Genomic DNA, 68,420 nt, shown 5'->3' on the forward strand with positions numbered 1-68,420 from the left:
GCTGAGGGACAGGGCCCAGGCCCAGAGTTCAAGCCCCATGACCACAAAAAAAAAAAAAAAAAGGCAAACTTGATCTGCACTATGTTGTATGAACATAGCAGGGTCTGAATGGAAGGAGGCCGATCAGTCATGGTGGGCTCCTGTTGGAGAGATTGGCCTTGAGATGAAATAGGGGCCATTCTATCCTGATCTTTTCAGAATTGGTTCTAGGAACTTTTCTTTTTCCCTTAGAAAGTCTCAAGCTCCTGTAAAAGCAATTCATTGATTGATTAATCCATAAAACAAATGTGCACTAAAGTCTTGTACATTTAAGACACTGTCCTAAGGGTTTTGAAAGATACAATTGTAATAGTATAGTATCCTTTACCTTAGAATTCATAGCATACATGCCTTCCCACTGTCTTAAAACACCACACACACTTACACACACACGCACACGCACACACACACACACAGTTAATTAAGCACATTTTTAATTGCTTGTAAATGGACTAGTGCCTCTGGAGATGACAGAATCTCTTAGCATGTCTAGTGTTGAGAGGATTGAAATCACGGTCATACCACTTTTGTTTTTCAAAGATCACGGTGGTACCAGTGGAGTGAGATGCTGTGTTGTCTTTTCCCTCCTGCAGACCTTCAGCTGTCTGTGATCTGTCATGAGTCCCTTGCTACCTGAAGAGTGGCCCTCAGTCTAGTGGTGGTTGGAGGGAACAGGGTTATATCTTTATTCTGGCTTTCCAGAACTCTGGCTCTGGAGAAAGAGGGATTTGGTAAAAGAGGGTGGATGACAGGCAGCCCATATTTCCTATTTCTTGCAGGCTCAAGTCTCCCAGCCCAGTCCCAGAATGGCATTGCCCCCCAGTCCCCTGGCCATGGAATATGTCAATGACTTTGACTTGATGAAGTTTGAGGTAAAGCGGGAGCCCTCTGAGGGGAGATCTGGACTCCCTACACCCTCACTGGGCTCTACACCCTACAGCTCGGAACCACCTTCACCCACTTTCAGTGAGCCAGGCATGGTGGGGGCCACGGAGGGCCCTCGGCCAGGCCTGGAGGAGCTGTATTGGTTGGCTACACTACAGCAGCAACTGGGAGCTGGGGAAGCGCTGGGGCTTAGTCCTGATGAGGCTGTGGAGCTGCTGCAGGGTCAGGGCCCAGTCCCTGTGGAGGGTCCCCATGGCTACTACCCAGGGAGCCTGGAGCAAACAGGAGTCCAGCATCCTCAGGTGAGTAATTAGCAAGCTGATCTCTGGTATAGGGAGGCCAGCTGAGGGAAGATGCTCGCCAGGACAAGAGAGTTTCTGGAGAGGGTTGTGGACTGAAAAGGGAAGGAAAAGGGAAGAAAGCCCCTTGGAAGAGATAAGATAGGAAAAAAAAAGCTATGTGTGTTTTTTTTTTTTTCCAAAAATGCAGAGAAATGAGTAGGTTCAATCATGAGGAACTGGGAGAAGATTACAAGGGGATCAAAAGGGGAAGGGCTGTAAATTAAAGAGCGAGGAGGAGGGAGTATGACAAGTAAACAAAGGTGGGGTGTGGAAGGGAGCCCAGTTAAGGCCGCAGTTAACGTTGGCCTTGTCAGGGATTCGTACTTCGCCTGGGTCCAACCTTCTCAGGAAGGATTGGGACTCATCCTATTAATTATAGACACAGATGGGGGTGTTGAGCACAGGCATTAAAGCATAATCTAAATCCTTTGAGGGTCACAGGGTTGTGGCCTTCCAGACAGGGAAAAGGGGCGTGTTGGAAAGACCAGTCCTGTCTGGGTGCGGGTTCGAGTCCACGTGGAGCTAAGAGGAGGGGGGGCTGTGGCTAGCCAAGAGGAGTGGGGGGGAGGGGCGGATACTAAGCGTTACGGCGCACGATTGGCTAGCTTGCCCGCAGGAGGCGGGGCCTGCATATGGGGGGGGGGGCAGCCGGGCCCCGGAGATCTGTCGGGGACCTGGGGTAGGGTCTAGCTTGGGACAGATTCTGTAAAAGAGAAAGGATTCAGGTAAAGATGCGAGCCTGGGGAGGAGTCTTCCCAGGGCTTGGGCCAGCCTGGGGTGGGGAAACCAAGTCCCTGCACTGTTGTTCCTCCGCAGCTGGCTGAGAGGTTTTCGGATGCGGCTCTGGTATCCATGTCGGTGCGGGAGCTAAACCGGCAGCTGCGGGGCTGCGGGCGCGACGAGGCGCTGCGGCTGAAGCAGAGGCGCCGCACGCTGAAGAACCGCGGATACGCGCAGGCCTGTCGCTCCAAGCGGCTGCAGCAGCGGCGCGGGCTGGAGGCCGAGCGCGCCCGTCTGGCCGCGCAGCTGGACGCCCTGAGGGCCGAGGTGGCCCGCCTGGCTCGGGAGCGGGACCTCTACAAGGCCCGCTGTGATCGGCTGACCTCGAGCGGCGCGGGGTCCGGGGACCACACCCACTTCTTTCTCTGAGCCCCTGGGAGAGGGGGTGTGGGGTACGGTAGTGGCTGCGTGGGTTGGCACCATGTGGGAGGGGGGACACGGTACCCATCACTCCCGGGAAACCTTTAGATCTCGTTTCATTCCCTGTAAGACTACATAAATATTCCTAAACTTCTGGATCCTCGTGGCAAGCCCAGGTTAGATGCTGGTCATTGTTCTGGGAGCTGAGTCCCCCTCCTTGCAGGTTGTGAACGCACCAGGCTCTGCAGAGGACGGAGTCAGACCTGAGAGGGGAGAGACTGTAGGATGGACAGCTGCACAGTGACTGGAGGAAAGGAGTGGGGCCTGGCCCCCACCCCGTTTGGTTATTATTATATTTTTTATTTTTGCCGAGCCTGGAGCTTGAACTCTGGACCTGGGTGCTATCCCAGAGCTCCTTTTTGCCCAAGGCTAGCACTCTACTACTTGAGCCACAGCACCATTTCTGGCTCTTTCTTTGATTAATTGGAGACAATGGTCTCATGAACCTTCCCTCCTCCCTTTCAAACAGCCATCCTCAGATCTCACCTTCTGAGTAACTAGGATTACAGGCGGTAATTCAAGGTTTTCGACCTGTAGTGCATTAAGGCTGTAATGAGGCTGCATTTTCACTGAAAGTTTTATAACTTTTCCATTTTAAAATGACTGCGTTTTCGAGATTTTAATTCCCAATAACAACCAGACTAGGAACTCTGCCTAAAATGTTTTTCTCTGTCAAACCTAGGGGCCTTCAGGGCCCAGAGCAGCTCAGGGCAGAGGAATGAGCTCCAGGGTGGCAGTTAGTATTTGTTGGGAGAGAGCCCTAGGCAGGAGCCTGGAGACCTGGGCACTAGTCCCAGCTCTGTCACAGGATCCCTCTGTCACCTTGAGCAAATCAATTGCTCCCCTGGGCCTCAGTTACTTTATCTAATCCCCATTCGGATTGGATGACTTCTGACACCTTTTCAATTCTGGCATCCTCCCTCTCCTCCCCCTTCCATCCCCCCCCAGTGAGCAAGTCCCAATGGTCTCCCCAAGAGGACCCAAGATGACCTCACTAAAGGGACAACCTGTCCTCCAGCTTCCTGGCCAGAATCTAGGCAGTGGAAGAGCCTCCCAGTTGGGGAAGGAAGCATGGTTTCTCTGGAAACTCTCACTCAGATTTATCCTCTGCTGCTTGCTCCTTTCAGGCTGCCTAGGCCTTCAAATCTGCAGAGGGGCTTCCTGCTACCTCTTGCTTCTCAGGGCAGAGAAGAGACTTCTCCAGATGAGGAGCTGAGTGGAGCTTTTGTGAATTAAACTTGAAGTCTAGACAGAACTCTAATACTATTGGCTAAATGTTCTTGCAATTTAAGAAGTGTTCATTTTCTAGCACAGCTTCAGACTACTGTTTGTGTGTGTGTGTGTGTGTGTGTGTGTGTGTGTATGTGTGTGTGAGTTGTGGGAGAAGGAGAGAGAGAGAGAGAGAGAGAGAGTCCCTATGTGAAGCTGAGCATTTCTGGAGAGCCAATAAAAATGGGATGGAGGTGGGATTGGTCCAGATGGAGTCTCGTTCTCCTCCTCCCACCACCACAAAAGCCCAGGAACAGCAGTGGCCTGACTAGGCTTATCTGTGGCTATCCTGGAGGTCTCACTGTTGCTATGGCAACTCAATCTTCCAGTTCAGCAACATAAGGGAAGGGCGGATGGGGCCTCTGGGTAGAGTAGAGGTGTTGAGCTGGGAGAGAAAACCTCATCAGCTACTATGCCTGTCCTCTTAGGGACATAATAAATGGGAGAAGCAGTTGGGTGTGGGGGAAGTGCTCCCATATGTCTCTCTTCCTTTCTGCCCTCTCTATCCGCCCCCCTGACCAGCTGTCTCTTCTTTTCCCATCACAATTCTTGTTCCCTCCTCCCCCTTCTCTAGCTCAGCTTATGCTTCCTCCACTCAGAGTCCTCTTTATCCCCCTCAGACTTTCTCTCATTTCTTCATTTCCCACCTTCAGCCAATGGCCATCCTCCCGGGTTCTGGATTCTATCTATGAGGACTCGTATGTGTGTGTGTGCGTGACACACAAACACATGCCAGGGGCTTGTGCTCTTGACTTTTTCATTCAAGGCTGGCACTCTACTAATTGAGTCACAGTTCCACTTCTGTTTTTTTTTTTTTTCTGGTTAAATGGAAATAAGGGTCTCACAGATTTTTCTGCCCAGGTTGGCTTCGAACCATAATCCTCAGATCTCAGCTTCCTGAGTGGCTAGGATTATGAATGGTGGGACTGGGGCAGAGAGGATATCTCCAATAATTCAGCCCATCTTTCCTTACTCAGTGGGCTATTTTATTTTTATTTATTGCTACATAGCCCAGGCTGCCCTTGAACTCAAGATCTTCCTGCCTACACATTCTAAGTGCTAGGATCACAGGTGTGCACACCACATCCTTCCCTTACTCTGAATTTCACCTGTGTCCTCACTTGCTCTATGGATCTGCAATCTAGATTCGTCACCTCTTTTACACTTTTTTTTTTTTTTTTTACATTTTCTTTTCTTGGGCAGGGGGCAGGAGCAGTATTGAGATTTGAACTCAGGCCTCATGCTGCCATCTAGGCATTCTAACTGCAGAGCCATTCATCCAGCCTTCATACTCACATTTCTTACATGCATAGCACACAAGGGCAAAGGTGCCAATTCACCTATGCATGTGGACACAAGTAGGCCATATATCTATATATATCTTTAGATTTGCGTCTCAAGATGATACCTAAGGGGTATCACAGCTTGCCCTCAAACAAAAGTTGCCCACTGTAGTGATGAAGAATGTGAGCTCTTTAGCCACACTCTCTGAGCTTGGGTTCAACTTCTTATTCAACTAGCTCTTTATTGACTAGGGGTGCTTTAAAAATCAAGCCTTATTGCTTTGTCAGAAAAATGGAGAGAATATGAAAGTGGAGGTATGGTTCAAGTGGTAAAATGCCAGAGGTGAGTAAGAAAAATGGAGAAATGGTGCTCCCATTTACTATTATAATGTATGCACCTAAAGAAATACAGGTGGATAGTAAAGAATCATTTTGCTGGAGTTTTTGAAACACTGAAACCATGCTCATGAAGAACCAAGGGTGTGTGGCACACTAATATCAGGAATGTCAGGCCTTTTATCCTTAAATGTCCCCTCTGGAATTGGATGTCAGGGGCTCACACCTGTAATCTTGCTACTTGGAGGCTAAGATTTGAGAATCACAGTTCGTAGCCAGCTCAGACAGGAAGGTCTCTGAGACTCATTTCCAATTAGTCAGCAGAAAGCAGGAAGTGGAGCTATGCCTCAAGTGGTAGAGTGTTAGCCTTGAGTAAAAAAAAAAAACTAAGAGATAAGAGTCCAGGACCCCAAGACCAGCATTAAAAGGAAAAAATAAATGCTTCTTCTATGCTTGTAACCCATTAGAAGACCTGCTTCCTACTTTCAGTGCTCCCCCAGTGTCTTAGTCTGCCCCACAGCTGTGTGGGGGCTGGGGTTCAGCCCCTTGGAGACTCAGCAGGGCCTCTCTGGAGATAGTTATAATATAGTATCAGACTGCCCTCTTGACAGCCCCTTATTACCTTCCCCAATCTCCTCTGCAATTAACCCCCATGTTGTCTAGACCCCCTGGGCTTGGGAGGTGAGGGTGGGGGCCCTTTACAGCCTACTGGCTCATATTAGGGTAGGACTATAGAGACAGTGGCCTTTTCCTGCAGTGTATGTGAGAGCTGTATGGGCTGTCCAATGAGCACCTGAGGAATGAATAGAGGCTCAAGGGCTAGGTTGGTTTCCTTTATTAAAGGCCAGAAAGTCGAGGTTACTGAAGGAAGTCACTGAAGGGGGCCACAAAGTCTAGGGCTTAGAGAGCTAGGGGCAGGGCCCACCACTCATTTCCGGGACCCAGGGGACACAGCTGATCCAAGAGGCAGAGGCACTGGTCACTCAAGTCACAAGGGTCAGGACAGGCACCTGGGAGGGGGTGGGATAGTTAGAAGCATCCTCTCCACTACACCCCACCAAGATGGGCTCCTTGAAAGTTTTACTTTGTACCCCTTTTTGTGCCCATCCTTTTGAGTCCCCCAAGACTTACTGAGAGGCTGAGGGAGTGTCGTTTGGTGAGAGGAAGTCAGGGGCTAGGGCTGGGGGTTGTAGTGGGTGTGCAGGGTCTCGGAGCCCCTGGGCTGATGCCCTGGCTGGCGTAGTATTCCACCACCTGCCGGGGCACCTCAGCCAGGACACACTTAGCCAGCGCAGAGGGCGCTGCCTGGGGAAAGGGAGGAGACATGTGGTTAGGGGAGGGGAAGGGGCTGGATTTTGGGGGTGATCTGCATTTTTCCCCAGGTGAAAGATAATGGTTCTGATTCCGAGGCTGGAGGAGCTGGGGAGTCTTTTGGCCAGGAGAGGGCACCAAGTACTCACATCCTTGAAATCTCGGAAGGGCACGAACTGGACGATATCGCGGGCTGCGGGCACCCCTCGGGGGCAACGCAGGGGACCATCGTCGCCATCCAGTAGCCGCATGTCGGAGAAGTCGGCATTGCCCACACCAACGATAATGATGGACATGGGCAGGCGGGAGGCGCGCACGATGGCGGTGCGCGTCTCAGCCATGTCGCTCACCACTCCATCCGTGAGCACGAGCAGCACAGAATACTTCTGAGATGGGGGCAGAGAGAAGGGTCGTCTCCGTGTGTATAGGGCAAGCCCAGGTCCTCACCCTGGAACCACCCTAGGACACAGGCAGCCCCTGCCTGTTGGTTTTGCCTTCTCACCGTGGCTTGGCCGGTGCTCTGCTCCCGCTGGGCTGGCTCTGCCACACGATTGATGATGGGAGCCACATTGGTGGGGCCATAGAGCTGGATCTGGGGTAAGCAGCGTCGATAGGAGGCGATGACCCCGGCGATCTCTGTAGGAAGGCAGAGAGAAGAGGTGAAGCTGGCCGGGTTGAGGAAGGAGCCATTCCTGATACTCCCTTAAGACAGGGTGGGGCGTCTGGCTTAGAACTGTCAGCCTCTTCAGCTGGATGGTCATTCAGGCAAAGGCTGGAAGTCTTACCAGCCTCCTGATCAATGTGGATGGGTGGAAAGGACAGGGAGCTGGGCTCACAGGAATGAGCCCATGCCAAAGATGTGTGCAGCAAGCTGTGTGGCATGGGGAAGCCAGGCTGGTGGAACTCTCCCAGCTTACCTTCACATTCAGGATTTTCTGGGTCAAAGTTGATAGCAAAGTCGTGGGACACCTGTGAGGGTAACGGGAAGGCAATGAGAGGATGACTGTCCTTCCTGTCTGATCCTCATCATCTTCTCCCTTCCTGTGCACCCAGCCTACCTCAAAGTTGGGAGGGATTCGAGCGCCAAAGCCAAAAGCCGGGAACCGCTTATCACTGCAGAGAAGAAAAGGCGGTGGGACTCATTGGGCAAGCCTCCCTTTCTGACCCTCCTCTGCCTCCCACTGACCTGTCATAATCCTGGCAGATGCCTCCCACAGTGCGTAGGGCCTGCAGGTAGTGGTTGGGCTGGCGGGGACTGAGACAATGTAGGGACTGGCTGCTCCTTGGGTCCCCATTGGAGGCAGTGAAATCAATGGCCACCTGTAGGGGTGAGGATGGGGAAAGGGTCATGTGGTAGCAATGAATGCCAACAACAGAGAGCCTAGGTTAGGGTCTGAAGGGAGGACTGAGATGAATCTGGGTGAGCCCATAAGCAGTCTCATTAGGGGCAAGGTATACATTACATGAGGATAGTGCTAAGGTTCATGCAAAGCCCAGATCAGGCAAATAAGTTTTTGAGTTCCTTCAGTTTGCCACAGATTTAGCCTGTCTCTCTTGATATGTCCCCATATTCTGAGTCTTTACCGTGAAGCTGATCTGGCAACCACCCATGATGTAGTCCAAGAAGGTGTGCACTTTCTCCACCTAGTGTGAAAGTGGGAGATGAGATGGTGGTATCAGGAGGGAGCTTGGGAAGGACTTCTTTGGGGAAGGGGAGGTGTCCGAGTTCTTGAAATTGTGGTTTGAGATGGGATAGAGAAAAAAGTTCCCAGTTTCTGGGAGCAGAGAAAGGAACTGACCTTGAAGCAAGGGAAGGCTGGGATCTGAGATTGTGGTAGGGACAGGAGCAGATGCAGGGGAAGGGTGGAGTGGAGACAAGAACTTGGATTTACCGTGCATTGGGCCAGCACCACTGTCCCTGAGCTCTTGTAATTCTTCTTTTTGTCCCGATACTTGGGGTTGATACAATCCCACTGCATCTAGACCCCACCCACCCCACAAATGCAGAGTCACAAGTCGGTCGGTCAGGTGACCTCTTCCCCCTTCCAGCAAAACCTCCCAGGATAAGATTCATGACCCCATCCATCCTTCAGCCAAGCCTGGGAATTGACACCTCCCCAGCTCCTGTCACCCACAGTGATCTCTCCAGCAGCACCTTCAGGATTTTCCCAGGGTTATGGGTAGGATTCTAGGGGTAGAGTGGGGTCTCTGTGGCACCTCCTGTCCAGGGTTTGCTGTCCCTTCTTGCATCTCCTGGAAAGTGCTGGTGAACTCGCCAATGAAGTCATGTTTCCCACTGGAGTCATAGTCGTATACCAGGAACTGGGAAAGGAGGAGAGGGGTGGTACAAGTTGAGGATGCTCTGCAGTGGGTGGTGACTTAAGATGGTAGGGCCATGAAGTTTCTAGGCCCAGACAGGGCTCCTTAATGTGCCTTGGAAGGCCACCTGCTGAGCTCAGCTGGCAGGGATGTTGGTCTCTGCTAAAAGGCACACGTGTGGGAAGCTTAACACTTAGCTGTGAACTGTTATTTATCCCACAGGGAGAAGTGCTTATTACAGGGGGTGAGGGAGGAGGCACGCCACACTGTGCACACCCAGCAGGAAGGGGGACTGGTTCTGCTGCCATTACCTTGAGGGGCCGGTGGACATCACAGCTGCACAGCGAGTGCAGAGACAGGCGGAATGGCTCCCAGATGGGGTTCAGGTTGTTTTTCACCACCTTGGAGAGGGACCAGGAAATGGGTCACCTTTTGTTTAGGTTTCCCTACTCTGTTCTTCCTACTTCTATCCTCTTGCCCCAGGTACTGACCTCAGTCCTCCAGACCAGCTGGTCACTCTGGTCTCCATTGGTCTTATAGATCTCCATGAAAGGGTCTGACTTGCTGAACAGATCCTGGCAAGGCAGAGAAAGGGCCCATGAGTCCGGTGTAGTCTCTAAGGGGGAAGGGGGCTAATATTGAGAAAGAGCAGGTCTGGACCTCTGGGATCTGTCTCCAATTGGAGGCCTATGGCTCTCTATCAAGGGATATGAAGGCCTGGATTCAGGGGTTCCAACCTTGTTGTCCAGTTTGTGGGCTCTGAAGGTAAGTTGAACATAGTCATTGGTACCAGATACCTCCTCAGCTACGATCTGCAAAGGGAACATAAGTGGTACTACTTTCCCTCTCCCCACCACAAGGGCCACCCTACCCTATTCAAATAGGTAGAAGGGTCCTAGGCAAGAGATCCCCTACATGGATTCCAATGTAGGAGTACTGAATGCCTGGCCCAAAGGTGAGCCCATGACCTTTCCTACCGTGATAGTAGACTTGCCCGCAGTCTTCCCATTCTTCAGTAGCAATGGCTTAGTAACCTTGGTTTGTGATACAATCTGGGGACAGAGATAGAGGGAGACCCAGCTGTAATGCTTCCACCTGGCTTGGCAAGGTTCAAGAAGAAATACTGAGTGTACATAGCATTGGCCCAGGCTAGGATTACACTCAATTCCTTCCTTCCTTCCTTCCTTCCTTCCTTCCTTCCTTCTTTCCTTCTTTCTTTCTTTCTTTCTTTCTTTCTTTCTTTCTTTCTTTCTTTCTTTCTTTCTTTCTTTCTTTCTTTCTTTCTTTTCTTCTCTCTCTCTTTCCTTCCTTCCTTTCTTTCTCTTTCTTTCTTTCTTTCTTTCTTTCTTTCTTTCTTTCTTTCTTTCTTTCTTTCTTTCTTTCTTTCTTTCTTTCTTTCTTTCTTTGTTCTTTCATTTTTGGCTGACCATGGGTCTTTGACTCAGGGCCTAGGTACTTTCCCTGAGCTTTTTTACTCAAGGCTAGCACTCTACCACTTGGACCCATAGCGCCACTTCTGGTTTTCTGGTGGTTAATTGGAGATAAGAGTCTCATGGACCTTGCTGCCTGGGCTGGCTTCAAACTGTGACCCTCAGATTTCAGCTTCCTGAGTAGCTAAGATTACAAGTGTGAGCCACTGGCGCCTGGCTACACTCAATTTCTATAGCAGCTTTAAGAAAGAAGTACAGAGAAGGGGTAGAAGTGTAGTTCAGGAGGTGTAGCAGTGGTTGTTTAGCAGAACCAGGCACATTGCGTCCACTGTATTTTAGATGGAAAAACTAAGAGTCAAAGAAATTAAGTATTGTACTCAAGGCTGCCTAGACTGAGCATAGTTAAAATAGGACCTGGGCTCAGAATGATCTAGTTTTAGGGTCGTGCTCTCTCTTATTTTGGCTTCCATAGGCAGAAGCTAATGAGGATGGGGTAGGATGGAGGGAGGGGAATGCAGACCTGGCCCAAGGTGCACTCTACAGAACCGAGGAAGGTGTCATTGCTGGGGCTTGTGGCTCCATCCTCAGCATCAAACACGTGGAATTGCAGGGGTTGTTTTTCTTCAAAAAAGTACTCAAGGGCCAGTACCCGGGAGAAGACGGGGTTAGAACAAGAGCGAAGCACCTCCGTGTGCTCTACCTGCAACAGGCGGGGGTGGGGATGGGGGGGGAGGGGGAAAGAGCCTTTTGGAAAAGGATGCTATTTTCCCCAGCCCTGCCCTCTGCTACCCAATTCCAATTCATGCCAGCTCTCTTGGGCCCCCCCCACCCCCACCCTCCATAACCACCTCTTCTAAATCTCATCCTGAACTCAGGATAGTATGGTCCACTGGGCCCTCAAACCTCTAGAGCTTTTGTCAGGGATTTGGGATCTATCCTATTGCCTCTGGGGCAGGACCCTTTGAGACTCTGAGCTTTCAACTGTAAAATGGTTTAGGTTTGGAATGACGATATGCTCGTTTCCAAGGTTACCCACATGGCCTAGAAAAGGTACCCTGGAATTCTCACATTCCCTTGTGAGGCTCTCATTGCCCCCGCCGCATCCTCCTGCCTTTCCAGGTTTAAGCCAGGTTAGTGAAGGACCCTCCCCCCCCAATCCCAACCAGGTGTTCTCACCTCCACCCACTGCTCATCTGAGTAGAGCTTGAGCAGCACACAGGGGTGGGGCTTGGTGAGTGTATCTCGGTCCAAGAGGCCATGGCAGGATACCCGAAGCTCTACCCGAGAGGCCCCCAGTGTCATGGCTGGGGGCTCAGGTACCCATCCCATCTCAGGATCTGACATATTCCTATGGGGACAGAGCAGATGATCTTGTCACTTGGAAAGAGGAGGGGGGGGGTCTGTGCTCTGGGAGCCCTGGGCTCCATTCTCTTGCCTTCCTTCCTGAGTTGCTTGGATGTTCTGCTACTCTGTCTTTTGCTTGGCATCTCCAGAGCTCAGAGCATGGGAGGGCAGAGGATCAGAGCCTTGAGCAGAAGCTCTATGCTTCCCCCTCCCCCCTCCAGCCAGCCTGGGTGTACAGTGATGGGGCTGTAAAGGACTGGAAGATTGGGGTTGAGGGGTTCCTGGCAGTCTGGGTTCCTGGCCATCCATCTATCGATCCATGCTTTCTGCTGTCTCAGCACCTTGTACAATTTCCAGGCTGGTGTTGGAGCCAGTGCTGCACTCAGTCTTGGCATGAGGGATCTGAACTGGGGCAAAGGGGTGGGGCAGGGGGTGGAGAGGCCCCTGGAGGTCTGAAGAGAATGGGCTACAGGAATGAGTCTACAGTATGCAGGAAGAGATAGGTTAGACCACTGGACTATCCATCCCCTCCTTCCTTTCTCTCACCCTCTGGCTGGCCGATGGGAAAGAAGGGGGTGGGCTTCAGGAGTTAGAATCAGGACCAAGGTTTGCTGAAAGCTCCTGCAGGCACCTGGCAGGGGCTCCCATGGTAATAAGCCTGCCTCCATCCCCACCTCCCTTGTTCTCACACTTCTTGGCAACACTGGCACTGTCTCTTAGCGACAGGGTTTTGGGGGATCCACAGCCCCCTCCATGCTGCCTGTGGGATGCATTCCCACCACCCTCCCCCAGCAGTGGTACCAACAAGCCTCGGGCAGAAGCAGACAGGGGTACGCTGGCCCGAGTGCATGGCTGCTCAGTCCATCTATCTCTGTCTGTCCAGATCTTAGGGTGAGGCACTTTGGTCCCATGCCCTGCTTCCCAGACCAAGTGTGCGTTGGTGTGTCTGAGTGCTCCACCCTCTGTCTGTCTCCCTTTGTCCTGTGTCCATCTCTGAGAGGGTGTGACAGTTCATCAGAATTGAGACCCCCATCCTTTGCTGGATACCCATAATGTGTGTCTTTCTGGATATGTGAGGGAGGGTCTGGGTTGAAGCTGTCTTCTATTTAGCTACAAGTCTCTCCCAGTTTTTGTGGGTTCCCTAAGGTAGGCAAAGGCATGTGTTGGTGAGGAGGTGGGGCAGGGCTAGATCTCCCGGGGGTTAGAAAAGAGATGTTGTTATGGAGATTGGACTAAGCTGGGCAGAGCCTGGGCTCTACTAGGAAGGGTAGACTCACCTGGGCTTAGTTGGAGGGCTCCTTTCCCCGATGCTCGGCCCTGGCCCTGACTCCTTTGCTGCTCCAGCCGCTGGCGCCGGCTCCGGCTCCGGCTCTGCTGCTATTTATGGGGCCTGGATGGGGAGGGGGGGGCTGCAGCACCAGCTCCCCCCGCACAGACTGGTTGGGAGGGAGAAGAGGGGAGGGGCAGGGCCACTGCCTGGGAGGGAACCACAGAACTGGAGGAGGAGGGCGGGCTGGGGGGGGGGCTGGCTCCAAGGCAGGACCCCCACAGACACAGTGACACACATCTTCCCCTTCATACCACACCCACAGCCAGCATCACAGAGAGGCACACATTGCGGTGGTGCATGCACACACATCCAGAAATGATGGCGACACATGCACCCACGACTCACAGGCTCACACATATCTTGACACACATAGGCACCAGTACGCAAACTTACAGTGATACCATAACAGTTACACCGATACACTGGCAAACACACTCAGGCTCACAGCAAGTGCAATATGACTATTACACTTGTGAAGCACATTTACAGCCACAAATAAAAGAACTTCGGGGCTGTCCTCATCACACACATATATATACACTCACCCTCACCAACCTTGGCTACAGCAGAAGTTGATTTTCATGTGCTTTTTAAAAAATCATCATGTACCACGCTGAACCTCTTGGCTTTGGGAATGACGTACAGTTTCCTAGTCACCTTCTTTACAAGGAGATACAGGAAATGCAGACAATTGCTTTGGCTACACAGGCTCACATTCTGATCACACAGCCAGAGATTAGGGCTGCATGGTGGGGGCATGTGCTGAAACTGATTGCCAAGGCATCTTCCTAAGGCCACAATGTACCCAACCCCGCCTCCCCTAGAGTTTCGACCCATATGGTCACATCCTGGTGGGAGGGGCTGTGCCACGCACAGATCTTAAGGAAACAGACATTAGTCATTCCTGATGAGACTAGGGGAGGTGAGCAATTGCCTGTAAGCCACACGTGAAGATATCTGGGCACCTAGTGATCTGGGATGAGTACACAGGAACATTCACAGGGACATCTTCATTCTCCATGTCATAAGTCACTCATTTATAAAGTAGCAGTAATTTCTTAACCATCTCTTACATACCAGGCATTAGGCCAAGGGCTAGGCAGATGATTAATATACAGTCTCTGTCCCTGGGGGAGGCAGGTGTAGATGAAACAGAGAGACTCACACACAGATATATAAGCCAGTACAAAATGGAGCTAAGTATGACAAATGCAAAGTTATGGACCTGCTTAAGGCCCAGTGTATGTGGGGGGCACAAGGAGATGAGTGGGGAAGGCATCGGGAAAGGTCTCTCCAAAGGAAGAGCCCTGATCAGAGTTTGAAAGTCAAGTTAGAATTTGTTAAGATACAAAAGGAAATGATTAATTTAACCACTGATCTTCCCAAGCTAGAGTACTGTATACCTATAAACCACTCTACTGCCGAGATTTTAAAAAAACATTAATAGTATCCATGGGATGATACAACATATAATATCATTGGTGAGCATGTGCTTAAATATGCTGCTCCCCAGCTCCCTAACCCATATACTAGTCTTCCAATCCCATCACTTTACCGCAAGCTGGACACACACTGTGTTGATTTCGGTCACTTCTGCCCCTTGTATAGCCTTAACCCTGCATATAACCTTCAAGGGGACCTCTTGGTCCCCTTCTGTCAGCAGTTCTTTGGTCTTCCTTCTTCCCATCTTGGAGCCCCCTCCCTATCTCTGGGGTGTGTTCCTAGGTGTATCCCCACTGTGGTCAAGCCCTAGATGCCTAGGATGGGAACAGATGTAGGTGAGCTGGTGGCAGTGTTTGTGGAAGACAGCAGAGACTTGAGGCAGACAGTGATTTTGTTCTTTTATTCTATACAAATGGGGAGAGAGCCCCTGGGCATAGAGGGCCAAAGATCCACCCTCCTAGGGGAGGCATCAGGCCTCAGCCCTGACGCTGTCTGCAGAGCACAGCATAGAGACAGGCATTGAGAGTCTTCTCTTCCCAGGTTGCTCCTTCCCTTTCAGTCCTCCATCCTGCTCCTCTGTGCCTAGTCCTGCCATGCTGCCTTGTAGGGCAGGGGCTGGCTGGGGGTTAGGGGAGCAGGGGTGGATGGGGGTCTGACTCCTTGTGAGGCACATGTCGCAAAAGGCTGGGGAGGGTATTCTGTAGCATCAGTCTGTTCCTGGCTCACTGGTTCCTGCTGGAGACAAGTCCAGAGAACCCTGTTTCCTGGGCAGGGAGAGCCAGCCACCCACCCAGAGTTGGGGTTACAGGGGCACCATGATGTATAGGTCAGTGGGAAAGGGGACCCACCCTCTCACCACTGGCACCTGCGAGGTCAGGGGGCCGTCTTCTATCAGGCTCCAGTTTGTCACAGGACTGTGCCCGACGTGTCCTCTTGGGCTTCAGGGGGGCTGTCCGGCGGCTTGGATCAGGGGGTCCTGAAATAGCCACAGGAAATCTGGCATATGAGGGAACTCACCGGCTGGGTTGTTCATCCAGGCTGTGACTCTGGCTGTCACTTATTTCATGCTTTGGAAGGGGACCTGATATGAAGAACCAGCAAGGTACCAGAGGTTCCCCCAGCCTCCCACTCAGCCAGTATGGTAGACCTTGAATGTCTGGCTCCTCTTGGTCTTGTGAACCCAGTCTCAGCCGGGGCTTATTGACTCCTGGGGCAACACTTCCGGCCTCAGCCTCCTCCCTGCTTCCTGGCATCTGGGGGGGTTTCCGACCCCTGGGTACAGCTACTGGCTTGGGGGGTCGTGGAACTAAAGGGGGGTCCTGCAGCTGGCATAGGAAGGAAGATGCCTGGTCAGTTATTCTCTTTGCTCTTCAAAGCATACCCTCCCCCACCTTATTGCCTTCACCTTGGCATTTCTAGCTGGAACTGTCCTCTCTGGGAATAAGGCCCTTTCCTTTTCCTCCTCTCCATCTTGGGAGGCTGGGCTAGGGCTCTGGCAGCTGTGGTTGGGGGCACTCTCTTCAGCTAGGGGACAGGAGACAAGAGAAGCTACAGGAAAAGGCATTATGGCAGAACCCTTCCCTGATACTCCTCCCATGAGTCTCCGCAGGCCAGGACTCCCCCCCATTCCAGTCCATTTGCTCCAACAACTACCTTCCATGTCCCCTCTATTCCTGAGTTCATGGGATCACCCGAAGGTTGTCCCTTCTGTCCTATTGCCCCTCCTGCAGAGCAGGCCTTTTCCTATTGGGGAAGAGCCAGGATGTGGGGTCTTCTGGGTCCATGGGCATTGCTACTCATCCAGGGCTGCAGTGTCCCAGGGCTTTGCCAAGGCTGCAGCCTGGCATTGCCAGCACTATCTGCAAGTCTTATTAGACAATGGAAGTCTCAAGGAGAGGTGCCCTGGAATGCTTGTTCCCCAGCCCTGTGGCTGTAAGCAACATGGGCAGAAGGGCAGAACAGCTGGAAAGATGTCTCTATCCATATCTTTGGGTGTGCAGTGGAGCACCTGACTATTCAAGTTTCATAAGTGAAGGATGAAGCCAGTGTTTGGATGCTTTGTCTAGTCTATGGGAGGGATGGAAAATCAGCAAAGATTCCCCCTGCCCTGTCCCCCGCACTGTGCTAGGCTGGCCTTGGAGGATGGGGTAGGCACTATTATGAACTAATACGCTTCAATATGCCTCAAGTCAGCTGACTCTACAGTGGGAAGGAGAGAGAGATGCAAAAAGCTGGGTGGAGCAGGACAGGACAATGAGGAGTAGATGATCCAAGCCAGACCTGCCTGCTCATCTTGTAGCTCCTCCTAGTCCTGTCTTTTGGTCTAGGTGTGTGTGTGTGTGTGTGTGAGTGTGTGTGTGTGTGTGTGTGTGTGTATTTTGCAGAGAGATTTTTATCCATGTCAGAACCTGTTGGGAGTCATATTCCAGGCCTTTGGGAACTTAAATGGACTAGCTTTTCTATAGTAGCTTAATTAGAAGGTGCGCTAAGCCCATCAGGAGGGCAGTTCCATACCTGGAATAATTCTCCTCCTTTTTCCCCCTCTAGTCATGAAACGAGAAAGTGACCTGTTTAAGATTCTAGGTTGCTACGCAGGATTAATACTCAGGCCTCTGCTTCTCCTTTGGGGCACCTTTCTGTTTGCAAAAGGCTGGGAAGTTTGAAGTGGACTTGACATTTCTGGCACTTGCTGGCAGCTGGGATTGCCTAACCTCTTTTGAGCTGGGGTGCAGAATTAGGCTTTCCCCACAGAGTGAAGGCCTAAATCTCCACTGGGCTGATAGTGACCAAAGGTGACATCTGTCTTAGGCAATTCACCAGAACCAATCATAAAACATTGTTCCTGCTTGCTAACTCTAGTAAGGCCATTTTTGCCCTGCAGAACTTCTCTTTGGATAGGTAGCTTAGTAAATATCCTTAAACATTTTCATCATGTTAGCTTCTCACTACCCCATCTTGGCTGTAAATTCTCCAAGGGAACACGGGTATACCTGAACCTTCAACACTGCTGCCCAAGAAGAGGCTTTCCATACCTATGTGCCATGTGGCCTCTGCTCGGCGCATGGCGCTGAAGCTTGGCTTGGTGCTTTGGGGTGGTGGAGGGGGCTTCCAGGCTCCAGGCCCTGGAGTAGAGGAAGGAGATGTGAAAATGGAAGGGAAAAAGGGAAAGGTAAATTAGGAGAGATTCATGAGAGAGGGGCTAAGGGATCATTCTCACCTGCATCATCTGAAGAGCGCCGTTTCTGCCAAGCCTGGGTGCTGTCCTCCAGGTCTGGGCCTGTGCCCTGAAAGGATGGCTGTCAGATCATGAGAAAAGTCCCCTCCATGGGGTTCTGCATCTGACAAGGGCTTTTTATTTAGCATTTTGTGTCATTGGCATGTTATTAGTTCCTAAATACTAGGACCCTGTTTTCCAAAGAGTGGCATCTATACCACTCCAGGGGCATAAGAAATGGCTTACATAAGTGAACATACTGCTATCCGTATATCCATCCATCCATCCATATACATACATACATATGGTGCCAGTACTGGGGCCAGTACTGGGGCTTGAATTGAGGGTCTGAGCACTGTCCCTTAGTTTTTTTGCTCAAGTCTGGTGCTTTACCACTTGAACCACAGCTCCTCCACTCCTCCTCCTCCTGCTGCTGCTGTTCTGGGACTTGAACTCAGGGGTCTGGGAGCTGTCTCTGAGTTTTTATGCTAGCACTCTATCACTTGAAACACAGCTTCACTTCTGGCTTTTTAAAAAAAATTATTAATTAGGCATAAGAGTTTCTGCTCAGCCTGGCTTTGAACCTCGATCCTCAGATCTCAGCCTCCTCCTGAGTAGGATTTTGGCACTTGGACTTTTTATCTTTTTACTTTTTTAAATGTTTAACTGGAGATAAATGTCTCATGGACTTTTCTGCCTGGGCTGGATTCATATTGTGATCCTCAGATCTCAGCTTTATTACAGGTAGGTATTTGTTTATTTTACTTGTAGTAGAAAAAATATTGCTTATAAAAAGCCTGTGATTTTAAAGAAGTATAATGCTTAGGTTCATGCTAACTTTCAAAGGGTGAATTTAAATAAAAATTTATGTAAATAATAATTCAAGTAGCACATGGATGAGGTAAAAGCCAAATGACAATGGTTGTAATCAAGTCACCCAAGTTTTCTAAACATAGCACTGGAGGTATTTTATGGCATTTTATAGGCTCCATGACAGTGAGTAGCTGGTTCTGGTTCCATAGCAAGTGTGTGGTAGACCAGATGGTAGCTAACAACTTCAAATGCCAGACCACCTGCTTTCTCCACTGAGTACCAGGATAAAGAAAGCAGGAAGAAGTTGTTGGACAGGGACCAACAGGACTTTCAGTTTGCCCACCCAGACTCCCCTCACCTCTCTTTTTCCATCAAAGCTCCAACCCTTGGCTCTTCCTAAGCCAGGAAGAGCAACACCGTGTACTCTTGGTTGTTGTGCTGTCCCAGGGGCTGGGCCCCCTTCCCCTGGCTCAGTCCCCTCAGTGGCCTAGAACAAAGTGTCTAGTTTACAAGTGTTCTGAATTGAAAATGGACTCCACAGGCAGCAATGAGTTGTGGGGAGGGCCCTTGCCCCCACTGAGCCCATCTTGGGGATGCCCAATTTAGATCCTTTTGATGCTCTATTTGCATACAGCATTCCCAGCATGCTTTGGACCAACGGTTTTCCAGAAGAGGATAATTAAAATGACTAGTATTCCCAGAATGCTAGGTTCTAGGATTCTCCTGTCAAGGTTGGGATGGGCCATATGTGGGACAGGAGAAGGGGAGGATGCAGCCTTACTTACCATCTTCCTGCGGAAGGAAGGCCCCCTGCTGCCTCCGAATCCAGGGAGGAGGTTGCTCTCATCCTCTGGGCTCCAGCAGGGAGAAGAATTATTACCAAGGCTTGGGGGGTCAGGGCTGGGAGGGCTCTCCTGAGTCGGGGGTGGAGGTGGGGGTGGAGGGAGGAGAAGTCCAGCAGTAGGGGATCCTGGCCCTCTGTCGCCTTTGAAGCTCCGTGGTCGGCGAAAGTGAAACAGGCCTCGACGTCTCTTCTTCTGGAGTGGAGGCAGTGGTGGCTCTGAGAGGCCTGGCCGCATGGTCCTCAGCGTCCGAGGGTAGCTGGGCAGGGTTGGAGTGAATTAGTGATAAATGGCAAATGTATAATCCGGTGGGAGGAGAAGGTTTCTAGTGTGGATCTGTGCCTAACAAATATTCTGCCTTCCATTATCATCTCCTGTCTCACTGAAGCCCTTCCCGCTTGATTCTCAGAGCAGGTGGTCTTTCCACCTTCCTGTCACAAGCTTCTAACAGCTTCTTTCCCCAAGACTGACTCTATCTTTCCAGATAACCCCTCCACTCCCACCACTTTTTTTCAGTTCTTTCAAGTAACTGAGCTCTTCCACAATAGACCCTGGGGAGTTGGTGCATGACACCTACAAAAACCACTACCCTCAGGGCCTCTCCTGTCACCAATAGACAACCTATCCCAGAGCCTATTACCCCTGCCCTGTTTCCACCACCCCACTCCGGTGTTTCATGCTGTCTTCATCAGCCATCCCGAAGAGATTCAGAAGCCATAGGAGCTAAGGAACGGGCAAGGGATGTGGGGAAATGTTCCAGAGACACTGGTTTGAGGACACTTGGAGAGATTTCCATAGGAGGTAGGAGAACAGAGGAGTTCTCTACAAGGCCTGGGGACATTCTGAAAATGGGAGCCTGTTTAGGTATCATACCTAGAACTTTCATCCATGACTCTTCGGCTGAAGAAGTCCTCCAGTCCCTCATCCAGGCGGGTGGCCATCCCGTTCTCCTGACGAGTCCCAGATACTGGTACCTGCTGGGAGGATCCTATGATTTCTTATCTGAGGGCTTTCTCTTTTGGACTTAATCCCACGGAAATTCAGACTTCAACAGGGCATGTACTAAGCTTGCTGGCTCTTGGAGTTTACCCTTCATCCAAATCAGAAAGTCACTGCCAGCTGGGTGCTGGTGGCTTACACTTAAAACCTTAGATACTCAGGAAGCTGTAGTCTGAGAATCTCAGATCCAAGTCCACCCGGGCAGATAAATCTGAGAGTCTTATCTCCAATTAACCACCAAAGAGCCAGAAGTGGAGGTATGGCTCAAGTGATAGAGTGCTAGCCATGAGTGGAAAAAGCTGGGTGAGGGTATGAGGCTCTGAGTTCAAGTCCAAGTATAAGTCTCAGATTTCTTTCTTTCCTTCCTTCCTTCCTTCCTTTCTTCCTTCCTTCCTTCCTTCCTTCCTTCCTTCCTTCCTTCCTTCCTTCCTTCCTTCCTTCCTTCCTTCCTTCTTTTCCTCCCTCCCTCCCTCCTCTCTTCTTCTCCCTCCCTTCCTTCCCTCCTTTTCTTCCTCCCTCCCTCCTTTTCTCCCTCCTTCCCTGCCTCCCTCCCTCCTTCCCTCCCTTTCTTCCTTCCTTCCTTCCTTCGAGATGGGGGTGGGGTCTCACTAGTCTTGAACTCATGGGCTTATGCAATCCTCCTGTTTCAGCCTCTAGAGTAGCTGAGATTACAAGTATACCAAGTTTGACTAGACAGAAATTTCTTATTTATAACAAGATCTAGCTCTTATCCAAACTGGATAATCCCTCAACGGTTTGATGGCTTGCCTGGCATCTTATCAATTTGCTGGAGCTAGTGTGTTTGGCATTTGGGTCCTAAAACTAGAACCCCTAGTTCTGTCATTGCTGAGGAAAGTTGGCTCTCATGCAAGGCTTTTGGGACTCACACTGGGCCGACCAGGTCCTGGGGGGGTGGTCCTGGGGGGCCGGGGCCTCCCTTGTGTTTGATGCCGTAGTTTATAACCATGAGTGGGCAGCTCGGATAGGCCTTCCCAGGATCCACCAGATGTGGGTTGGTTGCCTCCGAGTCCTGAGAACCAGCCAGGAGGGATTCCCAGGCTTCCCAGTTGGCTTTCCATGTCCTGAGGGCTCCCACCTGTGGGCATAGTAGCATTAGAGGGACTAGCAGGAGGGATTTAAAAAAGAAAAGGAGGATGGAGAGGCAGACAAAAAAGAAAGGGTAACAAAAAAAGTGCAGGGAAGGGTTGTGTGCCTGGAGGATATTAGAACTGAGGCTGGGGACTCACTGATGAAAGCAGACACTGGCCGGATCTTCCTGCAACGCTTTTGTTTTTTGATGGCCATGGTGTCCTGCAGAAATGGAGATAAAAGTGTAAGGCCAGGGCTCAAATTGAAAACCTCACCTGGAGCCTCTCACCCCTTGTAGCCTTTTCCTTAAAATTCATCCTGTCTCTCCCTTTCTTCAACTGACTAAGGAATTGGGATGAGGAAAATGGCTGGGCTGGATTGGGGCTGAGGGAAGTCAAGCAAAGTGGGGTAAAGAGAGGAGTCCAGAGAAGTGGAAGGAACAGTGTTGTGTGAGTTCAGGGACAGGACTCAGATTAAAGAGGGGAGTAGAAGTATAGGGGGCTCACGATGTTGGTCCCGAGTTCATCATCTGTGGTCTCCTCATGGTCATGGTTCCGGCCTCGGCCTCGTGATGACAGATCCTGCCCTTGACCAGGTCCTCCTGGTGGATCTGACAGGGTCCTTAGCTGGGTTAGGTGACGAGCCTGGGGAAGGACAGATGTGAATAGGATTCTGAAGAATCTGTTCATATTTGGGGGAAGGGGGAGACAGAAAGAGAGAGAGAGACAGAGAGGCAAAGGGAGGAGAGGGAGAGGAAGAGAATGGTGCAGGGGAGATGGACTGATCTGGTGTGGAGGACATGCCTGAGTCTTCCTGGGCTCAGACATCTTACCAGGCTCTTGTGGGAGTGGTATAACTCCTGCAGGATCTCATCTACTATGGAGTTGGTCAAGTAGGTGACAACTGACAGCTTCACCTCACTGTGGGCAAAAGTGGGGCTGCTTAGCCAACCCTGCTAGGGGTGTAAGCCTCAGCCCTTCTGTTCTCAGATGCCCATGAATGGGACAGCTGGTCTGGGTGCCCTCAGACAGCGTGACTGCTGTGGGAGGCACCTAGGGCCACTGCACTCATGGCTCCATAAACATATGTCTAGTCTGGTCCCCTGAGCTTTCCAGCCCAGGTGTCATGGGTAAAGAGGAACTGAAGAAGGAGAAGGACAGAAGAGACTAGGTCAGGAGTCCCATTGGAACAGACTAGGTATATTGGGGTACTGATTAGAAGCCTTGCTGGTTATAAGAATAGGAACCAGGCTCAAGGCTGGCTCATCATGATATATGCGCTACATTTCCTTTGCTTTGCCACATGGTAGCACTCAGCCCCAGAATGAATAAACTCGGGGGGCAAGGAAAAAAGCATATCTGTGCATCTGGCTAGCCTTACTTTTCTTTGACCATACATATAACCTGGTGTCTATGTGGGGCATGTATGTGGATACCTATTTGTGCACTACCTTGGTTTTTGAAACAAAGCTTAAAACTTAGATTTTTAGGGCAAAGACCAATCAGACCCTAAATAGCAAGGCTGCATTGGATCAAGATTTATCCCTTGCAATGGAGGTTATCCATTTATTTTTTTTATTTTTTGTCCGGTCTGGGCCTGGGCGCTATCCCTCAGCTCTTCAGCTCAAGGCTAGTGCTCTACCACTTGAGCCACAGCGTCACTTCTGGCTTTTTTCTTTCTTTCTTTCTTTCTTTTTTTTTGCTTATGTGATGCTGAGGAATCGAACCCAGGGCCTCATGCATACAAGGCAAGCACTCTACCACTGAGCCACCTCCCTGCCCCAGGTTATCCATTTATTATTCATTGCTGATAACTCCCAGTTCCTTAAGTGCTCTGGGACAAATCCAGCCCAGCCCCATCCTCCAACTCACTCCAGCTTGTTCTGGATGTCCTGTCCAGCCTGCTCCAGCAGCGCCCCTCGGATGAAGTTCCGGGGCACAGTGACACGCTCTGCCACATTGCTCAGCATCTTATTGTGCCCCTCAGCCACCCGCATGGCCACAGGGCATAATTCCTGTGTTAGGCTGACCATGGACTCCAGGATCACCTAGTTTGGGATGGGGGAGGAAAAGCCAGAGGCCCAGGAGGGACAGAGTTAGGACTGGAACCATAGCAGAAGGGATTTCAGCTTGTCTAGTCCAGTCCTCCCATGGAGAAACTGAGGGACCTGTCTAAGGTCAGAGCTGGGACACTCAGGGTTTCCTACTTCTTGGTCAGTGCTCCTTCTACCCTACCCCAGAGAGGGGGAAATCAGTCCAATCAGAATTCAGAGGTGGGAGGGAGGTTAAAGAGTGGGATTGAAGGTTGAAGTCAGAACTACAGTTTTTGCAGTGCTTTGGCATGGGGGAACATGGGTGGTCTCAGCCTTATGCATATTCTTCTTGTCCTCCAATAATCTCCCTGCTTTGACTTCAGCTCTTGGTTTAGGACTTTGATCAATACTGGGCTCCTATCATGGCCTCCTCCATCCCCCAGGACTTGCCTGCAGCTCTTTGTCCACAGCCTTGGACACCTCACTGGCTACTGACTCAAGCCTCTGCCGAACAGGCCCATCATTGGCCAGCACATGGCCAAGCTCATAGAGGCTGGGAAACAGCTGGAGAAGGAAAGGGTTAGCTTCAGAGGCCAGAATCAGGCTCTACTAGGTCATTGAGTTAGAAGGATGCATGCATGGGACAGTGTCTGTATACTCCTGAGTTAGCATATGGGCCTTCTTGAGTTCTGCAGGCTGTCAGGGAAGGGTGAGGCTGTGGGGTGCTCACCGCCCGGGAGTTTTTGGCATCCTTGATGAGGTCCCGTGCATAGAGCAGCTCATCCTGCACAGGCTCCAATGGGCACAGCCTCAGGGCCCGCACCTCCTCTTGTACTCGCCCGCATAGCCGCTGCAGCATCTGGAGCACAGTGGCAAGAGTGTCAGGGCTCCCAACATGGACCCCTTGGGCTATGATCCTGGTGCCAGAATTGATGGTGGTGATGGTGGTGAGGTCTCTGGATCACCTGGTCTCTCTCCAGGGGTGACCATTCACACTCTCCAAGCCCTGTGTACCCCTTGACTGGGGGACTACCTGCTGTTGGCCCACAATATATTTGGGGGCCCATGTTCTGAGTGTCTTTTTGTTTTGCCACATGCTCAGTCCAGTGACAGGCACTGCATGATGCCTTTTCATGCTTTACCTGTGCTTTACCACATTACCCCTGTGCCCTGCATGCCCCATGCACACCCCATGTGTCCCAGAGGGAAACGTTTACTTGCTCGGCGCTGCTGGTCACCAGGCCCTGCTGTAGCCTGAAGGCCTGCTCCTGGGGGCATGTCTGGGAGTGGTTGTTCCTCACCAGGCACCATTGGATCTGGAGATGATGGAGTGGGTAGGGGCAGGGTTGGGGATGTGGGCTATCCTCTGCCCTTGTCATTCCACCCTGCTTTGAACAGTACCCTCTACCTTCTGCCAGACATCCTCAGTGCGCTCAGGGGCGCTGCGGTAGGCTTGGGAGATGTCGCTCACCGGGAAGGACATGAAACGCAGTGTGTGGTTGCTGTGGGACATAGTAGCATAGCTGGGTGGGGAAACAGGTAAGGCAGAAACCTACTCCTTGCTCATCATTTCCCTTTTCTATGGCTCTTCCACACATTTCTGTGCAAATACGTCAAGGGTATTAAGGGAATTGGAGTAGTTCAGGCCTGACCTTGGTATCAGCAGGCTGGGGGCTTGGACTTGGGCAGGTCCTTGGTCCGCTCACCTCTCCAGAGCTCTTGCAATGTCTAGGAAGCCCAGGGCAGATGTATTGTTCCGGTCCCATAGGATAGTTCTGGAGAGGTGAACACACATTTGTCATAGTCTCAGTGAAGCAACCTTCTTGAAGACCCTTCTTCCCTGGGTAATGAGGGTAACTCAGACAGGTTTCCCAAACCGGGGGGGGGGGGGGGGGGGGGAGGGGGGCGGTCTTCCAAAAGGTGGAGTACAGGACTTCAAGGCAAGCAAGGAGAATGTATTTATGTGTATGGAGTTGGGTCTCTGGGTTAGAGGGTAAATGTGGGTCTCACCTGAGGGAGGAGTTTATCTGTAGGGCCTTAGACAGCATCTTGGCCCCTATGTCCTCCATGCCATTGCCACTCAGGTCTACCTTGGCCAGGCAAGTGTTGCTCCCCAGAGCATTGATGAGGATGCTGGTGCGAAGCTTCAGCCGGGAGTCTGCCACTGACAGTGACTGCAGGGACTAAGTGGGAAAGTGGGGATTAGGTCCAGTCTCCAAAGTGCCCTCCCTGTTAGTCCTTTCCTAGGCCCAGTCACTCACACAGTCCTCTTCCTGTATCATTTGCACCAGCTTGTGGAGGATCTCCTCTAGGGTCCTGTGGGGAGTTGGGGCTTAGAGTAGGAGGGGAGAGGTTTGTGGTAACGCTATTGGAGAGGTGGCCAGAGGCAATACAGTGAGCCAAGAGGACAGGTGAATGATAGGATTATGGTATGAAGGGGGCAGGGGCGGGCTCACTTGGCCTTGACATTGAAGTTCTTGCCCAGAAACAGGTGCTTGAGGGACTTGTTCTTGCCAAGTGCAGGCACCAGTGTCAGGAGGTCTGAGTCAAACCCTGGTTAGGAAATGGGAATATCCTGGCCTTGAGGCCTGAGACTTAATGCAGTCTCATCAGGGCTTCTTCCCCATGTTCAAAGAGACACCATGACTCACCATTGTCAGATAGATCTAGGCTGCCCACACAAGTGACAGTCCCTAGCTGCTCCTGCAAGGCTTGGGCTCCTGCTGAGCGAAGCTGTAGGGACAGGGAGGGGTGGGGAAAGGAGTAGGGTAAATGAAGTGATGGGGTTGGGCATTTTTTAACCCTCAGAGACAAATGTAGTCACCCTAGATCTCAAGGTCATACTAGGTCTTGGATGTAAAATCTGAGAGGCTGTTTCTCCACAGTGCATCTTTCCCTAGGGCAATCTCCCCACCTTCAGCTAGAAAGGTTGTTGGTCCTAAGATAGCTTGCTCCTGCCCTCTGCTGGCCAAGCCTGATATCTTACATCTAAAGTTAGGGGCAGTGGTCCTGGAGTCTAAAAATGAATGGCCATTAAGGAGAGGGTCACTGACTAGTCTGAGAGAGAAAGTAGAGGTATGGTCAGGTTAGAGGGGCACAGGGTGGTAGAACAGAGGTGAGGTGAAGCCAGGGTCGACTGAGGTTGGAGAAATAAACACTGGGGGAATGGGTGTGGGGCAGGCAGCAGTGCCCAGGCTCACTTCACAGCTGCTGAGGTCCAGGTGCAGATCGCTGAGATGACTGTTGAGGGAGAGGCCCTGAAGCAGCGCCCTGTGGGAGGGCCAGTAGGCATGCCTTTATTCCTCTCCCTAGCTCCTGTAGTTCCCCTGGAAGCCCCCAACCCTGCACCCACCCGACCTGAGGGCCTCCAGGGGCAGCCTTGTGGATGACAGGTTGACATGGCTCAAGGTGTAGGCGCTACTGAAGAACTGCTTGAAGGCCGGTGGGGCCTCCCGGCCTTTCCTGTGGAGATCCCTGAGGTCAGCAAGGGAGGTGGATGGCCACCACTTGCCCCATCCCTCCCTGATCCCCTTGCCCCACCTGTGAGAGCAGCTGTTGCGAGCCAGGTTGAGGTAGGTGAGGTGGGAGCAGCAGCCATGGAGTAGGGCACCCAGGAGCTGTGGGTAGAGACACGGTTGTCTAAGGGGTGCTAGGCACGGTGGGGTCCAGACATACTCCTCTTTACCCATCAAGCTCTTGCCCCTTCCTTCTCTGAGAGCCACGAACTGGATGCCCATTCAGCTCATAAAAGCCTCAGTGTTCTCTGTGGAAGGGGAGTCTATACCACCTTCCCACTGCCAGGTGTGGTTCAGAGGCAGCATGACCGTAAGGCAGGGATACTACTGGCTCCCCAGGCATCTTTGTTCTAGCTTAGGGGAAGCATCCTCTCTCACTTGTGGGTACTGTGCCAATACTGTGCCAGTTTGCACAGCTGGGAGATGCAACATAACTTTGTGTCTGGATAAAGTATAAACTCACATAGGTATGAGCTATTAGGCTGAATCTGCATCTGTTCCACAGGTTCTGTTTCCCTGTATACTTAGGGAAGGAGGGTGAGACAGCCCACCCTGGCCGTCTCAAATTTCAGTCTGGCTCCTGCCATCACCAATCCCTCACCAAGTCAACGGCACAGTCAGTCCCCGATAGGTCCAGATGCACCAAGGCATTGGGCTGGGCCAGGAAACTATAGAGGGCCTAGGGAAGAAAGGATAGACAGTCTGCTAAGAGAAGGGGTGACAGAGTCTCCATACCCCCAGGGCCATAGGGTAGAAGACTCCCAGGGCCTGAATTCTAAAGGTGCTTCTGTAGGAATGGAGGCTATAATCCGTGGACTCACATTGGCCTCGTCTGTGGCAAGCAGCCCAGGGTTCTTGCTCAGGTCCAGGTATCGAAGGGAGCTGGCAAACGCTGGGTTGGCTCCGAAGGTTTGGCCCAGTGCCTGGAGCCCTAAGCACAGCAGGCACTGGGCTGGGTTAGCCCCCATTCCCATCTCTTCCCTTCAGTACATGATTCTTCCCTGCTCCCTTTATTCCCTTGAATTCTGGGATGGTACATGAGTATGGGAGTAGATCTCTGGGGTGCAACATCATAGGCAATCGGGGGAGAGTTAGAGGTCAGGGGTGCTGATGTGAATACCTCTAGGGGAAATGGCAGTCTTGGCCAGGCACAGCTTGGTGAGGCCAGTAGGAAAGCAGAGGAGCTGCTGGCTCAGACTGAGAAAACCTGAGGAGTGGAGAGAGAATAGGCCAGTGAGAGGCTACAGTGGGGACAGGTGGTGCCCAATAAGGAGAGGGTTCAAGTGGGGTGCAGGCCTGGGGTCGAGGATGGAGTGCTGGGGTAGAGGCTGCTATCAGGCTGGAGAGTAGCCCAAGGTTCTTGCTCAGGTCCTGGACTGGGCTCTGGGCTAGGCCAGGGGTCTGCATTGCAATGGGGATAGGATTCAGGGCTGGGGCTCACCCTTGTCCTCGATGGGGTTGTGGGACAGAGTGAGGGCATGCAGCACACAGCTCCCGTTCTCCCCAAACACCCCGGCCAGCTTCTGGACAAAGTCCCTTCAGGGAAGGGGAGGAAGGATTTGTCCTGAGCTTAGCTCCAAGTCCCAGCCCCTGGCCTTCCCTTCTCTACCTGCCTGCCTGGCTGGGGCTGCAATGGCCAGAGGCTCCCACAGTAGGGGAGGAGCTCAGGGACTGCTAGGGACCTGGTCACCTCTCCGGAGTACCTGGGGGTGTTCCACACCTTAAGAAGTTGTACTGAGACAAAGCCCAGCTTTGAGTTTTCAAATCTGGAGCAGCCCACCCCAGGTAGTTGAGGGAAGAGGAGATGGGGCACGGAGTATAATGGAGAAAGGCCATGTAGCTGGGTCATCACGAGGCTGAGGTCTGAGTCCCAATTTCACTATTAGCTTTCTTTATGCCCTCCTTGGACCCCAGCATCCTCTCTGTAAAGACAGGTGCTAGATGACTAAGTCTGGGAACCCATAGCATGCTCTGAAGTTCTAGAACCCTCAGACTACATGAAGGGGCACCACTGCCCACAGAGGAGGCTGGCCTCACGTCTTAAGCCCAGCATTGTCCAGCACCAGCTCTTCGAGGCTTCCCGATTTGCTCAGAGTATGTAGCACCTGTTCTAGCACTTCTGAGCCCTGGGGACAGAGGGGTCCTGCAATCAGGAGCCAAGGAGGACACTACTCTGCCCTTCCCCAACCCCTCCTAGTTCTTACCAGCCGTAGGTCTTTGCAGTAAAGTTTGGTGAACCATTGGTTGTAGGCCAGGGCTGCCACCATTAGGGCCAAGTCTCTGTGGGGATATTGAAGGGGGCAGGAAGTGGTAAGCAGGTGGCTGGGACAGGAAATAAGAGACAGGGGTGGGCTGACTGGGCTGGGGAAAGCTACATGACAGTGAGGGAAGGTGGTGAGTTGGGGAGGTAAGAGTAGGGGCTGTGAGGGGGACCATGGGGAGATATTGGAAAGTGCCAGGGTTGGGCTTAGGCTGGGGATTTGAGGATTGAGTCTGCTGAGTGTGTTTACCGGCTCTCTAAGTGGCTGAAATCCATAAGATTGAACTCGCGGTTATCCTCAGCATGGTAGATGGTGTCCACATCCTTGGAGAGGTGGAATGGGCTCATACCTTCTCCCCTTCCTTTTCTGCCCCCTTCCTCTGGGTCCATTTCCTCCCTGCCAGCCCCTCTGCCCAACATACCCATTGCACCTCCTCCCGACAGTGCAGCCCATTGTAGTCACACAGGGCAGCGTAGGTCTCAGAGAAGCCACCTGTGGAGCAAGTGGGTCGGCTTCATGAGGGGTAGAGGGATGGAGACTAGGCTTGGGATTCAAGGTATGGTAAAGGTCATGGTATGTGCTAGTCTCCCGGGTCCTTGTTATTCCATGTACCTCCTGAGATCCAAGAACAGTGGAATCCTCAGTGCAGGCAATCTCCCCCCACCTGCCCCAAACATGGACGGGGTAGTCAATGGCCCACCTTCCTTATGTCTACCCCTGCTCACCACACACACTGTGAGTGGTAGATGTGGAAGTCTCAGAGTTGGGGGATGTGTCTCGGGGCCCCTCTGGGGTGTCTGCATTTCCACGCCGGATCAAACACCTGTAAGATGAACAAGTCATCCCAGAGATGTGTGGAAAGAGGCTTTCAATCCTTTCCCTATTATTCCTGGGGACCTAGAAGGTCTCCAGGAAAGAGCAGGAGGAGACACACTTCTTGTGTCCCAGAAGCTCAGGTCCAGGGGAAGGGGAAGTCTTCCTGTTGTTTAATCCTTTGGGAGACCCCTAGTTGGCCACTCACCCAGGGCCAGGGCAGACCTTGGAGAGGGCAGAGCTCACATGTCGTGTCACCTGGTCCACACTCTCAGCTGATGGCAGTCTCATGCTCACCATGCCACGCTCGGTCTCCACCAGGATCTGGGGGAGAGGGAGTTGGACAGTCTTGGATTTAACTCCCTCCTTCAGTTGGCTGAACAGTGGCCTGAGCCCTGGTGCTCACCTGGTTCTGACTGAGCGTGTTGAAGGTACGGATCTCCAGGACATTGAAGGAGCTCTCTACCTGGAGGGATGGAGAAATAGCTGGTAAGGGATTAGTCACTAGGCATGAGAGGGAGCATGCCAAGTGTTTTCCTTTTCCTCAGCCCAACTCACCTTAGCAGGAACTTTAAGGGGGAAGAGGTGGAGGCGCCAGGAGGTCAGAGCCTGAAGAGAGTATTAGTAGTTCATGGCAGCTGCCTAGACCCTGGTGCCTTTGCCCTCTTTTAGCCCCTCTAAGTACAGAGAGGGTACTCAGCTTTGATTTGAGTATCTCCTCTCTCCTGCCCTACCCTCAGATCCTGGACATCAACCCAGTTCAATCCTCTTTTCTCTGTCCTGAGCTTTGATTTCTCAGCCATCCCCCACCTATTTCTTCTGCCCATCTCCCTAGAGCCCAGGTGCTCTCACCACCTACTTCCTCTCCCCAACATCAACACCCTCACCAGCACTCGGTCCTCAAACTTCTTGGGTTTCGTCTCCAGCTTCACACGATGTTGTTGGAGAACAGCCCCTTGGCTCAGGCACCTCCGGATGCTGTCTGCAGGTAGGTGGGTCCCTGCTCAGGGTTGCCCTTTCTCTGGGCACCCCCTTCCCCAGGAGTCTCCAGGTAGAGGAAGGGGCAGGTGAGAGGAGAGAGTAGTAGGGATGAAGAGGTACAGGATAGAGATTTTTCCTTCTTTGGTGACTTTCTGATTAGAGAGGGTGCAGGATACAGAGAAAACTCTGGTTCCTGATGTTCCTGAGTCAAGGGACAGTTGTTGAGTGACATTGTCTGTGGGAGGGTGTGTCTTACACTTCTGAGGGTGTAAAGGATTTTTCCAACCCATGCACTACAACAGCCATCAACACATACACAGTGAGTCAGTGTGTAGGGTGTAGGAGTGTCCCTTGACTGTATGTTAGGTGGCCCGGGTATGAAAGTCTGCCTTTACTACGAGTATGTGGCTGCCTTCTGAGGATGTGAAGGAGCCTGAGCATGTCATTGGTGTTGACAGAGAAGTGTGAATGAATATGTTGGCTTGTAGCTGTGAAAGGAGCATAGTGCCAGACAGCTCCTCTGTGTGTGTGTGTGTGTGTGTGTGCATGCGCGGGTAGTGGGTAGGAAGGGGTGTTTGGGAAGGGGGGAGGAAGATTTAGTGTTTAGACGAGCTCTATGTCCATCTGCTGGCAATACCTTCCAGATACCCTACAGTTATGTGTGTGGTGGGGGTGCAGTTTCTGTAAAGCTGAGTCTACACACATCTCATGATTGTGCTCCTGTGCATGTGTAGGTGTGGGAAATCGCCAGAGTGCAGCATGGCTGAGTATCCTTGAGCGTCCTGCTCTCTGCGTGGGCTCGCCAGTGCTCCTGCCTCTGAGGGGTCAGGGTTGTGGCTAGGGGGAGGGGGACAGGCGTGGACTGGGCTGAATCTGAGAACCAGGCTAGCGGGAGAGGCCTTGAGGTGTGGGTGGTGGGTAGTGAGAAGGGGGTAGGCTGGAGGGGGAGAGCCGCAGAGATCCTGCTCTCAGTCTGGGGCCTCTCCTCTGACTCCCTTCATTGCCCCACTGGCCTGGGCGCTGCCTGCCTCCTAGGGGGCTCTCCGGGGCCAGTTCCGGGGCGGGGCCGAGAGGAGGGAAGGTGCTCGGGAGAGCGGCGGTCAGGACCAGGGGCAGCTCCCATTGCCTCGCGGGGCGGGCCTGGCCCCGCCCGGCCGGGGGTGGGGGAAGCGGGACTCCGGAGGGGGAGCCTGGACGGCGCGCGGAGGGGCAGGTCCGGGACGCTCCAAGTCAGCCCCGGGGAGCGCGGGGAAGTGCACCTGTCCCCGAAGAGCGGGACGGGCGGCCCCGGGACAGGCAGGGTGAGGCGCGGAAGCCTGAGGAGGAGGCTCCGGGGACAGCGCTGCCCGAGCCCCGGGCTGCAGGAGTAGGAACCGCCTTGGAGCAAGGACGCTGAAGGGGCGGGAGGCACCAGGTTGGGGCGTAGCGCGGGCAGGAAAAGCATTGGGTCTGAAGATGCTCCCGGACGGGGCGTCCCAGACACCAAGGCACCCTCGTACCTTGCAGCTCGCGGGTGAGCTCCACGCCGGCTTTGGCCATGGCGGCCGATGCTGCTGCTGCTGCTGCTGCTGCCGAGGAGGCGCTGCCGCCGCCGCCGCCGCCCGAGAGCCGCGGCACATGCTAGTCCCGGCTCCGGCCGGGCCCCGGCGCCGAGCGCTGCAGCAGCAGCCGAGCCCGCTCCCGTCAGGGGCGGCTGCGCGAGCGCTCCTTCCCCCGCCCCGGAGCGCCGGGTCCCCCGCCCCGCCCGGAGAGGCGCCGGCCTGGGCATGCGCGCGGCGCCGCCGAGCCGCGTGAGACCCCGCGCGCGCTCGCGCAGACCCCTCCCGCGGGCCGCCTCGTGAGAGCCCCGCGAGCGCGTGTCGCCTGACGTCCCGGCCACCTCCGGGGTGGGGGCGGTGTTCCTTGCTGGCCGCGCCACCCCGCTTCTCGGGAGCTCAGGGCCGAACCCCCCAATGTCTTTGTTTATAGGACTGGGTTCCCCTCGGCGGGTCATCCTCGCGGGGCCCCTCCCATGTCTCTCCCTCGCCCGGCTCAGCACGCGTCTAGCTTGTCCTTGCTGACCCTGGAGGGAACTTGCCACCAAGGGCGATGCTTGGAGAGGACCCAGCCGGATCCTGGGGAGTTGGCCGCTCTTTCCTGTGCGCTTGCTCGGTTTCGGGGATCCCCGTGGCGTCCTTGGCACCATCCCTGCGGGTGTAAGGCTGACAGTAGCACCTGGGAGTTCCCGAGCCTCCTCCTCCCAGCTGGCAGATCTGCAGACACCTCCACGCCTGGAGCCCTGGAGCCCTGGAGTGAGCATCAGGCTCAGGCCTGGGTGACGGGGTGGAGGGCTGGGGAGATGCAGAGATCCAGCCTGGCTAGACTTCTGCCCAAACTCTGGTCACCACACATTGAGAAATGAGCATGCAACTCAAAGCCGTGATCACCTACATTTTATTTGCACTTCATTTGCAAATTGTTAATTTCCAACCCTGCTCCTTCCACTCCTTTCTCAGTTCCCTTCAATTTCCCCAGAGATCCAGGACAAAAAACAAACAAACGCAAAAACAACCCCCCTCCACCCAAAAAAAAAACAACAAACTTGATCTTGGCAGAGGTAGAAACACCCTTTTCAGCAGATTTGCTGTGTTTTCAGGGGAAGCTTCTCTCCAAGGCCATGGCAACAGTGGAAATCCTCATCAAGTCATACCTTGAAGCAGGGAAGGTTGGACCTTAGCATAGGCAAAACTGATTTTTATGGGGTGAACAGGGCAATAGGCAGAGATGGGGAAGGCCAGAGATGGGACTATTCCTCCCTTGGTGAACTGGAATCAACCTCTGGGTGGTGAGCTGTCTCTAGGTCCTCAGAGGCGAGATGGGGTTCCTCCTGCTACCACCACCGTCTCCCCATTGATATAGCTGGCATCTTCAGAGCATAGGAAAGCCACGATGCCTGCACACTCCTCTGGTTTGCCTATTCTGGGGAACAAAGGAAAGAAATAGAAATAAGCAAGTAAAAATCAAACAGGCGCTCACTTGTCCCACAGCAAGTGAAATTGGCTTAACCAAGAATTATCAGAAGCCAGGCAGCAGTGGCTCATGCCTGTAATCCTAGCTACCCAGGGGACAGAGATTTGAGGATAGTGGTTCAAAACAAGCTTGAGCAGGAAAGTCCCAGAGAGTCCAATGAACCAGCAAAAAAAAAAAAAAAAAAAAAAAGAGCCAGAAGTAGAGCTAGAGCTCAAATGATAGAGTACTATGTTTGTTTGTTTTGTTTTGTTTTTTGCTGGTCATGGGGCCTGAACTCTGGGCCTGGGCACTGTCCCTCAGCTCTTCAGCTCAAGGCTAGCGTTCTACCACTTGAGCCACGGTGCCACTTCCAGCTTTTTCTGCTTATGTGGTGCTGAGGAATTGAACTCAGGGCCTCATACATGCAAGGCAAGCACTCTACCCCTGAGCCACCTTCCCAGCCAGAGTACTACGTTTGAGTACTAAAGCTCAGGGACAGTGCTCAGTGTCTGAGTTTGAGCCCCAGTACCAGCAACAAAAAGTGTTATCATGATTCCAAGCTGTTATAATTTAGTGTAAGCATAAATATTGTGTCCTGCTAAAATACATTCTATTTGAATATGGAGACCTCCTTTTTAGAGAGCTCAGAACACCAGAATCCGAAGTCTTATTAATAAAATTGTGGGCAATTGTTTCATACTTCAAAAGAAGAATTGTTTCACACATATACATAACTATTCAAGTGTCAGGAGTCTGTATGACAGTAAATGGTGTGATTAAGTGATCCCATTTGTGCAAGTTCAATTTACTATTTCAGAAATCTATTTTTGTTCCTTAAGGTCATGTTCATTTGGTAAGAACTTGTTAATTTTCACTGTTTGTATTAATGATTATATAGTTAGGGAACACTTGAACTGGCATCGAATGCTCTAGAGATAGGTAGAATAGGAAACTCAAGTCTAGAAGGCTTGGATTAGTGATTCTCCAACTTAGTTTCATGTTGCAGTCATTTGGGAGGCTTAACAAAAAGAAGAAAGAGATGTGTAGGTACCACTGTGGACTAATTAAAGAAGAGTTTCTGGGAGAAGGGTCTGAGCAAGTGCAGTTTAAAAAGCTCCCCAGATAATTCTAATGTGCATCCAGTTGAGATATATGGGGCTAGACCATTCACTGGAAGCTCTAAAATGACAATACCCTGACTTATTAATGAATCATGAACTAGACCTGCAGCTCATGCCTGACATTAAAATGGTTTCGTAAGGACTTGAGAGAGTCTGGGATGTTAGGACCAGTAAAGAGGGAGGAATTGTTGACATTTGTACTTGAGGGGTCAAAATGGAGAAGCTAAAGGCAAGAATGCTCAGAAGACAAAAGGGAGCTGGGTGCCAGAGTCTCCAGCCTGTAATCTTAGCTACTCAAGAGGCTGAGATCTGAGGACTGGTTTGAAGCCAGCCCAGGCAGAAAAATTTATGAAACTCGTATCTCCAATTAATTAGCAAAAAGCCAGAAGTAGAGCTGTGGCCCAAGTGGTAGAAAGTATCAGCCCTAAATTAAAAAGCTAAGGGACAGTACCCAGGCTCCTTAGCTTAAGCTCTGGTACTGGTGGATGCATGCATGCGTGTGCACACGTGCTCATGTGTGTGTGTGTGTGTGTGTGCGCGTGTGCGTGACACATACACATACACACACACACACATACATGAAAAGTTGGAGAAGGGCATGGAATTTAGAGGAAAGAAAGTCTAGCAAAGATATCTGAATAATTTAGCCAGCCCATTAGGGATGAGAACAATTTCCTTAGGCAAAGGAGTTCAGGGCTTAGCAAGCTCTTTACTCCTTTTATTTTGATAGTAGGGTCATCAATCTGAGTTGTAGAAACATGACTGTATATTCAAGGGGGAACTATAAAAAACTGGTTTTGGTTCTCGGTCTCAAATCTGCAGAGAAGTGGAGGTAGACAGCAAAGTAGAGGTCAGGGCCCCACCCACAGCTCTATTCAGCTGAAACCCCCACATCTCTGCTTTTTGCAGTGGAAGCAGCATAGTTGGAAAGACTACTGTAGTGATAGTGTTTATGAACTTGTGAAGTCTAAGAGGCATGCCCATGTTATCTGTGGCACCAGGCAGTCAACTATGGGATGTTATGGAGGAGGCATTTCCATCATTACCCTTCCTCATCTTCCCCTGTGATAGCTTACCTGCTAATACGCATGCTTTCTTTTATGCTGTCCTCTCTTGCTTTGTCCATCCACAACTGCAGGAAGAAGGAAAACATTTTTTTACTTGAAAGAAGAGGAAATTGAGGGATGGTAAAGGGAGGAAACTGTCCATTCCCATGTTAACTGAGAGGAAGGATGGAGAGACACCCCCTTTTACTTCTTGTTGCTTCTTGGCTCCCAAAACTCCTCATTGTCCTTCCCTATTTCATTCTTTTTAGGTCCTAATGAGGCATTTTGCTGGCTCTCCCCAATTCTCATCTAGTTCAGTGTGAGTAGAGACTGAACTCCTGACTACCCTCCTGCACCTCAGGAAAGGTATGTGTGGGAGTCTCTGTGTGGAGAGTGGCTGGAATGGAAAGGAACTGGGAAATGCCTAGGGAAGTGAGGATGGAAATGAGTGTGAGCTCAGGACTCTGACACTGGGTTTTCCCCATCCCAAAAGATAGATGCTTTTTAGGGGCTCTAGGGGCTCCAGGGGGTACAGGGCTCTGTTTCCTTACCACACTGCTGAAATTAGTCTTGATGAGTCCCGGTGCCAGGCAGTTCACTCTAATGTTCTTTGGTGCCAGCTCAAGGGCCAGGTTCTTGTTAAGACCCAGCAAGGCTGTTTTACTCACATTGTAAGGGCCCAGGCCCTGAAAGAAAAGAATACGTTAGTATCTTAGTTTCCAGGCCATCAAAGGAACAATAAATAGGGTGCCTCCTATTAGGAATGGCACATTTAGGAAGCTATCTTGTTCCCTTCTCTATGTTAGGGTTTGGGAGGCAAGGCATATTTTTTTTTTTCTTAATTATTAAAGGGATTTGGTGGTATGATCCTAAAAGGGAATACATGCTTTATTGGGTAATCAGAGGGGTAGAGAATGGAGGATGGGATAGAAAGTAGGAGATGAAGGGGTTCTTACAGGAACTGGAGCGAAGGCTGCTATGGAAGCCACAAACACCACTGACCCACCTCTGGAAGAAAAAGAGAGCCGATCATTTTCCTGGTGGAGACCACTGTACTCAGCCCACTCAGAGCCCCATCTCACCGAGACTCCCTTTCCATACCCTCTTTTTTCCATCTCTGGCACTACTGCCTTTGTCATCAGAGCTGCAGCCTTCACATTAATGTCCAGAATCTGAAGCCAAGAAGGAGAAACAGCATAAGAAGGGTGTTGGAGGTACCCATGGGCTCCTGGGATTGGTTTATCAGATTGATGCAGAGTCTTCAGGAATCATTTACCTGGACCTGACAAAGGAAGGTCCCAGGGCTCAGGGAAGGTAGCTCATGCAAGTGGATAATGTTAGGTTCAGATGAGAAAGAACACAGTCTAATTCATTTCTCCTAACCAGCTAGGAATGAACCTAAACTCTTAGGGTTGCTCTGGATTTGAGTTTTTTCCTCTGCTCCCCTGTGTTTTTATTTCTTTCAACTATGAAAAACCTGGAATTGGGTCACCTCTTGGAGCTGCTCTAGAGTGGGCCATACTTCTCAGGGAAGATGTGGCCTCACTTTGGTCCCTAGGGTGGTTCTAGCATTTCCCTGGCTTCCAAGAAAGGGAATAGAATGCTTTTGGCCCTCCAGGACTCTAGACACTTAAAGAAAGTAGGATCATGAGGTACTTTTTAGGGAAGTTGGGCATGAGCCTCAACTGAAAAACTCTATATCCCAAATATTAAACGTGTTTGGCTGGGTGCTGGTAGTTCACACTTGTAATCCTAGGTACTTAGGATGCTGAGATCTAAGAATGGCAGTTTGAAGCCAACCTGGACAGGAAAGTCTGTGACACTCTTGTCTCCAATTAATCACCAAAAAAGTTGTAAGTGGAGCTGTGGCTCAAGTGGTAGAGTGCTAGCCTTGAGCAAAAGAAGCTCAGGGACAGTGTAGAGGCCCTGAGTTTAAGCCCAAGGACTGACACATTAAAAAAACACACATACAAAAATCAAACATGTTTGACCTGTTTTCATTATTCTAAATGCTGCTAGAATATTCCCCTCTGATGCTCCCAATTTCAATCTTACAAAAAAGTTCAGCTAGAAGTAGAGCTGGGTATAGTGGCACAGTTCTATAATCCTGCATGTAGGAGGCTAAGGCAGTGCAAACTGGAATTCGAGGCCAGTCTGGGCTTCATAACAAGATCCTATCTCCAAAACAAAACAAGAAAACAATAATTACAAAACCAAAAAAACCAAAAGCATTGAATTTAGGTTTGATATACTATGATATTAAAGGGGTATAAAATAAAAAGTTATTTGTTTAAAAACTGATTTTAATTTGGTTTCTATTTAGAATGTTCACAAAAGATGCTTTTTGAGACAACATCAGAATCAGGATCTGGTCTGACAAAGGACATTTGGCATTGTGAAATACTGATAAGCAAATTATAATATTTTAGTCTTCTTTTTCTTTTTGTTGGTCCGGGGACCTGAACTCTGGGCCTGGGCGCTGTCCCTCAGCTCTTAAGCTCAAGGCTAGTGCTTTACCACTTGAGCCACAATGCCACTTCCGGCTTTTTCTGCTTATGTGGTGCTGAGGAATTGAACCCAGGGCCTCATGCATGCAAGGCAAGCACTCTACCATGAGCCATCTTCTCAGCCCCTGTTTTTGTATTCTTAAAGTTAATTTATTTTATTTTTTTGTGTCAGAACTTGGTCTTGAATTGAGGATCTGGGTGCTAGGATTACAAGCATGAGATACCAGCTCCTGGTGTAGTATTCTTAAACTTTAGTGCAAAGAAATCATTGATATCAGAATAAAAAGGAAAACCAAGGGAGATTATAAGAAATTCACCATTTTCAAATCTTGTGGGAATAGTAGCGATAGTAAACAAAGACAAATATTTTAATTAAACTTTTGTAATTAAAAGATGTAAGCGGGTGAAATATATGAATATGATGTAATCACATGTTTGCATAAAAACCGATATTCTAGCATTTGAATTTAGAACACCAGGGATTGTGGGTGTGGCTTAAGTGGTACAGCATCTGCTTAGTGAGCATCTGCTTATTGAGGCCCTGAGTTCAAACCCCAGCAACACAAGAATGAATTAGACATCTGGGTGTAGATTTTTTTTAGTTCTAATAATAGTTAGAGGACAGGTCTAAGCTGGGCACAGTGGCTTAAGCCTGTAATCCTAGCTACTTGTGGGACAGTGATGGGGGATGGAGGCTCAAGGATAGTCTAGGCATGAAGTTTGCAAGACTCCATCTCAACCAATAGCTGAATGTTGTGGTTCTACCTAGTTATCCCAGCTATGGAGGAAGCATAATGGTTGGGAGCAATACCATGTGCCCATCATCTCCAGTGACACAGAAAGCACAAAAAGGATTGTAGCCCAGCTGTGCTGGGGCATAAAGCAAGACAAAAATACTTCAAAAGGAATAGAAGTGTGGTAGAGCAAGTAAGAGACCCTGAGTCCAATCCTCAGTACTGGGAAAAAGAGAGGTGACAGGGAGAGACGATTATGTTATAAAGTAGCAACTTTGGTAATTTTACCAGAATTGATATTTCATTTAACCAGCAGCTATTCATGTTTCCAAACTAATGCAAAAGCATTCTTTCTTGGCAGCTGCAAAGAAGATGGGTGGGTGTGCAAGTTTAAGTGGATTAGTTGTTGGCCTATTAGCTGCCATGTCTTGGCTGGAAGTAAATCACGAAGAAGAGTAAACACAGGGGAGAGCTGGGGAAGAGAAGCAGAAGATGGCTGGCACAAAGCAAATGGAAGAAGACAAAACTGGGGAAGAAGAGAATGGAAGAGAAGAGCAGGACAGAAGAGGCCACACCCACCTGCCCTTTACCAGGTGCACACTGGATGTGTGATGTGTTACATTTACATTGGCATTTGACAAAGCTTGCTAAAAGCACACTACATTTGTGCTGGATGTTTCCTAAGGCCTACCCCCTGCTGTTTTAACTCACTCTTACCTTGTCCCACACCTCCTCAGTGGTGTCTAATAGGTTCCCAATGAAAGGGTTAACAGCAGCATTGGAGATGAGGATGTCAATACCTCCATGAAGGTTCACGGCCTGGAGGGGAGGAAGGTCTGGGTCAGGGCTTCCAGTAAGAGAAGGAGATACAATGTTGATAACGAATTTCTTCTTAGGAACAGCTATTAAACATCTCTTGAATAACTACCCTAAGTTCTACTGCTAACCATTTGAGGTTGTCTTATTTCTTCTGCCTCCTTTCTAGCCTGCTTTTTCATCTAATGATGTTTCTGACTCTTTCCTCTACATTTCCTCTTTAGGGAACATTTTCAGTCTCATTCCTTCAACACTCACCTCAAAATCTATTTCTAGACCAATAGAACCCTCTCTTCTTTTCAAACTGAGTCTCAACTCCATTTCCCCTTGTTCTGGCTGTCCATTATCTTTGAGTAAGTTACCACTTTCAGAATCAGCTTGTTCACACTTATTTGAATAAGGAAACAAGTTTAACTAGACTCAGGTAAAGTTATCATTGGGAAGGATCCTGATCATGTAAACCAGTGTCCTCCTGGTAGAGGTGATAAAACTGGAGCATTCATCTTTCAAGGTCACATGATACAGAAATGATACTTTAGGGCTTACAGGAGGCCTGCCCATTTGGTGTTTGAGAGAGGTAAAAGGATTTGCTCAGCCAACAAAGCCAGTTAGTGGTGGCAGAACTAGTCAGTCTCCCACTTTGCAGCACAGAGCTCATTCACAGGTGCCTTCAGAAAGTGACTTGGGATCACTACACCACTGATGATAAAGATACTACCCTAAGTTTAAAGCAGTTCTATACTCAGCTTTGATGTCATTCTTTCTCTCTCTTCTTTTTGATCCAGAGCCATGGAAGATATAAAGCAGAAACTGAGGTTTAATGAACAAAGGAGGTGTCTCCTTCTTAAGTTGTAAGTAAGTGGTGAAGGCTTGTGTTAGAATAACGGATGGCTAAGGAAAACCTGCCAACAAGAATTTTCAATACATGCTATCCTGAAACCCAGTCTTTCCATTTGCCTAGATCTGGCGATTTTGATAGCTTGGACAAGTAGCATGAAATAGGCTTTCGATCAACTTTGTGCATCAGATTTGGCACACAAAGGGTGTTATTAACAAAACACTCCATCTGTTAGCTTCGCCTTTTAACTAATTATTCTTGCTGACTTGTTTCTACATTGCTGTCAATATGTAAATTTAACAAAATTTAAAGTCACACAATCTTTTAAAACCAATGCTTTTCTTATGCTCTCTAATTTTTGGTGTTGTGGTACTAAATCTCACTCATCTACCCCACCTTGAGTCTGAGTAAGCCTGGTGGATGGCTTAGTTACTAGGCAAGCTAAATTGAAAATAAGTGATGTGTTTGATGCTCTGTAAATAAGTAGACGTGTGTGTGTGTGTGTGTGTGTGTGTGTGTGTGTGTGTGTACAGAAAGATGTCTGGTCATACTAGAGTCGCTAGAGAGCTTCTGCCTTCTACTGTGTGCCCTGTCTCTGTATCCTTGCAGGCCTGTCAGCACAGAGGGGAAAAGGCTGAATGTTTTTGTGTATGTGTGTTTGTGTGTGAGTGTGTGTGTGCATGTTGGTCCTGGGGTTTGAAATCATGGGCACTGTCCCTCAGCTTTTCTGCTCAAGGCTAATGTGCTACCACTTGGGGTCACAGCCCCACTTCCAGCTTTGTGTGTGTGTGTGTGTGTGTGTGTGTGTGTGTGTGTGTCCTGGGCCTTGAATTCAGTGCCCGGGCTCTGTCCCTGAGCTTTTCTTGAGCAAGATTAGTGCTGTACCACTTTTGGTCACAGCTCCACTTCCAGTTTTCTGGTGGTTAACTAGATTTAAGAGTCTCATAGATTTTCTTGCCCAGGCTGGCTTTGAACCATGATCCTCAAATCTTAGCCTCCTTTGTAGATAGGATTCTAGCCACTGGTGCCTGGCTAGCTTTTCTTTTTAATTAAAAAAATTGCTATTATAAAGGGGATATGCAGAGGGCTTACCCTTTCATTCTTTTTGTACAATGTCATCTCTTCCTTCACTATCTCCCAGTTTTCCTCTCCCGTGCCTGCCTACAAGTTGTAGAGTTCATTTTCTAGTGAGTACCACTGCTGCATTTGTTCACCCTTTGTCCCTCTACTTCTGTGCTCTCCCTCCCAGATTTTTTTGGTGATTCATTAGACATAAAGAGTCTTATGGACTTTCCTTCAAACCATGATCCTCAGATTTTAGCCTCCTGAGTAGCTAGGGTTACAGTTATGAGCCTTCCACACCTGGCTAAAGGCTGAGTTTTGATTGAACAGAACAAAAACCATATAAGATGAATGAGAAAGGTACCTATGATCTCTCTGGTTCCTTCTAAATCTTGTTCTAGATTGTGTGATCACTACACTGAAGTGGTTTTTCTTTCAACAGGTTTTTTTTTTTTTTTTAAAGAAAAAGATATAATCAAGTGGAGAAATTGCTAATGTGTTTTCTGCCACCGAGTAACCATCCTCTTGGTGGCAGATTTTCTCAGTGCAGGGCAACAGCTGGCAACAGTCAGACATATCTCAAACTGCTGGTAATTGCCTATTACTCTGCACTCTGACAACAGTCATACAAACTTCCAAAGTTGTTTTGACTTATCTCTCCTATTTCTCAGTTTTTTGACATGTGGTTGAGGAAAAAAATGTTGGTTGGTTCCACTAAATGTTTCTTGGACAATCCATTCTGGTCCCATCACTACTATTTTCGACACAGATGACAGCAACAGCTTTCTCAAAAATGCCCTTGGCTCAGGGTCTTCTGTAGTTATCCTTCCTACCATTGGTTAATTATTGATTAATTATCATTTTCATCTTGCTCAAAACCTCACATGGCTTTTTATTCCTACAGAGACCTTTATATGCCTCTGCGAGGTTGTGGATGTTCCTCTGTCCACCTTTCTTATGCAGCCCATTTTCCACAGTCCTTCTTGAGTATATGATATATGCTGTGGACTAGATTTTTCCTATTTCTGCCAGTCCCTCCTTGGCTGTCTGCTCATTTTGTAAGGTCATCTGGAACCCCATCCTTACTCTATCTCTCTACTCCCACTCCTCAGGGTCTTAGCCCAAATCCTAGTTGAGTAGGGCTGAAGGACCTACTAGATAGACTTGTCATAGGCCAGAAGACTTTTTTTTTTGGTTGGTTGGGGAGTTTGAACTCTGGGCCTGGGCACTGTCCCTCAGCTCTTTGGCTCAAGGCTAGGGCTCTACCAGTTGAGCCACAGCAACATTTCTGGTTTTCTGGTAGTTTATTGGAGATAGGAGTCTCATGGACTTTTCTGCCTGAGCTGGCTTTGAACTAAGATCCTCATATTTCAGTCTCCTGAGTGGCTAGGATTATAGGCATGAATGCCTGGCCAAAGCAGGATTTTGATATTAAATTCTGAGAAGGCCTGGGTTTGCCCCCTGACACTGGAAAATCAAAGGAGAAGAGAGGTTACAATATTTATTTCAAGTGATTAGTCACTGACTGGCCCAGGATCCCAAAATATCTCCCTCCACCCTGAAAGTCAAGGTCCCAATCTCTGGCTCTGTCCATCAGTCTATGCCATAATGCAAGATGACCTTTTTAGGTCTACATCTGTCTGATTGCAATCACTTTGGAGCATTTGCCAAATGGTTCCTTAGAAAGGGAATTAACTTATCCGTCCACAATACCTCTATCTACCATTGTTTGAGGACTTCCTCTTGTAAGATTACCTGGATTATTTCTGCCAACCTTTCAAGCTGTTAGCACAATCCCCTACTTTGCCTTCGTGGGGAGGTTCACCCTGTGACTCTGTTGGATGACTTGTATTGTCTTTGCAGCTGGAAGGTGGTGCCAAGTACCAACTCAAAGTCTGGCTTAGATGCCAACTTTGAGATTAAAGTCCATACCAGCACCTAAGGCCTGTCTCTATGCTAATGGAGAAGTGCCTGGTAGGCACTGCAGGTAGCCCAAAAAGCAGGGAATCTGGATTGAATCACAGCTCTTTCCCTATTGGCTATGAAACCTTAGGAAGTAGGTTTAACTATATGAATCAGTCTCTGAAAATAGGAAGAATAATCCTTGCCTTTTTTGGATTAGTGTCAGCTTTAGAGAAAACCCGGTATGGCTCAGAACCAGTCAATAGCATGCAGGGGATGGTTAATAGGGTGGGCTGCCTTTGATAAGTTCCCAGGGACTCTATAAGCCAAAGTACAGGAGATTGTTTATTTGATCATGAGTGGGAACACTACTCTGTGATTTCATGTGCCTTTCATATCTGCTCAATTACACAAAATGGCCTAGTCCCAGTCCAAGCCTAGTCCCCCCTTCCCCTGGCTAAGAGATGATGCAAGGTTGAAGCATTAGAGTAGTTTTAAATTTTCTGATTGGAACCAGATGGTTCTCAGACTGGGATATGCACATAATAGAAAGGCACACAATAAAAATGAGCTAGTGTTCTAGTGGGGTATTTAGATGTACTGTTAAATTTTAGTTAATAGTTTTGCTTTGCATGGCACCAAAGCTGTCTAGGAAATCAGAGATGGAGCAGACTGGCTCCCTTCTGCCACCTCCTGGCTGGATGCCCTTATCCCTGCTGCTCACCGTGGCTACCAGGCGTTCCCTGTCCTTGGCCTTCCCCACGTGGCACACGGTGCCTGTCACACTCAGCCCCTCCCCCTTCAGCGTGGCCACTGCACGGTCCACATTCTGCTGCTTTCGGCTGCTGATAACCACGTGGGCTCCATCTTGGGCCAGACGCCGGGCGATGGCAAAGCCAATCCTGCCAGGCAGAGAGAGACAAAGACTTGTTAAAGCCTGTACAAGGAAAAAGGCTTCCAGCATGGGCCCTGGATTGGACTGCCTGAATTTGGATTCAGCTTGTCGTCGTCTGTATAATCTCCATGTGTCTATATTAGATATAAAACAGGCATAATGGCATAGCCATTGCCAGGTAGACATAAGATCTTGTTCTTTAATGTTGGTTCCCTGGACCTGACATCACGCATCAGCTATTTGAGGGTCTCACTTGAAAGAATCCCTGTCCCCAAATATCTCCCTTAACTAGAGGATATCATTCTCAATTATGAAATGGGACTACCCTTAGCTGCATTTTGGGGATGAATGAGAAAGGATGGTTAAAAATTGAAATATTCTCATAGGAATAAGGACTGCACATTTTCCAACTGCTAGCCACCAGGACTTTTTGCATGTTTGTCAGGTGTCTTATTCCTGAGCTACACCCCCAGCCCAGGCATGAGCATCTCAAATGACTTGTATTTAGTATTTATTCATCTTTATTCTATCTATCTACCTATCTACCTACCTATCTATTTTTGTGCCAATATTGGGGCTTGAATTCAAGGCCCAGGCACTGCCCCTTAGCTTTCTCACTCAAGGCCGGTGCTCTACCACTTGAGTCACAGTTCCTCTAACAGGTTTTTGGTGGTTAATTGGAGATAGGCTCACCTGACTTTCTTGCTGGGGCTAGCATTGAACTGTGATCCTCAGATCCTAGCCTCCTGAGTAGCTAAGATTGCAGGTGTGAGTCACTAGCTCTGGGTTCTGTATTTTACATTCACGAGGAACTACCATCCAGCAAAGTCCTTTGGGAGAGAGAAACAGGATAGACATAGGGGTGGTTGGGTGATGAGAGAGATCCACGCCAGGCAGGGTGGGCCAAAATGTATTGACTGGAACAAAAATCTGGATCTATGGGTGTCCCATCTAGATACAGGGGTTGGGTGGGTAACACTGGGAGGCTTTTCGGGTGCCCAAATGGGGTCGCTGCAGCATTTTCATAAGGGGGGGAGACTGCAGGTTAGGACTTCGACATGTGGCCCTTTGGAATTCAGGTTATCTGGTCTTCCCAGGCTCTAGGTGGAGCTGTTGACTGGGGCAGCCCGGAGCACAGAGTTTGGGTCTTTGAAGGCATTGAGCATGCACTGTGCTAAAGGCAGCAGTGACACTCACGAGGTCTGGCGGTGGAGGGGCTAGGTCAGGGGGTTCGGGTGGGTCTCGTGGCCTCCTCTTCTCCACGGATCACGTTCGAGGACTGAGAATCGGGGCCCCCCGGAGACAAAGGATAAGAGGGCAGTCCCTGTTTCTTGGGATCGAGGGCCTCAGCGACTCCGGTCCCGGCACTCACCCGTCGGTAGAGGCCGTCACGAGGGCCACCTTATTCTGGAGCGGGTTCTGGCGGGTCACCTTGGAACTGGCCATCCTCGCGGACTTCCACGCCCGCACACAGCCACCAAGCAGCAGTCCCGCCTTCTGCATGGCTCAGGCCTGCGATGGGAGGAGGGGGAGTTCTACTTTGCCCGGGTCGGTGATTGCTCAGAAGGACAAGGGGCAGGACGAGGCGGGTCCCGCCTCCGGGACTTGGCTTTGGGCCCAGGGCGGCAGAGGGGGGGTGGAGGTGGGGGAGCGGCTCCGCACCGGGCAGCCGGCTGCAGCTGCGGGCGCCCCCTGCCGGCGCACTGCTGCCGCGCCCCGCAGGGCTCTCCCCTCTGCCGGTCTTGGCGACCTGCCCTGGGTCCAAGGTTTCTTGTAGGGCCACTCTAGTTCCTCCCACCCAGGAGCAACGCTGTCGACTTCCTCGAGCCCCAGCTCCTCCTTCACATATGCTTGATCTCTGATTGTGGTGAGGCCATGGAAGAGGAGGTTTTGAATTACTTTCTTTTGCTCCTTCAAATCTCAAAACAGACTCTGTGTGTGTGTGTGTGTGTGTGTGTGTGTGTGTGTGTGTGTGTGCGCGCACGCGCGCCCTTACTGGTCCTGGGACTTGAATTCGGGACCTAGGCACTGTCCCTGATCTTTTTTGCTCAAGGCTAGCACTCTACTACTTGAGCCACAGCTCCACTTCTGTTTTTTTTGTTTTTGTTTTTTGTTTTTTAACAGACGTTCCTGCTAGGGTAGCTTCCAACCATGATCCTCAGATTGCAGCCTCCTGAGTAGTTAGGGTGACAGGAATGAGCCACCGATGCCAGACAGATTTTCTTGAAGAAAGAATTCTGTTTTGAGCTGGTGTTGGTGGCTCATGCCTATAATCCTAGCTACTCAGAAGTCTGAGATCTGAGGATCATGGTTCGAATCCAGTGAGGGCAAGAGAGTCTGTGAGACTCTTAATGTCCAATTAACTACCAAAAAAAAAAAAAAAAAATCAAAGCCAGAAAAAAACAAAAGCACCCAGGTCCTAAGTTCAAGCCCCATTACTAGTAAGCATATGTGTGTGTGTGTGTGTGTGTGTGCGCGCGCACACACACACAATCTGAGTCTACACAGGTTACAGCTCAGAGGAGGACAATATTTTAAGGCTGTCAAGATTGTGATCTTCATGGAGTCCACTATGCAAGGGTAGAGGAGCCCAGGAAACAAATGTAATGGGAGATCTATAGCTAGTCATAGGCCTGGCACTACCCTTTCCTCAAGGTCTGTGCCAACTTCACAGTCTATGAGGGCAGACTGGGACCACAGTGGTAAGCAGAGTGCAGAGATAGAGATACTGACTCTATTCAAGAGGACTTCCCATCTTCCAGGGACTAAATGGTAGATTGGATGCTCCAGGACATCCCCAGCCAGTAATGGACAGAGAACTCAGGAATGCTCAAGTTCTTCCTGATCATTATGTCCCTAGGTCTTAACCTCCAGCCTAGTTCAATAAATATTTGCTGAATATAAAAGCACGTTATGAACTGTAAACTACTAGCACATAGTAATTATTGCCATCACACAGTAATTATTATTGCTGCCACAAGCCAGAGTCTTCATCTGTGAACTGAGAATGTTGAGTAGATGATGAATAAAGTCCTCAACAGCTATAAATTCTGGATCCAAGACTTCAGCCTCCGTTTCTGCCAAGTGGGCTGAAATGATCTCCCTCCTGGGTTTCTGGGAGAATTCATAAATCTGGATGGCTATGGTACACTATACAAAGGCTGAACATACCCACGTGCAAGTGCCTGAACTGCTTTAACCCAAGGGCTGCCAAGTGCCAGACTGAGAAACAGGGCTTGCCTATGATGATGTTTCCACTAGTTTGAGGCACAATGAGAATCTAATGAGTTTCATAAAGCTAAGCATATTTAACTTAACAGCTAATGCTTTATTCTTCAATGTGCTTTTGCTCTCAATTTTGGTGTTAGTCTTTTCTTTCAGAAAAGATGATTAAAGCAGATGGGTAGGTTTAGAAAAGTGTTGTTAGTTGGTGAAATTACCAGTCTGTCAACCTTATGTTAGTCCCTACAATTGGAAGGGAGAGAATTCTGGTCTGAAATCCAGTTGTAGAGAATCATTGCTTAATTGAATTCATACTTGCTAAAGTTTACTTAGTGTTGGTGAGGTCAGCTGAGTTGTTGAAATGAAATTTCAGCAATCAGAAGCGATTGTACTGGCACACACTGGATTTATGGTGTATTTCTCAACTGAGAAGTCACAGTTGTAGTACTCAGCATATCCTGATGAGATAAGAGAGCCTAACTCTAACTTTCCCCATGTTGAGGGAAAACTGACTCTGACTGGTGCCCCTCAGTCTGAGCTTCATGAATTATTGACCAGGGATAGATAGCACCACAATACTCTTTACTGTAGGGAACTAATGCACTGTGGGAACCCTTCCCAGGTTCCTACCTTCACACAGGGCTGGCCAGGGAGGGTGATCAGGAGGATTCTGTCAGTGGTTCTAGGGACTTGGTTTAAAGAGATAAGCCTACAGGGCATACCTAGTCTTCCTTCACCACCTCTCCTAAGATGTACACATGAGACCCAGGAGGTGAGGATGAGGGATGGGCTGAGTGGGAGACATTTCAAAAATCAAAGGATTCTCAGGAAAAAGTTATGTCCTAGATGTTTGGTGAACACACAGCTCCCCTTCATCTCTCCTCTCCTTTCCTTTCCTCTCCCCTCCTCTCCCCTCCTCTCCCCTCCTCTCCTCTATTTCTTTCCTTCTTTATCTCTTTTCTTTCCCTCCCTCCTTCTCTCCCTCCCTTCCTCCCTCCCTCCCTCCCTCCCTCCCTCCCTCCCTCCTTTCCCTTCCTTCCTTCCTTCCGTCCTCCCTTCCTATTTTGTGCTTGTCCTAGGGCTTGAACTCAGCCTGGGTGCTGTCCCTGAGCTTTTTTTGAGCAAGATTAGTGCTGTACCACTTAAGCCACAGCTCTACTTCCAGCTGAGTGGGTAGGTTTAGAAAAGTGTTGTTAGTTGGTGAAATTACCAGTCTGTCAACCTTATGTTAGTCCCTACAATTGGAAGGGAGAGAATTCTGGTCTGAAATCCAGTTGTAGAGAATCATTGCTTAATTGAATTCATACTTGCTAAAGTTTACTTAGTGTTGGTGAGGTCAGCTGAGTTGTTGAAATGAAATTTCAGCAATCAGAAGCGATTGTACTGGCACACACTGGATTTATGGTGTATTTCTCAACTGAGAAGTCACAGTTGTAGTACTCAGCATATCCTGATGAGATAAGAGAGCCTAACTCTAACTTAGATAATTGGATAATTGGAGAGGAGAGTCTCACATGGACTTTCCTGCCTAAACTGACTTTGAACCACAATCCTCAGATTGCCTCCTGAATAGCTGGGATTACAGGTATAAGCCATGGATGTCTGATTCTTGCTTTGTTTTAGTCATTAAAACATTCATTCTTAGCTGGGTGCCGGATGGCTCATGCCTGTAATCCTAGCTACTCAGGAGGCTGAGATCTCAGGATCACAGTTCAAAGCTAGCCCAGGCGGGAAAGTCCATGAGACTTATCTCCAATTAACCACCAGAAAACCAGAAGTGGTGCTGTGGCTCAAGTGGTAAAGTGCTCACCTTGAGCTGAAGAGCTCAGAGACAGTGCCCCAGGCTCAGAGTTCAATCTCCACGACAAAAAAATTCATTTAAAAATTATATATAAATATAATATGTGCTTATGATTTAAAAAGGGGCAGGAAGTCATAAAAGTAATTATAAAAAAAGTAAAAGTAATTATTTCCAACTTAAAAAAAAACCCTACTAAAAAAAAAACACCCTACTTCCTATATAGTTTTTGGTCTCATATATTCTTCCAGAAATTTTCTTCACATTTACAAGTATATTTTTCTCTTAAAAGTCTTTCTCACAAATGAGATGACATTTTATATATATGGTCCTTCAAATTACTTGCTTCTTTTTTTCTTCCTCTCCCATTCTTTTCTTTCATTTCTTAAAATATATTCTAGAGGAATGTTCTGAGAAGTAGATAATAGGTCTACTTTTTTCTTTCCCTTTTTAAAAATAGTTGTACAGTATCCCATTGTGTGGATTTTTTCACACAATGGAATATTTAGCCAGTCTCCTACTGCTTAACATTTCAGTGGCTTTCAGTGTTTTGCTATTTCAAATAATATTATAGTGAACAGCCTTGGAGATATATACATTTTATATTTCATGCAAATACATTTATATCCTGGATCACATATTTTAAAATGATGACTGTGAACAAATTACCTTTGAAAAGAGCTAATTAGTTTTGATGGGTTTGTTTTTCTCAGGTGAATTTAGCTGCTGTCTTACTAGAGCATGGTACATATAATGGGTTAAAGTTTGGTGGATGACATGAGTTCAATGGTAAATGGTAATACCCCCTGGGTCTCTGTGTTAGGGAGATTAGATTGGTTTATAGATGTGAACATCATCAGTTTAATTCATGTGTGAAATTGAGAATGTTGGCCAAGCACTGCCAAATCTTGTTCTGTTTTTAAAAAATTTATTTGTTATTTATTTTTTTATACTAGTGCTGGAACTTGAACTTAGAGCCTTACACTCTCACTTAGATTTTTTTGTTCAAGACTGGCACCCTACCACTTGAGCCACGCCTCCTCTTCCAGCTTTTTGCTGCTAACTGGAGATGAGCAACTCTCAGATTTGAACCACTGTCCTTAGACCTCTGAGTGGCTGGGATTACAAGCATGAACTACTGGTGCCTGCCAGATCTTGAGGTTGTTAAACAGAAGCTAGAAATGTGGGTATTATAGGAAACGTTTGATTTTAAATGTTGGCAACTAATTTACTAAAAAAAAAGTCCCCAAAGCAAAACAGCAAATGGATCTGTATGTGCTAAAGACTGACAGTTTCTGCCTATTTGAAAGTGAAGGGTTATTCATTTTGTGAGATATTGCTCTATCTAGAAGTTCACAACTATATTGGATACCTTATTTAATTTCTGCTTTTTAAGTATTTTTTCCCTAATTGCCCATAGACAATTATTGGTGAATACTGTTTAGAAATTATCCAGTCTCTTTTTTGTATCCCTTTCAGAAACCTCTCTCTCTCTCTCTCTCTCTCTCTCTCTCTCTCTCTCTCTCTCTCCCCCCCCCCCCCCCACCTACCCCACCCCCTCCACCCTTTCATGCTGGTTCTGGGGCTTGAACTCAGAGCTTGGATGCTGTTTCTGAGCTTTAAGGCTAGAGCTCTAGAGCTCTATCACTTGAGCCTCAGCTCTACTTCTGGCTTTTTTGGGTGGTTAATTGGAGATACGAGTTGCGCAGGCTTTCCTGAGTGGGCTAGCTTTGAACAGCAATCCTCAAATCACAGCCTCCTGAGTAGCTAGGATTACAGGTTTGAGTTACTAGTGCCCCAGCTTCTGAGTTGTTTTCTTTGGCTGTATTTGGGAAGAGGTAGTGTCAGGGAAGGGGTGGTTCTCTGGAAGATTCAGGTGCATCAGTGTTCTCTGTACTGGCAGCTTGTGGCATCTCCAGGATTATGGTCCCCGTGTAGTTTTCATGAGGGTACTGAGATTCAGCCTTGGGACTGGGATGAGATGGGGAAGGCCATACTTGCTGAACTATCTTCTTTATTTCTCAAAGATATCACTGCCCTAAGAAATCAACTGTGGATTTTGGGGTACAGTGAATTATAAGATAGAAGGACAACTCTTTCACAGGATTTCTCTGGTTCCCTATGGTGTAGTCACATTTCTAACCTGTTTTTCAGAATTGTGCTTTTCTTGTCCTTGTCAGAGAGAGGGGACCTGTGGCAGATATAGAGATGTAAGTAATCACTCAGGACTCAGGGCCAAGCTGTCCAGAGCCCAATTAGCTATGAACATCCAGCCAGCTGTTGCTCCTTGTAGTCTGCTTTAGCTATTTATTTATTTGCAGTATGGGAGTTTGAAATCAGGACCTTGTACTTTTTAGGCAGGTGATCTACCTCTAAGCCATGCCTCTAGCCCTTTTTGGCCCTGGTTATTATTATTATTTGTTGTTATCATCCGTATTAGGGCTTAAACTTAGGGGTTGGCTGCTGTCCCTTAACTTTTCTTTTGCTCAAGGCTGGCACTCTACTACTTGAGCCATACCTCCATTTCTTTCTTTTTACTGGTTAATTGGAGATAAGAGTCTCAAGGATTTTCCTGCCCTGGCTAGCTTTGAATCTTGACCCTCAGATCTCAGCCTCCTGAGTTGCTAGGATTAGAGGTATAAACCACCAGTGTCCAGCTGCCCTAGTTATTTTTGATATAGGCCCTTGGTTCCTACCTGGGCAAGTATCTACTATTTGCTGACTTTAGACTTTCTATAATAATTAGGATGACAGATGTGTGCCACTGCTAGTGCCCAGAAATCCATTGAGTTGGGGTCTCCAGAACTTTTCTTCCCAACTGGCCTTGACCCTCCATCCTCGCAAGTATATTCTCAAGTAGCTATGCTTACAGGTGTGAGTCACCAGCATCTAGTCACTTCAGCTTTTGAAAAGAGGTTACACTGTTCTTAGGGCAGACCCAGTGAATCCTGATCAAGACTGTGGGACCTCACATTACTAACAAGGGATTCCTCTGAAGGCCATCTTTGCTTTGGGGGTCCCAAACTGGCTGGTATCTATTACATGTACACAACATGTCTAACATTTCTTTCTCATCCTTTCCCTCGCAGTTGCTACCCTGAAAAAAAGCCTTTGGAGTCTTGGTCCTGAACAAGTATCTGCTTTGCCAGAAATTTGTAGACCATCTTGTTTCTTCAGGAGCTTTACAATGCAAAACCCTCAACTGGATGCCAGTGGCTCATGCCTCAGGAGGCTGAGATCTGAGGATCACAATTGGAACCCAGCTTGGGCTGGAAAGTCCTGACTCTTATTTCCAACTAGCCACCAAAAGCTAGAAGTAGAGTTGTGGCTCAAGTGGTAGAGCACCAGCCTTGAACAAACAAACAAACAAAAAACCCTAAGGAACAGCAACAGCACTCAGGCCCTGAGTTTAAGCCCTAGAACCCTCACAAAACAAGAACAAGGCCAGGCGCTGGTGGCTCACGCCTGTAATCCTAGCTACTCAGGAGGCTGAGATCTGAGGATCACGGTTCAAAGCTAGCCCGGGCAGGAGAGACTGTGAGACTCCTATCTCCAATAACCTCCAGAAAAACCGGAAGCGGCGCTATATCTCAAGTGGTAGAGCGCTTGCCTTGAGCAGAAGAGCTGAGGGACAGCACCCAGGCCCAGAGTTCAGGTCCCACGGCTGACCAAAAAAAAAAAAAAAAAGAAATAAAAACAAGAACAAGAACAAAAGCAAACAAAACTAAAAACAAAACACCCACACCTATCTCTCAGGAGTGTTGCTATTGTCCTTTCCCCTGAGAGCTTCAGGGTGTTCTTTTTTTTTTTTTGTTATTCGAGTGGCTTGAACTCTGGGCCTGGGCTCTGACCCTGCGCTCTTCAGCTCAAGGCGAATGCTCTACCACATGAGCCACAGTGCCACTTCCGGTTTTCTCGTGGTTAATTGGAGATAAAAGTCTCATAGACTTTCCTGCCAGGGCTGGCTTTGAACCAAGTTCCTCACACCTCGGCCTCCCCAGTAGATAGGATTACAGGTGTGAGCCCACAGTGCTCCTGGCAGGAGTTAAACCCATTTTTTTTTTTTTTTTTGTCAGTCATGGGGCTTGAACTCTGGGCCTGGGTGCTGTCCCTTAGCTCTTCAGCTCAAGGTAAGTGCTCTACTACTTGAACCACAGCACCACTTCCTTCAGGGAGTTCTAAAGCAGGAGCCCAGTCACTACAGACCATGCCAGCTTTAGTTACTCAACAGAGGGCTTCAGAAAATTGAAGAGTAGACTTTGGCAGGCTAAGGCTGGCCCAACTTCAGTTCTGGATGGCAGTGTATTTTTCTGGTCATCTCTTTGCAAGGAGGAGATAGTGAAATGTCTCTTTCACTTACCTGCAAAGAATTTCTGGGCCACTTGAAAACACATGTGTATGCTTGTGCACGAGCACACACGTTCTGTATCACTTTGAAAAGAGGATCATTTCCCTCTAGTGGCCAGCTTACTCTCTCTGGAGATAACATTTGACCTTATTATGTAAGTAATTTCAGTTACCATTTCTTGTTTTTGGAGTATGGTATAAATAAATAAGCCCCTCATAATCCTTGCCAGGGGACTAAGTGGTCTGTCTATATCTGAGCTCTCTGGTTTGTTGGGTCAGATCAAATTCTTTTTTTTTTTAATGATTTTTTTATTGTGAAAATACTGTACAGAGGGGTTACAATTACATGAACAAGGAGTACATTTCTTTTTCTTTCTTTTTTTTTTTTTTGTTGGTCGTGGGGCTTGAACTCTGGGCTTGGGCTCTGTCCCTGCGCTCTTCAGCTCAAGGCAAGCACTCTATCGCTTCAGCCACAGCACCACTTCCAGTTTTCTAGTGGTTTATTGGAGATAAGAGTCTCACGGACTTTCCTGCCCAGGCAGGCTTTGGACTGCAATCCTCAGATCTCAGCCTCCTCAGTAGCTAGGATTATAGGCGTGAGCCACCGGTGTCCAGCATGAGAACATTTCTTATCAAGCATTGTTGCTCCTTCTTTGTTTTTCCCCTCCCATCCCTTCCCTCCCATCTCCATCTCCACAACTACACTCCTACCCCTTCTCCACCCCTCCACCAAAATTGTTAAGTTCATTTTTTGACATAACATCTTGTACATCTCATTGTTGCAATAGGTCAACCTGTATCCCTATTTAAACAATTTATTTTTTCCCTTCCCCTCCCCGAATTATACCAACATCAAATACAGTGAAAACAGGGGTTATACTGAGGGGAAGATTAAATTCTTGAGCAGAACCCAATACCCTTTTCAGATCTCTGCAAGGGAGAGACCAGTGATTTGGAACTCTCACCCTTTGATACTTTGTGAAAACATCATACACACTTTCTGCACATTGAGTTGTTTTTAACTTTTCTGTTTTGAATTAATCATTGACTTATTACAGGAAGCTGAAGAAGATTTATATAGAATTACTGCATGCCCTTCCTCCAACCTTCTTCAGCAGTGACAACTTAGCATAGTTATATCTGTAGTATAAGACTAAGGCCAGGAAGTTGATATTTGCATAATACTGTTAACTAGACTGCAGACATTATTCTATTTTCACTTTTAATCAGGAGGAGTCCCTCTATTCCCTTTTTATTGGCTTAAATATGCAGAGAGGTGTGTCATTGTTACATCTCCACATATATGTACATGGTATCCCAATCAATCTCAGTCTTGCTATAGTACTCCCTGCTTTCCTGCTAAAAAAAATAGCATCCCTAACAAGTTTCCTTGTTACATTTTTTTTTTTTTTTGGCAGTTGTGGGGCTTGAACTCTGGGCTTGGGCACCATCCCTCAGCTCTTCAGCTCAAGGTAAGCGATCTACTGCTTGAGCCACTACAGCACCACTTCTGGTTTTCTAATGGTTTATTGGAGATCAGGGTCTCACGGAATTTCCTGCCTGGGCTGGCTTTGAACCATGATCTTCAGATCTCAGCCTCCTGAGTAGCTAGGATTACAGGCATGAGCCACCGGCTCCTGGCTCCTTGTTACATTTTTATAGTGACAATCTATTTTGACACTATCCAACCTCATCTACTCCCTTTATGCCCTTTTTTACATGTACTATATGAGCCAAGCTGTGTGTGTGTGTGTGTGTGTGTGTGTGTGTGTGTGTGTGTGTGTGTTATGCACATGCTTTTAATTTGTTGACATATTTTGGAGATGTCTGACTTGCTGGCCATATACATCTGCTTCATTCTTACTCCTTCATTAATTATGTGGATTAACTACAATTTAGCAACTGTTGAAGTTGGCTTCAGTTGTACAGGGTTTTCTTCTAATACCTATGATGTTGTAACAGCTTTCTTGCACACCTTGTGCTAACATAGGGTGAAGAACTAAAGATAAAGTACAAAGGGTACAAATCTTTAATATTTTGCTGGAATCTGCTAGTTGCTCTAGAAAATTATTCTTACTTTCCTAGCCCAGGGAGTAACTTAGAGTCTGCTTCATTACATCCTTGTAAGCACCAGTTTCACCAAACATTTTATTTTATTTTATTTTTGTGCTAGTACCGGGCCTTGAACTCAGAGGCCTTGATACGTTTTTCACGCAAGGCTGATGTTTTTGGTGCACTTGGGCCACAGCTTCACTCCTTGTTTTTGTGTGTGTACTGGTTCTAGGTCTTGAACTCGGGGCCTAGGAACTGACTCTGAGCTTCTTTTGCTCAAGTCTAGCATTCTACCACTCGAGCCAAGCTCCACTTCTGGTTTTATTGAGTAGTTTATTAGATAATAGTTTCATAGACTTTCCTGCCTGGGGTTTGCTTCAAACTGAGATTCTTAGACCTTAGCTTCTGGAGTAGCTAGGATTACAGGCATGAGCCATTGGTGCTTGGCAAGAGAGCATTTGTAGTTGGGGGGAGGAGGTCTGGAAAAGCATCATGATGATGTCTGAGGGGCAAAAACCTAGAAAAAGGGGGAGCAAAGTCAAAGAGGCCAGAGCTAGTGACACCTGCATAGGTGTCCACTTAATTTCTGATATGGCTCTCACATCCACACTAGTGTTTGTATGTACACACGTCTTGAACACAGTTAGAGAAGCATTCTTTTGAGGTATTTTCAGAGCATATGTATAAATTCTAATAGCTAAGACCTAAGGCAGTATCATTTAAGGTACTTTTGGTTCAGCTTTGTAGGGTGTGTGTGTGTGTGTGTGTGTGTGTGTGTGAGAGAGAGAGAGAGAGAGAGAGAGAGAGAGAGAGAGTGTGTGTCTATATATCAGTTTGCCATTTAATTTGCATTCTTACTGTGAGGCCAACTTGTTTGAAAGCTACCTACAAATATTAAAATAGAATCACAACGTGGCGAGCAGTTTCTCTATTTGTGTATAGTTCACTGAGCTGGAAAGTTTCTTGGTGCCCAGAAAAAGAACTTCAGATTAGATGGTAGCTTTCATTGCCTATTTGAGTACAGTGGCTTAAAATATACTGAAAAAAACATGTATTCGTTATAATTCTGAATAACACCATCAACTTTGACACAATTGGCTAGGATGTCTTTGAATGTCTTTGGACAGTGGGTGTTGCCAAATAGCTTTCAAAGTCCAGCTTTGCCTCTGCCACAGTTTATGAATATGGTAGAAAGGTCATGACAATTGATTAACATGTTAATATTAAAGTGTTCCAGACTAGCAGAAACAGGAAGACCCATCAGATTTGCCAAGTTACAGAGCCACAGGCAGGATAATCATCCTGAAGCTCTGGACCTTAGAGTGATATGGGAATGCTCAGAAATGCTCCTCGTTTATCCACAAAGACAGTGTAGATAGATATAAGTAGGGAAGATAAAACACTGATTCACTAACAACCAAACAGGTCAACCAAAGAGGTCAGGTGAGTCCCTGTGGGCCAGATTTGTGGTGATCTTTGAGGGCACCTGGCGGCCAGACCCCCCTGGAGCCTTGAATGGAGGGCCAGGAGCACAATGGAGATGAAATGTAGGAGGCAGAGCATAAGGTGTGGCAGGGCGCCCATTTCCCCAGGGAAGCCTCATGAGCCCAGGGGTCCATCAGAGGATCTTTGTCAGTGGATGATACAACATCAGCCCCAATTAGAAAGCAAATGAACTAGCTTGTGTTGCAGACCAGATGGAATGATTAAAGAGAAAGCAACAAGATTGAAACCCATCAGTATAAGGTGAAGATATCTCTATTACTGTCTCAAAGGAGAGCCATACTTTCATAGACATGACATTCCAGATGCAGTATGGGGACGGGACGCTCGCTCACCAGCCAAGTCTGGGTCTCTGCTAACAGATCGCTGGCCTGGTTACCAGTCATGGGGGAGGGCTTGAAACACCTTGACAATTTCTGCTAAGGTTTCTAGATATGGCAGGATTTTGCACAAACCCAGAGTCTGAGTTTGGTGAAACAATTCTAACAGAAGCTGAGCAACTTTGCTACTCACAGACAGATAATAAAAATCAAGGAAGCTGAGGGTCCATGATGAGCTCCCTACCTCACCCGAGGCCCGGGAAAGCTTCCAGAGGCAGATGGAGTCTTGTTTGTGTGGGCCCTGCTTTGCATGGCAGCAAAGAACGCCCAGAAGCACTCTGAGTAAGGGATATTTATTTATGCCGGCACTGGGGATTGAACTCATGGCCTGGGCCTTATCCTTTAGGTTTTTCACTCAACAGTACCATGTAAGCCACAGCTCCACTTCTGGCTTCTTGGTGGTTCATTGGAAATAAGTCTCATGGACTTCAAACCTTGACCCTCAGATCTTAATCTCCTGTGTCTTTAGGATTATAGGTGTGAGCCACCAACATCTGGCATAAATAGGAACATTTAGATTGCAGAGTCAAGTATTACAGAATATTAGTTCTAGGAGGGAGAAGAAAAACTCCCAGGCTGTGCTGGGATTTGCTCTTTAACTTAGAATGTTGTATTCTCAATCCATTCTTCCTGAGACTGAAAACAAGAAAGGGTTGGTCAAGGACAGGTGGGGACCTGTCCCCCTGTCTAGCTGAGAATCCTCCAGCATCAGCCATCTTCTTATGATTAATATTCCATTAGGTACAGATCATGGATGGCATCTTTTCTTATCCCTGGAAAAGTGTGTTCCCCACTGAAATTTTCTTCACTGGCTTTTTTTTTTTTAAAACAACAACAACAACAAAAGTCTCTTCATTTTATAAAATAATTTATATGATCATATGCACATAGCTATTGATTATGATCTGCTTCTATGAATACCCTCCTTTGGTTTCACTGTTCACTGGTTTTTGATATCAAGTCATTTCCCAAAGAGGTTAAGAGTAGCAACTAGTTTTTCAGCCAATGCCTCCAAAGTACTGTTATCTAAGTTCCTAGTTGACTGGTCTGAGAACCCTGACAGGAGTCAGGAATCTGCAAGGCCCAGCCATAAGCTGACAATCAGATCTCACAGACTCCAAGACCACAGAGAGGCACTAGGAACCAGCCTGAGATGCTCCTAGAGGCTGAGCTTCCATAACTGGGGAGAGATCTGGGTGCCAGTAGCTCAGGAGGCTGAAATCTGAGGATCGCCGTTTGAAGCCAGCCTAGGCAAGAAAGCCATAAAACTCTTATTTCCAATTAACCACCCAAAAGCTGAAAGTGTAGCTGTGGTTAAAGTAGTAGAACAGCAGCCTTGAATTAAAAAGTTAAAGGATAGAACGCACACACACACACACACACACACACACACACACACACACACACACACAAGAAAGGAGAAAGAAAAAGAAAAAAAGAAAGGAAGAAAGAAAAAGAAAAGAAGAAAGAAAAAGAAAAACTGGGGAGAAGCCATAACTGGGTGCTGAAGGTTGTTGTTGGGACTCTAGAGTTCAGCCAAAAAGGGAACATGCAAGTAGAGATGGGGTAAGAGAAACCTTTGGGGAGCAGATGGAATGGAAGAGAGGTGGGCTTCAGTTTTAACCAGTTTTTGGCTTTCCTGCTTCTGCCCATGTGAATGAGACTTTGAGTGCTATCTCTGGAAGAAGCTCTGGTTCATTCTAACAGTGACATGGGCTCCCAGCTCAGGATTCTATCATTGCCCCACAGTCATGGAGAGCTGGGTGAGGGGCAATGGGGGTGGATGTGGGGGAGATCCCTGGCAATAGTCAACCTCTGAAATCATATACCATGCATAATATACTTTCACATAAAGCTTACCCAGGAATTGTTGCAAGTATACAGATTCTAATTAATCAACAGCATGCTGATTAAGCATCTGTAGGAGAAGCATTGTGCTAGACACTGTAGGAAATTCAAGATTTACAGCCTAAACTTCATCTTTGGAGTCAAGGAATTTACAGTCTAGCTAAGGAAATAGGACATGTCCATGAAACACCTAGAAAATCACTGCCAAAAAAACAGTGCTACACTAAGTGAGTGTTCTCCACACCTTTTCCCCATCCTTTCAATATTCTTCTCCCACAGGGAGGCTCAATCCTGTAATGTGGGCAGAGCTCTGGGGGAAGATGACATTAATCTTTTCATCCTGATTCTATGGAACTTAGCCACCACTGAGAAATAGTTTCTCTGCACTCCTTCAGCCCATTCCTTTCCCACAGGGCTCAGTGAGGTGGGAGAAGCTGGGTGTGAAGGTGGTGGAGAGAAGAGGTGGTTTCATGGAGAAATTTGTCTAGAAGATGAGTCCTGTCAAGGAAGTAAATAAATAGATTTTTTTGGGGTCATCTTTTGGTTAAGGTTGAGTGAGTTTGGTAGGGTCAAATATATCTTGTTAAATTATTAAACAACAGTTGGATTTTATTCACACAGGAAAAAAAATTAGAAGGTGTCAGGAAGCCTAGGTATCATTCTTCATTGCTCAGTGGCTTTCTGTGTTCTTTAACTATAGCTTTGTGTGTGTGTGTGTGTGTGTGTGTGTGTGTGTGTGTGTGTGTGTGTGTGTGTGATATTGAGGTTTGACCTCAGGGCTTTACACCTGCTAGGCAGGTATTCTATCACTTGAGGTCTGCCTTCAGGTCTGTCCTTCTCAATGAAACATCCTCCTTTGGTTAATGCACTAGAGTGAAATCATTTGTGTATTGAACTAGACAGGTTTGAGAGACTTTCAAAAGTATTACTTCTGCCAGGTGCCTGGTTTGTGCTTATAATCCTAGCTACTCAGAGGCAGAGATCTGGAGGATTGGAGTTAAAAAAACAGCCTGGGCAAGAAAGTTCATGAGATTCCATTGTCAAAATAACTAGCAAAAAGCTAGGCTGGAGGTGTGGCTAATGTGATAGGATCCCCCAGCCAAGCAAGCATGAATCCTTGAGTTCAGGCCCTGGTCCAAATAAGAAAGTACTATTGTCCCTAGTCTTTGTATTAGGCCAATTGCAACAATATTTCCAGAAAAGAATTAAGATCTACAGAATATTATTATTATTATTATTATTATTTTGGTCTGGTTGTGGGGCCTGAACTCTGGGCCTGGGTGCTGTCCCTCAGCTCTTCAGTTCAAGGCTAGCACTCTACCACTTGAGCCACAGCGCCACTTCCGGCTTTTTTTCCCCCTGCTTATGTGGTGCTGAGGAATCAAACCCAGGGCCTCATGCATGCAAGGCAAGCACTCTACACACTGAGCCACCTTCCCAGCCCAGAATATTATTTAAGTGAGTATTTTCTCAATTCTCCCAAGGGTCTTTTATAGTGAGAACTATTTTGTATGTAAAAGAGTTAGACATTAACTCATTTCATAAAATAGATGCTTTTGCTGTTAAGGATGAGTTTTCTCATGGAACCCAGATTCAAAGAACAATCTGAGGTCTTTGTTCAAGTGTCTTAAGCAACACTTATGTTTCCTCTTTTGCTGGGCTTGTCTCAGTTGGCACATGTGATCTATAACAATGTCTTGAATCATGAGTTTGGCAATATAAATTAAGTGGGAGTTCAAAGCAGAGACCAGAGCTGTGTGGCTAGTAGTATGTTGAGTTACAATGTTAATAGACATACTAAGATCTAATATTAACTAGAATAGAAAATGAACTTGGAGGATGGAGGAAAAGACTTTCAAACTTTGCTCTCTCCCTTTTTCCATACCCTCTGCAAGTCAGGGTGACTTAGACTGGCCATGCATTTGAATAATAGCTTTCCCTTATAGTATGGATTTGGAGATGCCAAGGGCCCTAGTGGGAGGGAGGTCGTGAACTGGGAAGCTGAAACTATTATAAGAAAATGGAAAAAAAAATAACCCTGCTTTTTCCTACTTCTAGATCTGCAGTCTCTTGCTAGTACTACCCCTGGTTATTCTAGCTGGAAGACAGTTGGTTTAGACTTGTGGAAAGCCAACTTTTCAGATGAAGGGTAAAGAAAAGATCTAAGCAAATAGACTATGATTGGCATAGCATGAGCTAGTAAATATTTGTTGCTTGCACAAATGAATAGGCATATAAATGTGCCTTTAAAATTGGCTGCTCAATAATTTAAAGGAGCTACAGCCTTGTCGCTCATAACCTGTCAAATAATTCCATCCCTTACTTCTCTGTCATTAGTTGCCACCAACATCTTTTTGAGATGTGTGTTTTGACAGTGTAAATGAGGTATAATGAAGCTCAAAAGAGAATCCAGACCCCATTGGGAGGCAACTTCATTCTGAATTGCTTGAAATGTATACATTTTTTTCTGCTAAGAATAACTAAAACACTAATATAAAATGTAGGCCATTTAACATTACTCTGGAATCTAGTAGTGTTCTTTCCTTTGTGTGTGTGTGTGTGTGTGTGTGTGTGTGTGTGTGTGTGCGCCAGTACAGGGGCTTGAACTCAGGGCCTGGGCGCTGTTCCCTAGGTTTTTTTTTTTTTCATTCAAGGCTGATGCTCTACCAATTGAGACACAGCTTCACTTCTGGATTTTTTGGTGGTTAGTTGAAGATAATCTCATGGACTTTCCTGCCCAAGCTGGCTTTGAACTGTGATACTCAGATCTCAGTCCCTGGCATAGCTAGGCTACAGCTGTGAGCATCTGGTTCTAGCTTAGCTTTCTTGAGCCTTACATTTAAAATTTGAAGGAATAAAGTTCCTCAAAGTAATAAAACATTACTTCAAAGACAATGGGCAGAATGTTTTTCATGAACTTGTCCCTGATCAGTGTTTCAGGGCACTCTGTTAGAGTCTCTGGAGGCTTCCAACCCTATTGGTTTAGCCACTTTCTGAGTAAGAAGGTGGTAATGCCACGTTTTCCCACTAGAGGGCCATAGGTCCTTCCCCTGAGTCCAGACTGGCCTGCGATTTGATGCTTTCCCCATACCTGTGGTATCTCATGTGTTGATACAGATTTGGGGAAGCAGAGCCAGTCTAGACTTTAGAAGTAGTTAATTACAAAAAAAAAAAAGTTACAAGTAGGGAAATCAAAGTGTGTGTGTGTGTGTGTGTGTGTGTGTGTGTGTGTGTGTGTGCGCACGGCACACACAAACACACGGCCACACATACCTGTGTATTTTTAGAGAGGATAGTAGAATGTGGGAATAATTCTGGTCACCTCAATGAATGCCAGAGTCTGCAGCTTAATATTATTTAATGCTGTAGGACTCCAGAGCTGGAAACATGATCTTGGAAGTAATTTAGCATTCCTCTCATTTGTAGCTAAAGAGGCTGATCAGTCCTTGGTACTTGAAAGATGCCTGGAAACTTCAGAAACTTTAGGAGTATAGCTAAAAAGCAGAATTATTAAGGGGCTTGTGGTAAGATTTTATTTCAGTATTCTAACTTTGTTTCTTTTATTCTTAAGTTCAGCTTGAGCCTTAAAAAAAGAAGCAACAGGGCTGAGAATGTCGCTTTAGCGGTATAGTGTTTGCCTAGCATGCATGAAGCCTGGGGTTTGATTCCTCAGTACCACATAAACAGAAAAAACTGGACGTGGTGCTGTGGCTCAAGTGGTAGAGCGCTAGTCATGAGCAAAAAGAAGCTCAGGGACAATGTCCAGTCCCTGAGTTCAAGTTCCAGGATAGGCCAAAAGAAAAAAAGTAGAAGCAGTAAAACGCAGGAAAACATCCTTCTTTTCTTTTCATTGCCAGGCTGGGAATTGAACTGAGACCTCTTGCATACTAGGCAAGTACTCTTCCACTGAGAAACATCCTAGCTTCTCTGTAGTTTTCTACCAAAAATGTTTGGCTGTCTGCTTCTAATTCTACCTGCAGATGTTGCATTCTTTCCAAGTTATTTTGAACAAGAGAATAGAAAGGCCTGCCATGCTAGGAAAATTATCCAGTTTGATAGTGGAGTGCATAGAAAACTCCTAATGAAAACTTCCATTAATTTAAAAAAAAATCATGCCCGTAATCCTTGCTATTAAGGAGGCTGAGATCTGAGGATTGCATTTCAAAGCTAGCCTGGGTTAGAAAGCCCGTGAGACTCTTATCTCCAATTAGCCACCAAAAAGCCAAGTGAAGTTATGCTTAAGTGGCAGAATGCTAGCCTTGAGCACAAAAGCTGAGATAGCACCTAGGCCCAGAATTCAAACCCTAGAACTGGCACACACACAGAGAAATTGCTAAGGTAACATTAATGTAGAACTCTCAGTGTGACTCCCTAAAAAGTTTCAAAAAAGAGTAATGAATCTAGAAAAACATTGTTTATACATGTATCTTTTGAGGCAAGAAAAAGATCCTAAGTTAATAGTGAAGTCATTTGTAATAGCTTTGTCATCACCGAACTAAAACTCACAAAGCCACCTTCCCTTTGTCTTCATCTGTCAACCCCGTCAACCATCAAATGCTATGATGCTGCTTCTCATTCTCCCCTTACCTCTTCTCCAACCCCAGTGGCTGCCTTTATTCATATCCACCTGAGCATTTTAATAGACCTCTTGGAGGCCTCCCTAATGCCCATCTTCTGCCATGGTCACCAACATTGCCTTTTATTCAGTACAAAACACTTCTTGGATAAAATGATGAGTTCCTTACTAAAGACAAAAGATGAATAAGACACCACTCCTGTTCTCAAGAATCTTGCAACAAGTTAGGTGCCGATGGCTCACACCTGTTATCCCAGCTACTTAGGAGGCTGAGATCTGAGAATCATAGCTTGAAATCAGTCTAGATAGGAAAGTCCAGGAGACTCTTATCACCAATTAATCACCAAAAAACCAGAAGAAGAGGTGTGGTTCAAGTGATAGAGCACCAGCCTTGAGTAAAAAAAGCCAAGCAGGGTCACAAGGCCCCAGAGTTCAACCCCCAGGACCAGAAAAGTTTAAAAAGAAAAGAATCTTGCAATCTAAAGTACATATTATATTGTACAGCTTATCATCTTCAGGATCAAGCCAGAACTTACCAGCATGACACAATTTGCTGTTTTTCATGCTCAGGGGATCAGCTACCATCAAACCACAATGTCTTCTCTCCCATCATTGTGCCACATACACCCATGTGGCAGTCATCCCAGCATCTACAGCCTGTTCACCCACCCAGACTCATGTAAACCAAATGCCCCCCTCTACTAAACTGCTAGGCAACAGAACCTCAACAAACTCAGAGTCTGCCATGGAGAAATGCAAATACCAAGCCAGCAGTTTTCCATGGCCACCATGAATGTGTGCACAGCACTTACCACCAGCCAGGTAGGAGGCAGGTAATGTGAGTGTCCCCATATTACAAATGAGGGAATCAAGTCACAGGAAGGCCAAGTAATTGGTCCAAGGTCACCAACAAATAGGTGGCAAAGCCTGAATCTGATAGATACATTTCAGTTTTAATATTCTGTCACTTGGTTTGGTTTAATTTTTGGCTTTGGTGGGGAGAGATTGTTGTTTTGTTTTGATTTCATTTGGTTTTGGATTTTTGGTTTCTTTGAAACAGGGTCTTACTAATATACTCTCTCCTGATCCTCCAACTTTATCCTCTTGACAGCTAGGATTTTTTTTTTTTTTAATTTTTTTTTTTTGGGTCCGGTCGTGGGGTCTGAACTCTGGGCCTGGGCTCTGTCCCTCAGCTCTTCAGCTCAAGGCTAGTGCTCTACCACTTGAGCCACAACGCCACTTCCGGCTTTTTTCTTTTTGCTTATGTGGTGCTGAGGAATCAAACCCAGGGCCTCAGGCATGCAAGGCATGCGCTCTACCACTGAGCCACCTTCCCAGCCCCGACAGCTAGGATTTTTAAGTGTGCACTGCCAAGTTGGTTATCATGTTTGTTATTGTTAATAGCTGCATAATCTCCATCTTGGCTTTCTCTGGTAGAGCACTTGCCTAGTGAGTGCAAGGCCCTGAGTCCAATCCTCAATACTTCCAAAAGAAAATCATTTGGGGGCTGGGAAGGTGGCTCAGTGGTAGAGCACTTGCCTTGCATGCATGAGGCCCTGGGTTCAATTCCTCAGCACCACATAACCAAAAAGAAAAAAAGCCGGAAGTGGTGCTCTGGCTCAAGTGGTAGAGCGATAGCCTTGAGCTGAAGAGCTGAGGGACAGCACCCAGGCCCAGAGTTCAGGCCCCATGACCGGACCCCCTCTCTCCCCCCCCATAAAAAAGAAAATCATTTGGGCTCAAAACCAATTACTGGGTTTTTATTTCATGCTTGAATTATAAGTAATCTCAGTTGGCGTGGTGGTATACACCTGTAATCCCAGCTACTCAGGAGGCAAAGGCTCATGATTCAAGGCCAGTCAGGCAAAAGCCTGAGATGCTATTTGAAAAACAAACTAAAAGCAAAAGGGCTGGAGGAATGGCTCAGGTGATAGAGTACATGTCTAGCGAGTTTAATCTTCAGTATCACCAAAAAAGTTGGAAATAGTATTAGTAAATAATTTAAAACTTTTGTGTGTGTGCTGGGCCTGGGCCTGAACTCAGGGCCTTTGTACTATCCCTGAGCTTTATTTGCTCCAGGCTAGAGCTCTACCACTTGAAGCTGGGTGCTCATATCTGTAATCCTAGCTATTCAGGAGGCTGAGATCTGAGAATTGTGGTTTGAAGCCAGCCAGATAGGAAAGTCAATGAGACTCTTACCACTAGTTAACTACCAAGAAAGCTGGAAGTGGAGCTGTGGTTCAGGTGGTAGCACACTAGCCTTGAGCAGAAAAGCTCAGGGACAGTATTCAGGCCCTGAGTTCAAGCCCCAGGATCAGCGCGTGCCCGCTGGCATGCACACACACACACACACACACACACACACAAACAAACAAACAAATAAATAAAATGAAAGGAAGCCAGGTGTGGTGGTATGTGCCTGTACTTTCAGCATGTGGTTGAACTGGAAACCAGCCTGAGTTCCAACAGTTGGATCTTGTTTTAAAAAAATGAGGGATCAAGTTTAGGGCAAGTTTACTCCCACAATATAAAGCAGCCAGCAGATGTAAATGAGTTTTTTATTTTAAAAATTTTGCCTGCAAGCAAGGCTATTATTGTAACAGTTCTGATTAAGCTCTCTTGAATCTTCTTTTTTCTTTCAGTACTAGAGATAGAGTGTGGGCCTGTGATTGCTAGGCAAGTACGCTATCACCAGCTATGATCCCCAGGCCTCCCTTTATAATTTTTTTTTTTTGTGTGTGTGTGTATGCACACGGGCGTGAGTGTGCGTGCGCTGCTACTGGGGCTGTAACTCAGGGTCTTATGCTCTTACTTAGCTTTTTCCACTCAAAGCTGGCCTCTAGGAGCTGGGAAGGTGGCTCAGTGGTAGAGTGCTTGCCTTGCATGCCTGAGGCGCTGGGTTCGATTCCTCAGCACCACATAAGCAAAAAGAAAAAAGCCGGAAGTGGCGCTGTGGCTCAAGTGGTAGAGCGCTAGCCTTGAGCTGAAGAGCTGAGGGACAGCACCCAGGCCCAGAGTTCAGGCCCCATGACTGGACCCCCCCCCCCCAAAAAAAGAAAAAAAAAAGCTGGCCTCTACCACTTGAGCCACAGCTCCATTTCTTGCTTTTTGTTGGAGATAAGACTCTCATAAACTTTTTTGCTCAGGCAGGCTTTGAATAGTGATCCTAAGAGCTCAGCTTCCTCAGTAGCTAGGATTAAAGGCATGAACCACTGATGCCTGGCTTAAATTTTGTTTTTTTTTGAGATAGGGTCTTATTAACTTTGCTTATGCTGTCCTGAAAGTTAAGATTCTTCAGTCTCTGTTTCCTGAGTAACTGGGACTATGGGCATGTACCTTAATTCCTGGTGTGCTCTCTTGAATTCTTGAGGGGACCAATGGCTTCAGTTTCAAGGTACAAGTTTTAAAAAATCACATTACCTCCTTTTACCCACATGTTTTAGGTCATTTCAAAAATAGCATGTATATGTGAACTTGATTAAATTTAAATGTTAAAGTTGTGTTCATAAACACACCTGCAGACTGCTGTATATTGTGGAACCATTCAGGAGGATCTAGTATGTGATCCCTAGCAATCACCATGGCCTCTGCTTCAGCGGCCTGGCATGAGACAGCCTTCAGATTCAGTGTCTCCTGTCTCCTGGACTTCCAAGTTCCCCAAGTTCTGGAAACTGTGACTTCTGAGACAGAATTCTA

At 48.0% G+C, this 68,420-nt stretch overlaps 4 protein-coding genes across 6 annotated transcripts; 1 reads left to right on the forward strand and 3 right to left on the reverse strand.

Moving 5' to 3' along the window:
- The first annotated feature begins 845 nt into the window (after window positions 1-845).
- Window positions 846-2,414, forward strand: Nrl (neural retina leucine zipper). 2 transcript variants are annotated; one of them, XM_042686481.1, is made up of 2 exons: window positions 846-1,226; window positions 2,082-2,414. In XM_042686481.1, exons 1-2 carry the CDS (start codon window positions 846-848, stop codon window positions 2,412-2,414), a joined length of 714 nt encoding a protein of 237 aa, XP_042542415.1. The 2 variants fall into 2 exon arrangements, with proteins under 2 accessions (XP_042542415.1, XP_042542416.1); XM_042686482.1 differs by having other exon boundaries at window positions 846-911.
- Window positions 2,415-6,482: 4,068 nt separating this feature from the next.
- Window positions 6,483-13,057, reverse strand: Cpne6 (copine 6). Its single transcript, XM_042686431.1, has 16 exons — window positions 13,035-13,057; window positions 11,590-11,761; window positions 10,934-11,113; window positions 9,961-10,035; window positions 9,721-9,795; window positions 9,475-9,558; window positions 9,295-9,384; window positions 8,882-8,986; window positions 8,557-8,643; window positions 8,249-8,308; window positions 7,851-7,984; window positions 7,723-7,777; window positions 7,582-7,633; window positions 7,167-7,300; window positions 6,814-7,050; window positions 6,483-6,658 (listed from the first exon to the last, which is right to left on the reverse strand). The coding sequence occupies exons 2-16, from the start codon at window positions 11,755-11,757 to the stop codon at window positions 6,521-6,523; spliced, it is 1,674 nt and encodes a 557-aa protein (XP_042542365.1). The 5' UTR covers window positions 11,758-11,761; window positions 13,035-13,057; the 3' UTR covers window positions 6,483-6,520.
- Window positions 13,058-14,978: 1,921 nt separating this feature from the next.
- Window positions 14,979-32,798, reverse strand: Carmil3 (capping protein regulator and myosin 1 linker 3). 2 transcript variants are annotated; one of them, XM_042686415.1, is made up of 40 exons: window positions 32,589-32,798; window positions 30,996-31,090; window positions 30,667-30,717; window positions 30,515-30,574; window positions 30,317-30,432; window positions 30,021-30,118; window positions 29,717-29,787; window positions 29,545-29,618; window positions 29,239-29,314; window positions 29,072-29,160; window positions 28,476-28,570; window positions 28,155-28,241; window positions 27,856-27,965; window positions 27,636-27,713; window positions 27,060-27,136; window positions 26,877-26,981; window positions 26,720-26,789; window positions 26,171-26,252; window positions 25,976-26,072; window positions 25,781-25,835; window positions 25,530-25,702; window positions 25,226-25,294; window positions 24,928-25,021; window positions 24,737-24,835; window positions 24,250-24,378; window positions 23,970-24,083; window positions 23,359-23,534; window positions 22,320-22,407; window positions 21,994-22,131; window positions 21,646-21,709; window positions 21,286-21,494; window positions 20,273-20,373; window positions 19,343-19,658; window positions 18,916-19,044; window positions 17,748-17,814; window positions 17,563-17,652; window positions 15,936-16,054; window positions 15,678-15,855; window positions 15,396-15,506; window positions 14,979-15,265 (listed from the first exon to the last, which is right to left on the reverse strand). In XM_042686415.1, exons 1-40 carry the CDS (start codon window positions 32,626-32,628, stop codon window positions 15,237-15,239), a joined length of 4,119 nt encoding a protein of 1,372 aa, XP_042542349.1. In that variant the 5' UTR covers window positions 32,629-32,798; the 3' UTR covers window positions 14,979-15,236. The 2 variants fall into 2 exon arrangements, with proteins under 2 accessions (XP_042542349.1, XP_042542350.1); XM_042686416.1 differs by having other exon boundaries at window positions 14,979-15,262; window positions 32,589-32,672.
- A 706-nt stretch (window positions 32,799-33,504) lies between these two features.
- Window positions 33,505-46,533, reverse strand: LOC122113456 (dehydrogenase/reductase SDR family member 4-like). The gene is made up of 8 exons (XM_042686417.1): window positions 46,371-46,533; window positions 44,828-45,005; window positions 40,203-40,304; window positions 37,346-37,416; window positions 37,201-37,252; window positions 36,796-36,930; window positions 36,275-36,330; window positions 33,505-34,047 (listed from the first exon to the last, which is right to left on the reverse strand). The coding sequence occupies exons 1-8, from the start codon at window positions 46,499-46,501 to the stop codon at window positions 33,933-33,935; spliced, it is 840 nt and encodes a 279-aa protein (XP_042542351.1). The 5' UTR covers window positions 46,502-46,533; the 3' UTR covers window positions 33,505-33,932.
- Between the last annotated feature and the right edge of the window lie 21,887 nt (window positions 46,534-68,420).

Source organism: Dipodomys spectabilis, unplaced genomic scaffold (genome assembly GCF_019054845.1).
Source record: "Dipodomys spectabilis isolate Male_0828 unplaced genomic scaffold, ASM1905484v1 ptg000097l, whole genome shotgun sequence".
Taxonomy (NCBI): domain Eukaryota; kingdom Metazoa; phylum Chordata; class Mammalia; order Rodentia; family Heteromyidae; genus Dipodomys; species Dipodomys spectabilis.

Bases quoted from the DNA above. Each gene is read 5' to 3' on its own strand.
- Nrl (XM_042686481.1), top strand. From the start codon at position 846: ATGGCATTGCCCCCCAGTCCCCTGGCCATGGAATATGTCAATGACTTT. The intron at 1,227-2,081 runs GTGAGTAATTAG...GTTCCTCCGCAG, and splicing joins CAGGAGTCCAGCATCCTCAG to CTGGCTGAGAGGTTTTCGGA.
- Cpne6 (XM_042686431.1), bottom strand. From the start codon at position 11,757: ATGTCAGATCCTGAGATGGGATGGGTACCTGAGCCCCCAGCCATGACA. The intron at 11,114-11,589 runs GTGAGAACACCT...CGCCTGTTGCAG, and splicing joins CAGATGAGCAGTGGGTGGAG to GTAGAGCACACGGAGGTGCT. The intron at 7,985-8,248 runs GTAAAGACTCAG...TCACCCCTACAG, and splicing joins GTTGCCAGATCAGCTTCACG to GTGGCCATTGATTTCACTGC.
- Carmil3 (XM_042686415.1), bottom strand. From the start codon at position 32,628: ATGGCCAAAGCCGGCGTGGAGCTCACCCGCGAGCTGCAAG. The intron at 30,718-30,995 runs GTGAGGGTGTTG...TACTCTCTTCAG, and splicing joins AGTTTGAGGACCGAGTGCTG to GCTCTGACCTCCTGGCGCCT. The intron at 27,714-27,855 runs GTGAGTCCACGG...TTTCTTCCCTAG, and splicing joins TTGCCACAGACGAGGCCAAT to GCCCTCTATAGTTTCCTGGC.
- LOC122113456 (XM_042686417.1), bottom strand. From the start codon at position 46,501: ATGCAGAAGGCGGGACTGCTGCTTGGTGGCTGTGTGCGGGCGTGGAAG. The intron at 37,417-40,202 runs GTAAGAGTGAGT...TCTTGGCTTCAG, and splicing joins CTGAGGAGGTGTGGGACAAG to ATTCTGGACATTAATGTGAA. The intron at 36,331-36,795 runs GTAAGGAAACAG...TTCTTCCTGCAG, and splicing joins AGACTAATTTCAGCAGTGTG to TTGTGGATGGACAAAGCAAG.